At 44.2% G+C, this 55,000-nt stretch overlaps 1 protein-coding gene across 1 annotated transcript; it reads right to left on the bottom strand.

Moving 5' to 3' along the window:
- Positions 1-36,246: 36,246 nt before the first annotated feature.
- On the bottom strand, positions 36,247-37,407 carry LOC115127029 (oligodendrocyte transcription factor 1). The gene has a single exon (XM_029656671.2). It carries the CDS (start codon positions 37,036-37,038, stop codon positions 36,247-36,249), a length of 792 nt encoding a protein of 263 aa, XP_029512531.1. The 5' UTR covers positions 37,039-37,407.
- Between the last annotated feature and the right edge of the window lie 17,593 nt (positions 37,408-55,000).

Here is a 55,000-nt window from a genome sequence, read left to right as displayed (position 1 = left end):
AAATATGGGTTGTATTTACAATGGTGTCTTGCTGTCTTACAATGGTGTCACATCTTGCTGATGTGATGGCACACTGTGGTAATTTCACCCAATAGATATAGGAATTTTTCAAAATTGTATTTGTTTTTAAATTCTTTGTGGGTCTGTGTAATCTGTGGGAAATATGTGTCTCTAATATGGTCATACACTTGGCAGGAGGTTAGGAAGTGCAGCTCAGTTTCAACCTCATTTTCTGTGCAGTGGGCACAAAACTATCAGACCTGGCTCTCAAGAGAAGACAGGCTTCGGCGGCCTTTCTCAATAGCAAGGCTATGAATCTGTACACAGTTAAAGCATTTCTTAATATTCTACCACTGTGTACTTGCTGTTTAGTGCCAAATAGCATTCTAGTTTGCTCATTTTTTTGTTGTTAATTCTTTCCAATGTGTCAAGTAATTGTCTGTTTGTTTTCTCATCATTTGTTTGGGTCTAGCATACAACCCCGTATTCCACTGCTGGCTTGCCTCTGAAGCTAAGTAGCGTTGGTCCTGGTTGGTCCCTGGATGGGAGACCAGATGCTGCTGGAAGTGATGCTGGAGGGCCAGAAGGAGGCACTCTTTCCTCTGAGGCTAAGCAGGGTTGGTCCCTTGATGGGAGACCAGATGCTTCTGGAAGTGATGCTGGAGGGCCAGGAGGAGGCACTCTTTCCTCTGAGGCTAAGCAGGGTTGGTCCTGGTTGGTCCCTGGATGGGAGTCCAGATGCTTCTGGAAGTGATGCTGGAGGGCCAGGAGGAGGCACTCTTTCCTCTGAGGCTAAGCAGGGTTGGTCCTGGTTGGTCCCTGGATGGGAGTCCAGATGCTTCTGGAAGTGATGCTGGAAGGCCAGGAGGAGGCACTCTTTCCTCTGAGGCTAAGCAGGGTTGGTCCTGGTTGGTCCCTGGATGGGAGACCAGATGCTTCTGGAAGTGATGCTGGAGGGCCAATAGGAGGCACTCTTTCCTCTGAGGCTAAGCAGGGTTGGTCCTGGTTGGTCCCTGGATGGGAGACCAGATGCTTCTGGAAGTGATGCTGGAGGGCCAATAGGAGGCACTCTTTCCTCTGGTCAGACAAAAGATCATCAGTGATTGGGGACACTGCCCTGTGTAGGGTGCCGTCTTTTGGATGGGACGTTAAACAGGTGTCCTGACTCTCTGAGGTCACTAAAGATCCCATGGAACTTATCGTAAGAGTAGGGGTGTTCCCCGGTGTCCTGGCTAAATTCCCAATCTGGCCCTCATACCATCATGGTCACATAATAATCCCCAGTTTACAATTGGCTCATTCATCCCCCTCCTCTGCCCTGTAACTAGGTTGTTGTTGCTGTTGCTGAAGCTCTAGACATACATTTCCCTCACTAACTTTAAACATCAGCTATCTGAGCAGCTAACCGATTGCTGCAGCTGTACATAGTCCATCTGTAAATAGCCCACCCAATTCACCTACCTCATCCCCATATTGTTTTTATTTACTTTGCTGCTCTTTTGCACACCAGTATCACTACTTACCCACCATCATCTTATCATCATCATCTATCACTCCTGTGTTAACCTGCTAAATTGTAATTACTTTGCTACTATGGCCTATTGATTGCCTTACCTCCTCACGCCATTTGCACACACTGTGTATAGACTCTTTTTTTTCCTATTGTGTTATTGACTGTATGTTTTGTTTAAGTCTAACTCTGTTGTTGTTTGTGTCGCACTGCTTTGCTTTATCTTGGCCAGGTCGCAGTTGTAAATGAGAACTTCCTCTCAACTGGCCTACCTGGTTAATTAAAAGGTGAAATAAAAAATGTAAAAACCTGTGGCACAGATGTTTAGGCCGAGGTATGTTTTGTTTTTTGTGTGTTCTAGGGCAGCAGTGTCTAGATGGAATTGTATTTGTGGTCCTGGCAACACCATGATTCTCCCTCTCTGTCTCTCTGTCGCTGTCTCTCTGTCTGTCTCTGTCTGTCTCTCTGTCTCTCTCTCTCTCTCTGTGTCCCTCGCTCTACCTCTCTCTCGCTGTCTCTCTGTCTCTCTCTGTCTGTATCTGTCTCTCTCGCTCAATTCAATTCAAGGGGCTTTATTGGCATGGGAAACATACAGTTGAAGTCAGAAGTTTACATACACTTAGGTTGGAGTCATTAAAACTCGTTTTTCAACCACTCCACATGTCTTGTTAATAAACTATAGGTGTGGCAAATTGATTAGGTCATCTACTTTGTGCATCACTCAAGTAATTTTTCCAACAATTGTTTACAGACAGATTATTTCACTTACAATACACTGTATCACAATTCCAGGGGGTCAGATGTTTACATACACTAAGTTGACTGTGCCTTTAAACAGCTTGGAAAATTCCAGAAAATCATCTCATGGTTTTAGAAGCTTCTGATAGGCTAATTGTCATCATTTGAGTAAATTGGAGGTCTACCTGTGGATGTATTTCAAGGCCTACCTTCAAACTCAGTGCCTCTTAGCTTGACATCATGGGAAAATCAAAAGAAATCAGCCAAGACCTCAGAAAAAAAATTGTAGACCTCCACAAGTCTGGTTCATCCTTGGGAAAAGTATCTATATCCACAGTAAAAACGAGTCCTATATCGACATAACCTGAAAGGCTGCTCAGCAAGGAAGAAGCCACTGCTCCAAAACCGTCATAAAAAAGCCAGACTACGGTTTGCAGCTGCACATGGGAACAAAGATTGTACTTTTTGGAGAAATGTCCTCTGGTCTGATGAAACAAAAATATAACTATTTGGCCATAATGACCATTGTTATGTTTGGAGGAAAAAGGGGGAGGCTTGCAAGCCGAAGAACACCATCCCCACCGTGAAGCACAGGGGTGGCAGCATCATGTTGTGGGGGTGCTTTGCTGCAGGTGGGACTGGTGCACTTCACAAAATATATGGCATCTTGAGGATGGAAAATTATGTGGATATAGCGAAGCAACATCTCAAGACATCAGTCAGGAATGTAAAGCTTGGTCGCAAATGGGTCTTCCAAATGGACGATGCCCCCAGGCATACTTCCAAAGTTGTGGCAAAATCGATTAAGGACAACAAAGTCAAGGTATTGGAGTGGCCATCACAAAGCCCTGACCTCGATCCTATAGAAAATTTGTGGCAGAACTGAACAAGTTTGTGCGAGCAAGGAGGCCTACAAACCTGACTCAGTTACACCAGCTCTGTCAGGAGGAATGGGCCAAAATTCACCTTGTGGAAGTCTACCCAAAACATTTGACCAAGTTAAACAATTTAAAGGCAATGCTACCAAATACTAATTGAGTGTATGTAAACTTCTGACCCACTGGGAATGTGATGAAAGAAATAAAAGCTGAAATAAATCACTCTTTCTCCTATTATTCTGACGTTTCACATTCTTAAAATAAAGTGGTGTTAACTGACCTAAAACAGGGAATTCTTACTAGGATTAAATGACAGGAATTGTGAAAAACCAAGTGTAAATATAATTGGCTAAGGTGTATGTAAACCTCCGACTTCAACTGTATGTTCATATAGTGTTTATAGTGTGTATAGTGTTTATAGTGTGTATAGTGTGTGTAGTATATATGTATGTAAACCTCCGACTTCAACTGTATGTTAACACTGCCAAAGCAAGTGAAGTAGATAATATCCTAAATGAAATAAACATTGAAAATGAACAGTAAACATTACACTCACAGAAGTTCCAAAAGAATAAAGACATGTCATATTATTTATACATACAGTGTTGTAACGATGTACCAATGGTTAAAGTACAAAAGGGAAAATAAATAAGCATAAGCATCTGGGGTGGCAGGGTAGTGGTTAGTGTTGGTCTAGTAACCAGAAGGTTGCAAGTTCAAACTCCCGAGCTGACAAAGTACAAATCTGTCGCTCTGCCCCTGAACAGGCAGTTAACCCACTGTTCCTAGGCCGTCATTGAAAATAAGGATTTGTTCTTAACTGACTTGCCTAGTTAAATAAAGGTAAAATAAAACATTAAAAAAATACAAATATGGGTTGTTTAAACTTCACTGGTTGAACTTTTCTTCTCTTCTTCTCTCTCTCTCTCTCTCTCTCTCTCTCTCTCTCTCGCTTTCTCTTGTTCTCTGTCTCTCTCTCTGTCTCTCTCTCTCTCTCTCTCTCTCTCTCTCTCTCTCTCTCTCGCTTTCTCTTGTTCTCTGTCTCTCTCTCTCTCTCTCTCTCTCTCTCTCTCTCTCTCTCTCTCTCTCTCTCTGTCTCTGTCTCTGTCGCTCTCTCTCTCTGTCTGTGTGTGTGTCTGTGCGTCCCAGGTCCACTGATGCAGCACTAACGGTGAAAAACTAACCCGTCTAGGTCAGCACAATGGTGGGTTCTCCTTCTGTGTGCAGGAGCCTTCCCTGCCCAACGGACTCCCCACGTAGCCGCCGCTGTTTGACAAGCCAAACAACTCAATTACCCAGAAAGAAGGGAAGAAAGAGAAGCCCAAACAGAGGACAGAGAGAAAGAAAAGAGGACAGGGAAACAGAAGAACGAAAGGAACCGCTTCCTGTCAGTCGCTGTTGACGCCTAGGCCGTGTTTAGCGAAGGGAGCAACACCCCAGAGAGAGAAAGAAGGCCTGTGAGATGTGTTAACTGGAATTCCTGGCCCTGGGGCGCAGGGGTTCAGCTAGGGCACAAAGGGGTTCAGGGGGTCATTACCACTGTGATGCAGGCAGGGGGAAACACAGGGCAAGGCAGGGCCAGGGAGATGGGAAAAGACCTGGGGGTCTGGGCTCACTGCTTGGGATCGCCCAGGATACAAACACTGGAGGCTGGGTCATTTACACGTACACAAACCCACAACAAACACAAGCATATTTACGCAGAAGCGCAGACATACACCCATACACACAAAGACACACACTCACACACACATTACTATTGGAACATTCCATTGTGATTACTATTAGAATATTCCACTGTGATTACTATTAGACCATTCCACTGTGATTACTATTAGAACATTCCATTATGATTACTATTAGAACATTCCATTGTGATTAATGCGAGTGTAGCGAAATGCTTGTGCTTCTAGTTCCGACAATGCAGTAATAACCAACAAGTAATCTAACTAACAATTCCAAAACTACTGTCTTATACACAATGTAAGGGGATAAAGAATATGTACATAAGGATATATGAATGAGTGATGGTACAGAGCAGCATAGGCAAGATACAGTAGATGGTATCAAGTACAGTATATACATATGAGATGAGTATGTGAACAAAGTGGCATAGTTAAAGTGGCTAGTGATACATGTATTACATAAGGATGCAGTCGATGATATAGAGTACAGTATATACGTATGCATATGAGATGAATAATGTAGGGTAAGTAACATTATATTGTCGATGCACAATTAAAACATTCCACTGTGATTACTACTAGAACATTCCATTGTGATTACTACTAGAACATTCCACTGTGATTACTACTAGAACATTCCACTGTGATTACTATTAGAACATTCCACTGTGATAACTATTAGAACATTCCACTGTGATTACTATTAGAACATTCCACTGTGATTACTATTAGAACATTCCACTGTGATTACTATTAGAAAATTCCACTGTGATTACTATTAGAACATTCCACTGTGATTACTATTAGAACATTCCATTATGATTACTATTAGAACATTCCATTGTGATTACTACTAGAACATTCCACTGTAATGATTACTAACAATTCCAAAACATTCCACTGATGATAACTATTAGAACATTCCACTGTGATTACTATTAGAACATTCCACTGAGTGATTACTATTAGAAAATTCTACTGTGATTACTATTAGAACATTCCACTAGATTACTATTAGAACATTCCACTGTGATAACTATTAGAACATTCCACTGTGATTACTACTAGAACATTCCACTGTGATTACTATTAGAACATTCCACTGTGATTACTAAAGAAGATTCCATTGTGATTACTATTAGAACATTCCACTGTGATAACTATTAGAACATTCCACTGTGATTACTACTAGAAAATTCCACTGTGATTACTATTAGAAATTCCACTGTGATTACTATTAGAACATTCCACTGTGATAACTATTAGAACATTCCACTGTGATTACTATTAGAAAATTCCATTGTGATTACTATTAGAACATTCCACTGTGATTACTATAAGAAGATTCCATTGTGATTACTATTAGAACATTCCACTGTGATTACTATAAAGAACATTCCACTGTGATTACTATTAGAACATTCCACTGTGATTATCAAGTACAGTAAACATTGACTGTGATAACTATTAGAACATTCCACTGTGATTACTATTAGAAGATTCCACTGTGATTACTATTAGAACATTCCACTGTGATTACTACTAGAACATTCCACTGTGATTACTATTAGAACATTCCATTGTGATTACTACTAGAACATTCCACTGTGATTACTACTAGAACATTCCATTGTGATTACTACTAGAACATTCCACTGTGATTACTACTAGAAGATTCCATTGTGATTACTATTAGACCATTCCACTGTGATTACTACTAGAACATTCCACTGTGATTACTATTAGAACATTCCACTGTGATTACTACTAGAACATTCCATTGTGATTACTATTAGAACATTCCACTGTGATAACTATTAGAACATTCCATTGTGATTACTACTAGAACATTCCACTGTGATTACTACTAGAACATTCCACTGTGATTACTATTAGAACATTCCACTGTGATAACTATTAGAACATTCCACTGTGATTACTATTAGAACATTCCACTGTGATTACTATTAGAACATTCCACTGTGATTACTATTAGAAAATTCCACTGTGATTACTATTAGAACATTCCACTGTGATAACTATTAGAACATTCCATTGTGATTACTACTAGAACATTCCACTGTGATTACTACTAGAACATTCCACTGTGATTACTATTAGAACATTCCACTGTGATAACTATTAGAACATTCCACTGTGATTACTATTAGAACATTCCACTGTGATTACTATTAGAAAATTCCACTGTGATTACTATTAGAACATTCCACTGTGATTACTATTAGAACATTCCACTGTGATAACTATTAGAACATTCCACTGTGATTACTACTAGAACATTCCACTGTGATTACTATTAGAACATTCCACTGTGATTACTATTAGAAGATTCCATTGTGATTACTATTAGAACATTCCACTGTGATAACTATTAGAACATTCCACTGTGATTACTACTAGAAAATTCCACTGTGATAACTATTAGAAAATTCCACTGTGATTACTATTAGAACATTCCACTGTGATAACTATTAGAACATTCCACTGTGATTACGACTAGAACATTCCACTGTGATAACTATTAGAACATTCCACTGTGATTACTATTAAGAAGATTCCACTGTGATTACTATTAGAACATTCCACTGTGATTACTACTAGAACATTCCACTGTGATTACTATTAGAACATTCCACTGTGATTACGACTAGAAAATTCCACTGTGATAACTATTAGAACATTCCACTGTGATTACTATTAGAACATTCCACTGTGATTACTACTAGAACATTCCACTGTGATTACTATTAGAACATTCCACTGTGATTACTACTAGAAGATTCCATTGTGATTACTACTAGAAGATTCCACTGTGATTACTACTAGAAGATTCCATTGTGATTACTACTAGAACATTCCACTGTGATTACTACTAGAAGATTCCATTGTGATTACTATTAGACCATTCCACTGTGATTACTACTAGAACATTCCACTGTGATTACTATTAGAACATTCCACTGTGATTACTACTAGAACATTCCATTGTGATTACTATTAGACCATTCCACTGTGATTACTACTAGAACATTCCACTGTGATTGATTACTACTAGAACATTCCACTGTGATTACTATTAGAACATTCCACTGTGATAACTATTAGAACATTCCACTGTGATTACTAAAAGAACATTCCACTGTGATTACTATTAGAACATTCCACTGTGATTACTACTAGAACATTCCATTGTGATTACTATTAGACCATTCCACTGTGATTACTATTAGAACATTCCACTGTGATTACTATTAAAACATTCCATTGTGATTGATTACTATTAGACCATTCCACTGTGATTACTACTAGAACATTCCACTGTGATTGATTACTACTAGAACATTCCACTGTGATTACTATTAGAACATTCCACTGTGATAACTATTAGAACATTCCACTGTGATATACTGCTAGAACATTCCACTGTGATTACTATTAGAACATTCCACTGTGATTACTATTAGAACATTCCATTGTGATTACTATTAGACCATTCCACTGTGATTACTACTAGAAGATTTCATTGTGATTACTATTAGACCATTCCACTGTGATTACTACTAGAACATTCCACTGTGATTACTATTAGAACATTCCACTGTGATTACTATTAGAACATTCCACTGTGATAACTATTAGAACATTCCACTGTGATTACTACTAGAACATTCCACTGTGATTACTATTAGAACATTCCACTGTGATTACTATTAGAAGATTCCATTGTGATTACTATTAGAACATTCCACTGTGATAACTATTAGAACATTCCACTGTGATTACTACTAGAAAATTCCACTGTGATAACTATTAGAAAATTCCACTGTGATTACTATTAGAACATTCCACTGTGATAACTATTAGAACATTCCACTGTGATTACTATTAGAACATTCCACTGTGATTACTATTAGAACATTCCACTGTGATTACTATTAGAAAATTCCACTGTGATTACTATTAGAAGATTCCATTGTGATTACTATTAGAACATTCCACTGTGATAACTATTAGAACATTCCACTGTGATTACTACTAGAAAATTCCACTGTGATAACTATTAGAAAATTCCACTGTGATTACTATTAGAACATTCCACTGTGATAACTATTAGAACATTCCACTGTGATTACGACTAGAAAATTCCACTGTGATAACTATTAGAACATTCCACTGTGATTACTATAAGAAGATTCCATTGTGATTACTATTAGAACATTCCACTGTGATTACTACTAGAACATTCCACTGTGATTACTATTAGAACATTCCACTGTGATTACGACTAGAAAATTCCACTGTGATAACTATTAGAACATTCCACTGTGATTACTATTAGAAGATTCCATTGTGATTACTATTAGAACATTCCACTGTGATTACTACTAGAACATTCCACTGTGATTACTACTAGAAGATTCCATTGTGATTACTACTAGAAGATTCCACTGTGATTACTACTAGAAGATTCCATTGTGATTACTACTAGAACATTCCACTGTGATTACTACTAGAAGATTCCATTGTGATTACTATTAGACCATTCCACTGTGATTACTACTAGAACATTCCACTGTGATTACTATTAGAACATTCCACTGTGATTACTACTAGAACATTCCATTGTGATTACTATTAGACCATTCCACTGTGATTACTACTAGAACATTCCACTGTGATTGATTACTACTAGAACATTCCACTGTGATTACTATTAGAACATTCCACTGTGATAACTATTAGAACATTCCACTGTGATTACTAAAAGAACATTCCACTGTGATTACTATTAGAACATTCCACTGTGATTACTACTAGAACATTCCATTGTGATTACTATTAGACCATTCCACTGTGATTACTATTAGAACATTCCACTGTGATTACTATTAAAACATTCCATTGTGATTGATTACTATTAGAACATTCCATTGTGATTACTACTAGAAGATTCCATTGTGATTACTACTAGAAGATTCCACTGTGATTACTACTAGAAGATTCCATTGTGATTACTACTAGAACATTCCACTGTGATTACTACTAGAAGATTCCATTGTGATTACTATTAGACCATTCCACTGTGATTACTACTAGAACATTCCACTGTGATTACTATTAGAACATTCCACTGTGATTACTACTAGAACATTCCATTGTGATTACTATTAGACCATTCCACTGTGATTACTACTAGAACATTCCACTGTGATTGATTACTACTAGAACATTCCACTGTGATTACTATTAGAACATTCCACTGTGATAACTATTAGAACATTCCACTGTGATTACTAAAAGAACATTCCACTGTGATTACTATTAGAACATTCCACTGTGATTACTACTAGAACATTCCATTGTGATTACTATTAGACCATTCCACTGTGATTACTATTAGAACATTCCACTGTGATTACTATTAAAACATTCCATTGTGATTGATTACTATTAGAACATTCCATTGTGATTACTACTAGAACATTCCATTGTGATTACTATTAGACCATTCCACTGTGATTACTACTAGAACATTCCACTGTGATTGATTACTACTAGAACATTCCACTGTGATTACTATTAGAACATTCCACTGTGATAACTATTAGAACATTCCACTGTGATTACTACTAGAACATTCCACTGTGATTACTATTAGAACATTCCACTGTGATTACTATTAGAACATTCCATTGTGATTACTATTAGACCATTCCACTGTGATTACTACTAGAAGATTTCATTGTGATTACTATTAGACCATTCCACTGTGATTACTACTAGAACATTCCACTGTGATTACTATTAGAACATTCCACTGTGATTACTATTAGAACATTCCACTGTGATAACTATTAGAACATTCCACTGTGATTACTACTAGAACATTCCACTGTGATTACTATTAGAACATTCCACTGTGATTACTATTAGAAGATTCCATTGTGATTACTATTAGAACATTCCACTGTGATAACTATTAGAACATTCCACTGTGATTACTACTAGAACATTCCACTGTGATAACTATTAGAAAATTCCACTGTGATTACTATTAGAACATTCCACTGTGATAACTATTAGAACATTCCACTGTGATTACTATTAGAACATTCCACTGTGATTACTATTAGAACATTCCACTGTGATTACGACTAGAAAATTCCACTGTGATAACTATTAGAACATTCCACTGTGATTACTACTAGAACATTCCACTGTGATTACTACTAGAAGATTCCACTGTGATTACTACTAGAAGATTCCACTGTGATTACTACTAGAAGATTCCATTGTGATTACTACTAGAAGATTCCACTGTGATTACTACTAGAAGATTCCATTGTGATTACTACTAGAACATTCCATTGTGATTACTACTAGAACATTCCACTGTGATTGATTACTACTAGAACATTCCACTGTGATTACTACTAGAATATTCCATTGTGATTACTATTAGACCATTCCACTGTGATTACTACTAGAACATTCCACTGTGATTACTATTAGAACATTCCACTGTGATTACTATTAAAACATTCCATTGTGATTGATTACTATTAGACCATTCCACTGTGATTACTACTAGAACATTCCACTGTGATTGATTACTACTAGAACATTCCACTGTGATTACTATTAGAACATTCCACTGTGATAACTATTAGAACATTCCACTGTGATTACTACTAGAACATTCCACTGTGATTACTATTAGAACATTCCACTGTGATTACTATTAGAACATTCCACTGTGATTACTATTAGAACATTCCATTGTGATTACTATTAGACCATTCCACTGTGATTACTACTAGAAGATTCCATTGTGATTACTATTAGACCATTCCACTGTGATTACTACTAGAACATTCCACTGTGATTACTATTAGAACATTCCACTGTGATAACTATTAGAACATTCCACTGTGATTACATTACTGTGATTACTAGAACCATTCCACTGTGATTACTATTAGAACATTCTACACATTGATTGATTACTACTAGAACATTCCACTGTGATTACTATTAGAACATTCCACTGTGATTACTATTAGAACATTCCACTGTGATTACTATTAGAACATTCCACTGTGATTACATTCCACTGTGATTACTATTAGAACATTCCACTGTGATTACTATTAAAACATTCCATTGTGATTGATTACTATTAGAAAATTCCATTGTGATTACTACTAGAACATTCCATTGTGATTACTATTAGACCATTCCACTGTGATTCCACTGATTGATTACTACTAGAACATTCCACTGTGATTACTATTAGAACATTCCACTGTGATAACTATTAGAACATTCCACTGTGATTACTACTAGAACATTCCACTGTGATTACTATTAGAACATTCCACTGTGATTACTATTAGAACATTCCACTGTGATTACTATTAGAACATTCCATTGTGATTACTATTAGAACATTCCACTGTGATTACTATTAGAACATTCCACTGTGATTACTATTAGAACATTCCACTGTGATTACTATTAGAACATTCCACTGTGATTACTATTAGAACATTCCACTGTGATTACTACTAGAACATTCCACTGTGATTACTATTAGAACATTCCACTGTGATTACTATTAGAACATTCCACTGTGATTACTATTAGAACATTCCACTGTGATTACTATTAGAACATTCCACTGTGATTCCACTATTAGAACATTCCACTGTGATTACTATTAGAACATTCCACTGTGATTACTATTAGAACATTCCACTGTGATTACTAAAGAACATTCCACTGTGATTACTATTAGAACATTCCACTGTGATTACTACTAGAACATTCCATTGTGATTACTATTAGACCATTCCACTGTGATTACTATTAGACCATTCCACTGTGATTACTACTAGAACATTCCACTGTGATTGATTACTACTAGAACATTCCACTGTGATTACTATTAGAACATTCCACTGTGATAACTATTAGAACATTCCACTGTGATTACTATTCCACTGTGATTACTACATTCCACTGTGATTACTATTAGAACATTCCATTGTGATTACTATTAGACCATTCCACTGTGATTACTACTAGAAGATTTCATTGTGATTACTATTAGACCATTCCACTGTGATTACTACTAGAACATTCCACTGTGATTACTATTAGAACATTCCACTGTGATTACTATTAGAACATTCCACTGTGATAACTATTAGAACATTCCACTGTGATTACTACTAGAACATTCCACTGTGATTACTATTAGAACATTCCACTGTGATTACTATTAGAAGATTCCATTGTGATTACTATTAGAACATTCCACTGTGATAACTATTAGAACATTCCACTGTGATTACTACTAGAAAATTCCACTGTGATAACTATTAGAAAATTCCACTGTGATTACTATTAGAACATTCCACTGTGATAACTATTAGAACATTCCACTGTGATTACTAAAAGAACATTCCACTGTGATTACTATTAGAACATTCCACTGTGATTACTACTAGAACATTCCATTGTGATTACTATTAGACCATTCCACTGTGATTACTAAAAGAACATTCCACTGTGATTACTATTAGAACATTCCACTGTGATTACTACTAGAACATTCCATTGTGATTACTATTAGACCATTCCACTGTGATTACTATTAGAACATTCCACTGTGATTACTATTAAAACATTCCATTGTGATTGATTACTATTAGAACATTCCATTGTGATTACTACTAGAACATTCCATTGTGATTACTATTAGAACATTCCACTGTGATTACTATTAAAACATTCCACTGTGATTGATTACTATTAGAACATTCCATTGTGATTACTACTAGAACATTCCATTGTGATTACTATTAGACCATTCCACTGTGATTACTACTAGAACATTCCACTGTGATTACTACTAGAACATTCCACTGTGATTACTATTAGAACATTCCACTGTGATAACTATTAGAACATTCCACTGTGATTACTACTAGAACATTCCACTGTGATTACTATTAGAACATTCCACTGTGATTACTATTAGAACATTCCACTGTGATTACTATTAGAACATTCCACTGTGATTACTACTAGAACATTCCACTGTGATTACTATTAGAACATTCCACTGTGATTACTATTAGAACATTCCACTGTGATTACTATTAGAAGATTCCATTGTGATTACTATTAGAACATTCCACTGTGATAACTATTAGAACATTCCACTGTGATTACTACTAGAAAATTCCACTGTGATTACTATTAGAACATTCCACTGTGATAACTATTAGAACATTCCACTGTGATTACTGTTAGAACATTCCACTGTGATTGATTACTACTAGAACATTCCACTGTGATTACTATTAGAACATTCCACTGTGATAACTATTAGAACATTCCACTGTGATTACTACTAGAACATTCCACTGTGATTACTATTAGAACATTCCACTGTGATTACTATTAGAACATTCCATTGTGATTACTATTAGACCATTCCACTGTGATTACTACTAGAAGATTTCATTGTGATTACTATTAGACCATTCCACTGTGATTACTACTAGAACATTCCACTGTGATTACTATTAGAACATTCCACTGTGATTACTATTAGAACATTCCACTGTGATAACTATTAGAACATTCCACTGTGATTACTACTAGAACATTCCACTGTGATTACTATTAGAACATTCCACTGTGATTACTATTAGAAGATTCCATTGTGATTACTATTAGAACATTCCACTGTGATAACTATTAGAACATTCCACTGTGATTACTACTAGAAAATTCCACTGTGATTACTATTAGAACATTCCACTGTGATAACTATTAGAACATTCCACTGTGATTACTATTAGAACATTCCACTGTGATTACGACTAGAAAATTCCACTGTGATAACTATTAGAACATTCCACTGTGATTACTATTAGAAGATTCCATTGTGATTACTATTAGAACATTCCACTGTGATTACTACTAGAACATTCCACTGTGATTACTATTAGAACATTCCACTGTGATTACGACTAGAAAATTCCACTGTGATAACTATTAGAACATTCCACTGTGATTACTATTAGAAGATTCCATTGTGATTACTATTATAACATTCCACTGTGATTACTACTAGAACATTCCACTGTGATTACTACTAGAAGATTCCACTGTGATTACTACTAGAAGATTCCACTGTGATTACTACTAGAAGATTCCATTGTGATTACTACTAGAAGATTCCACTGTGATTACTACTAGAAGATTCCATTGTGATTACTACTAGAACATTCCATTGTGATTACTATTAGACCATTCCACTGTGATTACTACTAGAACATTCCACTGTGATTGATTACTACTAGAACATTCCACTGTGATTACTACTAGAATATTCCATTGTGATTACTATTAGACCATTCCACTGTGATTACTATTAGAACATTCCACTGTGATTACTATTAAAACATTCCATTGTGATTGATTACTATTAGAACATTCCACTGTGATTACTACTAGAATATTCCATTGTGATTACTATTAGACCATTCCACTGTGATTACTACTAGAACATTCCACTGTGATTGATTACTACTAGAACATTCCACTGTGATTACTACTAGAATATTCCATTGTGATTACTATTAGACCATTCCACTGTGATTACTACTAGAAAATTCCACTGTGATTACTATTAGAACATTCCACTGTGATTACTATTAGAACATTCCACTGTGATTACTATTAAAACATTCCATTGTGATTGATTACTATTAGACCATTCCACTGTGATTACTACTAGAACATTCCACTGTGATTGATTACTACTAGAACATTCCACTGTGATTACTACTAGAACATTCCACTGTGATTACTATTAGAACATTCCACTGTGATTACTATTAGAACATTCCACTGTGATTACTATTAGAACATTCCATTGTGATTGATTACTATTAGAACATTCCACTGTGATTACTATTAGAACATTCCATTGTGATTACTATTAGACCATTCCACTGTGATTACTACTAGAACATTCCACTGTGATTGATTACTACTAGAACATTCCACTGTGATTACTACTAGAATATTCCATTGTGATTACTATTAGACCATTCCACTGTGATTACTACTAGAAAATTCCACTGTGATTACTATTAGAACATTCCACTGTGATTACTATTAGAACATTCCACTGTGATTACTATTAAAACATTCCATTGTGATTGATTACTATTAGACCATTCCACTGTGATTACTACTAGAACATTCCACTGTGATTGATTACTACTAGAACATTCCACTGTGATTACTATTAGAACATTCCACTGTGATAACTATTAGAACATTCCACTGTGATTACTACTAGAACATTCCACTGTGATTACTATTAGAACATTCCACTGTGATTACTATTAGAACATTCCATTGTGATTACTATTAGACCATTCCACTGTGATTACTACTAGAAGATTCCATTGTGATTACTATTAGACCATTCCACTGTGATTACTACTAGAACATTCCACTGTGATTACTATTAGAACAGTCCACTGTGATTACTACTAGAACATTCCATTGTGATTACTATTAGACCATTCCACTGTGATTACTACTAGAACATTCCACTGTGATTGATTACTACTAGAACATTCCACTGTGATTACTATTAGAACATTCCACTGTGATAACTATTAGAACATTCCACTGTGATTACTACTAGAACATTCCACTGTGATTACTATTAGAACATTCCACTGTGATTACTATTAAAACATTCCATTGTGATTGATTACTATTAGAAAATTCCATTGTGATTACTACTAGAACATTCCATTGTGATTACTATTAGACCATTCCACTGTGATTACTACTAGAACATTCCACTGTGATTGATTACTACTAGAACATTCCACTGTGATTACTATTAGAACATTCCACTGTGATAACTATTAGAACATTCCACTGTGATTACTACTAGAACATTCCACTGTGATTACTATTAGAACATTCCACTGTGATTACTATTAGAACATTCCACTGTGATTACTATTAGAACATTCCATTGTGATTACTACTAGAAGATTCCATTGTGATTACTATTAGACCATTCCACTGTGATTACTACTAGAACATTCCACTGTGATTACTATTAGAACAGTCCACTGTGATTACTACTAGAACATTTCATTGTGATTACTATTAGACCATTCCACTGTGATTACTACTAGAACATTCCACTGTGATTGATTACTACTAGAACATTCCACTGTGATTACTATTAGAACATTCCACTGTGATAACTATTAGAACATTCCACTGTGATTACTACTAGAACATTCCACTGTGATTACTATTAGAACATTCCACTGTGATTACTACTAGAACATTCCATTGTGATTACTATTAGACCATTCCACTGTGATTACTATTAGAACATTCCACTGTGATTACTATTAAAACATTCCATTGTGATTGATTACTACTAGAACATTCCACTGTGATTACTATTAGAACATTCCACTGTGATAACTATTAGAACATTCCACTGTGATTACTACTAGAACATTCCACTGTGATTACTACTAGAACATTCCACTGTGATTACTATTAGACATTCCACTGTGATTACTACTAGAACATTCCATTGTGATTACTATTAGACCATTCCACTGTGATTACTACTAGAACATTCCATTGTGATTACTATTAGACCATTCCACTGTGATTACTACTTAACCATTCCACTGTGATTACTATTAAAACATTCCATTGTGATTGATTACTATTAGAACATTCCATTGTGATTGATTACTACTAGAACATTCCATTGTGATTACTACTAGAACATTCCACTGTGATTACTATTAGAACATTCCACTGTGATAACTATTAGAACATTCCACTGTGATTACTATTAGAACATTCCACTGTGATTACTATTAGAACATTTCACTGTGATTACTATTAGAACATTCCACTGTGATTACTATTAGAACATTCCACTGTGATAACTATTAGAACATTCCACTGTGATTACTATTATACCATTCCACTGTGATTACTATTAGAACATTCCACTGTGATTACTACTAGAACATTCCACTGTGATTACTATTAGAACATTCCACTGTGATTACTACTAGAACATTCCACTGTGATAACTATTAGAACATTCCACTGTGATTACTATTAGAACATTCCACTGTGATAACTATTAGAACATTCCACTGTGATTACTATTAGAATATTCCACTGTGATAACTATTAGAACATTCCACTGTGATTACTATTAGAACATTACTATTATGTTGTTGGTGGGAGGGACAGTACAGGAGGGTTGATGTTGTTATTGATGGGGACAGTACAGGAGGGTTAATGTTGTTAGTGAGGGGGACAGTACAGGAGGGTTGATGTTGTTAGTGAGGGGGACAGTACAGGAGGGTTAATGTTGGTATTGAGGGGGACAGTACAGGAGGGTTAATGTTGTTATTGAGGGGGACAGTACAGGAGGGTTAATATTGTTAGTGGGAGGGACTGTACAGGAGGGTTAATGTTGTTATTGAGGGGAACAGTACATTTACATTTACATTTAAGTCATTTAGCAGACGCTCTTATCCAGAGCGACTTACAAATTGGTGCATTCACCTTATGACATCCAGTGGAACAGCCACTTTACAATAGTGCATCTAAATCTTTTAAGGGGGGGTGAGAAGGATTACTTTATCCTATCCTAGGTATTCCTTAAAGAGGTGGGGTTTCAGGTGTCTCCGGAAGGTGGTGATTGACTCCGCTGTCCTGGCGTCGTGAGGGAGTTTGTTCCACCATTGGGGGGCCAGAGCAGCGAACAGTTTTGACTGGGCTGAGCGGGAACTGTACTTCCTCAGTGGTAGGGAGGCGAGCAGGCCAGAGGTGGATGAACGCAGTGCCCTTGTTTGGGTGTAGGGCCTGATCAGAGCCTGGAGGTACTGAGGTGCCGTTCCCCTCACAGCTCCGTAGGCAAGCACCATGGTCTTGTAGCGGATGCGAGCTTCAACTGGAAGCCAGTGGAGAGAGCGGAGGAGCGGGGTGACGTGAGAGAACTTGGGAAGGTTGAACACCAGACGGGCTGCGGCGTTCTGGATGAGTTGTAGGGGTTTAATGGCACAGGCAGGAGCCCAGCCAACAGCGAGTTGCAGTAATCCAGACGGGAGATGACAAGTGCCTGGATTAGGACCTGCGCCGCTTCCTGTGTGAGGCAGGGTCGTACTCTGCGGATGTTGTAGAGCATGAACCTACAGGAACGGGCCACCGCCTTGATGTTATTTGAGAACGACAGGGTGTTGTCCAGGATCACGCCAAGGTTCTTAGCGCTCTGGGAGGAGGACACAATGGAGTTGTCAACCGTGATGGCGAGATCATGGAACGGGCAGTCCTTCCCGGGAGGAAGAGCAGCTCCGTCTTGCCGAGGTTCAGCTTGAGGTGGTGATCCGTCATCCACACTGATATGTCTGCCAGACATGCAGAGATGCGATTCGCCACCTGGTCATCAGAAGGGGGAAAGGAGAAGATTAATTGTGTGTCGTCTGGATAGCAATGATAGGAGAGACCATGTGAGGTTATGACAGAGCCAAGTGACTTGGTGTATAGCGAGAATAGGAGAGGGCCTAGAACAGAGCCCTGGGGGACACCAGTGGTGAGAGCACGTGGTGAGGAGACAGATTCTCGCCACGCCACCTGGTAGGAGCGACCTGTCAGGTAGGACGCAATCCAAGCGTGGGACGCGCCGGAGATGCCCAACTCGGAGAGGGTGGAGAGGAGGATCTGATGGTTCACAGTATCGAAGGCAGCCGATAGGTCTAGAAGGATGAGAGCAGAGGAGAGAGAGTTAGCTTTAGCAGTGCGGAGCGCCTCCATGATACAGAGAAGAGCAGTCTCAGTTGAATGACTAGTCTTGAAACCGAAACTGATTTGGATCAAGAAGGTCATTCTGAGAGAGATAGCGGGAGAGCTGGCCAAGGACGGCACTTTCAAGAGTTTTGGAGAGAAAAGAAAGAAGGGATACTGGTCTGTAGTTGTTGACATCGGAGGGATCGAGTGTAGGTTTTTTCAGAAGGGGTGCAACTCTCGCTCTCTTGAAGACGGAAGGGATGTAGCCAGCGGTCAGGGATGAGTTGATGAGCGAGGTGAGGTAAGGGAGAAGGTCTCCGGAAATGGTCTGGAGAAGAGAGGAGGGGATAGGGTCAGCGGGCAGGTTGTTGGGCGGCCGGCCGTCACAAGACGCGAGATTTCATCTGGAGAGAGAGGGAGAAAGAGGTCAGAGCACAGGGTAGGGCAGTGTGAGCAGAACCAGCGGTGTCGTTTGACTTAGCAAACGAGGATCGGATGTCGTCGACCTTCTTTTCAAAATGGTTGACGAAGTCATCTGCAGAGAGAGGAGGAGGGGGAGGGGGAGGAGGATTCAGGAGGGAGGAGAAGGTGGCAAAGATCTTCCTAGGGTTAGAGGAAGATGCTTGGAATTTAGAGTGGTAGAAAGTGTCTTTAGCAGCAGAGACAGAAGAGGAAAATGTAGAGAGGAGGGAGTGAAAGGATGCCAGGTCCGCAGGGAGGCGAGTTTTCCTCCATTTCCGCTCGGCTGCCCGGAGCCCTGTTCTGTGAGCTCGCAATGAGTCGTCGAGCCACGGAGCGGGAGGGGAGGACCGAGCCGGCCTGGAGGATAGGGGACATAGAGAGTCAAAGGATGCAGAAAGGGAGGAGAGGAGGGTTGAGGAGGCAGAATCAGGAGATAGGTTGGAGAAGGTTTGAGCAGAGGGAAGAGATGATAGGATGGAAGAGGAGAGAGTAGCGGGGGAGAGAGAGCGAAGGATGGGACGGCGCGATACCATCCGAGTAGGGGCAGTGTGGGAAGTGTTGGATGAGAGCGAGAGGGAAAAGGATACAAGGTAGTGGTCGGAGACTTGGAGGAGTTGCAATGAGGTTAGTGGAAGAACATAATCTAGTAAAGATGAGGTCGAGCGTATTGCCTGCCTTGTGAGTAGGGGGGGAAGGTGAGAGGGTGAGGTCAAAGAGGAGAGGAGTGGAAAGAAGGAGGCAGAGAGGAATGAGTCAAAGGTAGACGTGGGGAGGTTAAAGTCGCCCAGAACTGTGAGAGGTGAGCCGTCCTCAGGAAAGGAGCTTATCAAGGCATCAAGCTCATTGATGAACTCTCCGAGGGAACCTGGAGGGCGATAAATGATAAGGATGTTAAGCTTGAAAGGGCTGGTAACTGTGACAGCAAGGAATTCAAAGGAGGCGATAGACAGATGGGTAAGGGGAGAAAGAGAGAATGACCACTTGGGAGAGATGAGGATCCCGGTGCCACCACCCCGCTGACCAGAAGCTCTCGGGGTGTGCGAGAACACGTGGGCGGACGAAGAGAGAGCAGTAGGAGTAGCAGTGTTATCTGTGGTGATCCATGTTTCCGTCAGTGCCAAGAAGTCGAGGGACTGGAGGGAGACATAGGCTGAGATGAACTCTGCCTTGTTGGCCGCAGATCGGCAGTTCCAGAGGCTACCGGAGACCTGGAACTCCACGTGGGTCGTGCGCGCTGGGACCACCAGATTAGGGTGGCCGCGGCCACGCGGTGTGGAGCGTTTGTATGGTCTGTGCAGAGAGGAGAGAACAGGGATAGACAGACACATATTTGACAGGCTACAGAAGAGGCTACGCTAATGCAAAGGAGATTGGAATGACAAGTGGACTACACGTCTCGAATGTTCAGAAAGTTAAGCTTACGTAGCAAGAATCTTATTGACTAAAATGATTAAAATGATACAGTACTGCTGAAGTAGGCTAGCTGGCAGTGGCTGCGTTGTTGACTTTGTAGGCTAGCTGGCAGTGGCTGCGTTGTTGACACTACACTAATCAAGTCGTTCCGTTGAGTGTAATAGTTTCTACAGTGCTGCTATTCGGGGGCTAGCTGGCTAGCTAGCAGTGTTGATTACGTTACGTTGCGTTAAAAGAACGACAATAGCTGGCTAGCTAACCTAGAAAATTGCTCTAGACTACACAATTATCTTTGAAACAAAGACGGCTATGTAGCTAGCTATGTAGCTAGCTACGATCAAACAAATCAAACCGTTGTACTGTAGTGAAATGAAATGAAAATGTGATACTACCTGTGGAGCGAAGCGGAATGCGACCGGGTTGTTGAGTGCGGAAGTTCTATTCGGTAGACGTTGGCTAGCTGTTGGCTAGCTAGCAGTGTCTCCTACGTTAAGGACGACAAATAGCTGGCTAGCTAACCTCGGTAAATTAAGATAATCACTCTAAAACTACACACTCTAAACTACACAATTATCTTGGATACGAAGACAGCAAAGACAACTATGTAGCTAGCTAACACTACACTAATCAAGTCGTTCAGTTGAGTGTAGTAGTTTCTACAGTGCTGCTATTCGGTAGACGGTGGACGTTTGCTAGCTGGCTAGCTGCTGGGCAGATAGCAGTGTAGACTACGTTAGGACGACGAAATACGATAATTACGCAATTATCTTTGATACAATGACGGCTATGTAGCTAGCTAAGAAGAAATTGCTAAGATTAGACAAATCAAACCGTTGTACTATAATGAAATGTAATGAAAAGTTATACTACCTGCGGACCGAAGTGCGGATGCGACCGCTCGCTCCAACCCGGAAGTGTAGCTACACTGTTTAAGTAGAATGGTTAGGTAGACTTGTCTGCTACAAGGAGGGAGACATTTTTTGTTTTTTAAACATGACTACTTAACTTTTTCAATGTGTCTACATTGTGCAGTGCTGATGAAAGAACAGAGAACAGTGACCAGACCTGCATCTCTCCAACAATATTACAATACTACTGCAATACCACCACAATAATACTACAATACTACTGCAATACCACCACAATAATAATACAATACCACCACAATACCACTGCAATGCTACTACAATACAATCACAATACTACTGCAATACCACCACAATACCACTGCAATGCTACTACAATACAATCACAATACTACTGCAATACCACCACAATACCACTGCAATGCTACTACAATACCACCACAATACCACTGCAATGCTACTACAATACAATCACAATACTACTGCAATACCACCACAATACCACTGCAATGCTACTACAATACAATCACAATACTACTACAATACAACCACAATACCACTGCAATGCTACTACAATACAATCACAATACTACTGCAATACCACCACAATACCACTGCAATGCTACTACAATACAATCACAATACTACTGCAATACCACCACAATACCACTGCAATGCTACTACAATACAATCACAATACTACTGCAATACCACCACAATACCACTGCAATGCTACTACAATACAATCACAATACTACTGCAATACCACCACAATACCACTGCAATGCTACTACAATACAATCACAATACTACTACAATACCACCACAATACCACTGCAATGCCACTACAATACAATCACAATACTACTGCAATACCACCACAATACCACTGCAATGCTACTACAATACAATCACAATACTACTACAATACCACCACAATACCACTGCAATGCTACTACAATACAATCACAATACTACTGCAATACCACCACAATACCACTGCAATGCTACTACAATACAATCACAATACTACTGCAATACCACCACAATACCACTGCAATGCTACTACAATACAATCACAATACTACTGCAATACCACCACAATACCACTGCAATGCTACTACAATACAATCACAATACTACTACAATACCACCACAATACCACTGCAATGCTACTACAATACAATCACAATACTACTGCAATACCACCACAATACCACTGCAATGCTACTACAATACAATCACAATGCTACTGCAATACCACCACAATACCACTGCAATGCTACTACAATACAATCACAATACTACTGCAATACCACCACAATACCACTGCAATGCTACTACAATACAATCACAATACTATTACAATACTACTGCAATACCACCACAATACCACTGCAATGCTACTACAATACAATCACAATACTACTGCAATACCACCACAATACCACTGCAATGCTACTACAATACAATCACAATACTACTGCAATACAACCACAATACCACTGCAATGCTACTACAATACAATCACAATACTACTGCAATACAACCACAATAATACTACAATAATACTGCAATATAACCACAATACTACTACAATACTACTGCAATACAACCACAATACCACTGCAATGCTACTACAATACAATCACAATACTACTGCAATACAACCACAATACCACTGCAATGCTACTACAATACAATCACAATACTACTGCAATACAACCACAATACCACTGCAATGCTACTACAATACAATCACAATACTACTGCAATACAACCACAATAATACTACAATAACACTGCAATATAACCACAATACTACTACAATGCTACTGCAATACCACCACAATAATACTACAATAATACTGCAATACAACCACAATACCACTGCAATGCTACTACAATACAACCACAATAACACTGCAATATTACTACAATACAATCACAATACGTATACAATACTACTGCAATACAACCACAATAATACTACAATAATACTGCAATACAACCACAATAATACTACAATAATACTGCAATACAACCACAATACCACTGCAATTCTACTACAATACAATCACAATAACACTGCAATTCTACTACAATACAATCACAATACTTATACAATACTACTACAATACAACCACAATAATACTACAATTCTACTACAATACAATCACAATACTACTACAATACTACAGCAATACAGAGAAAAAAACACCATACTGTCACGCCCTGGCCATAGAGAGAGGCTTTTATTCTCTATTTTGGTTAGGCCAGGGTGTGACTAGGGTGGGCATTCTAGTTTCTTTATTTCTATGTTTTCTATTTCTTTGTTTTTGGCCGAGTGTGGTTCCCAATCAGAGGCAGTTGTCTATCATTGTCTCTGATTGGGAATCATACTTAGGCAGCCTTTTCCCTGCCTGTGTTTTGTGGGTAGTTGTTTAGTATAGTTTATTTGCCTGACAGAACTGTTCGTTTTTCACTTTGTTATTTAGTTTGAGTGTTTTTGAGTAATAAAGAATCATGAACATTTACCATGTAGCGTTTTGGTTCACTACTTCCCATGACGATTGTAACAAATACAACCACAATACTACTACAATACTACCACAGTACTACTACAATACTACCACAATACTACCACAATACAACCACAATACCACCGCAATTCTACTGCAGTACAACCACAATACCACCACAATATTACTACGTTACTACTTCAATACTACTGCAATATCACTACAACACTACCACAATAAAAACACAAACTACTGCAATACTACTACAACACAACTACAATACAACCACAATACTACTGCAATACAACCACCACACATGAGAGGTATTAACATGTTGAACGTTTGAACTACTGGCACACAGCTCGGACACCCATTCATACCCTAGAAGACATGGCACCAGAGGTATCTTCACAGTCCCCAAGTCTAGAACAGACTATGAGAGGTGCACAGTACTACATAGAGCCATGACTACATGGAACTCTATTCCAAACATTGGCACAGACACACACACACACACACACACACACACACACACACACACACACACACACACACACACACACACACACACACACACACACACACACACACACACACACACACACACACACACACACACACACACACACACGATAACTGAGGGCACACAGTGTGTTGTGAAATCTGTTATGAATGTATCGTAATGTTTTTAAAATTGTATAAACTGCCTTCATTTTGCTGGAACCCAGGAAGAGTAGCTGCTGCTTCGGCAGGAACTAATGGGGATCCATAATAAAGAGAGATCCTATCTGAGAGAGAGAGAGAGAGAGAGAGAGAGAGAGAGAGAGAGAGAGAGAGAGGAGAGAGAGAGAGAGAGAGAGAGAGAGAGAGAGAGAGAGAGAGAGAGAGAGAGAGAGAGAGAGGAGGGAGGAGGGGGAGGGAGGGAGGGAGGGAGGGAGGGAGGGAGGAGAGAGAGAAGAGGGAGAGAGAGAGAGAGAGAGAGAGAGAGAGAGGGAGGGAGGGAGGGAGGGAGGGAGGGAGAGAGAGAGAGAGAGAGAGAGAGAGAGAGAGAGAGAGAGAGAGAGAGAGAGAGAGAGAGAGAGAGAGAGAGAGAGAGAGAGAGAGAGAGAGAGAGAGAGAGAGAGAGAAAGGGAGAGAGAGAGAGAGAGAGAGAGAGAGGGAGAGAGAGAGAGAGGACTCCAATAAGGAAATAAGGACGGAGTGAGGAGGGAGGGGATATGTGTCAGAACAGAAGAGATGGAAATAGCAAGGTAACTAATCCTTTGGAGACGTAAGAAGGAGACATTAAGCAGCTATATGTAAATGCAGAGGGGTTTGAAGTTGGGCCATCCCACTTTGATCTCTCCCTCTGAGCCCTCCTCCTTCTCTCCTCCTCCTCAAAAAATGTTTCCTTGTAAGAAAATCCAACCCTATTAGGCTTAATCTCACTTAATGGTATCTACCTCTCCTTTTGTCCCCTCCCCCCTATGGGTAACATATTCCCTCCTTTCAGCCAGCTACCACCATTCAAACATCTTCCCCACTAAGCACATTGTCCCCAGCTAGCAATTATTTTGAGTATTTTATTAACATTATGATTGTGATTATTTTCATTATTATTATTCATGTGTTGCCTGTGGTCTCTACTCTCTATCGGAGTGAGATCACACCCCAACACCCAATCGCCCCACCTCTTATCCCCAGTTAAGTGGAGCTGCCTGCTTTCTTCCAGAGAGGAGGTGAGTTTTGCATCGTGATCCCCATTCACTGAGACACATTTTCTGGCCGTTTGAACGTATTGTGAAGTGAGTATAATGAGTGCCACCAAACCACCCATCCAAGCCCCTTAACACGGAGGGAAACATCAAGAATTCAATTAAGGGACAGAGAGAATGAGAGAGAAAGAGAGAAGAAAGGAGAGAAAGAGTGAAGGGGGAGAAAGAGTGAAGGAGAGAGAAAGAGAGAAGGAGCGAGGGGAGAGGGGAGAAGGCAAGAGGGGAGACGGGAAAGGAGAGAGAAAGAGAGAAGGAGCGAGGGGAGAGGGGAGAAGGCAAGAGGGGAGACGGGAAAGGAGAGATAAAGAGAGAAGGAGCGAGGGGAGGGGGGAGAAGGCAAGAGGGGAGAGGGGAAAGGAGAGATAAAGAGAGAAGGAAAGAGAAAGAGAGATGGAGAGAGGCCGCCGTAGGCAGACATGGCTCTCAAGAGAAGACAGGCTATGCGCTCACCTGCCCACAAAATGAGGTGGAAACTGAGCTGCACTTCCTAACCTCCTGCCCAATGTATGACCATATTAGAGACACATATTTCCCTCAGATTACACAGATCCACAAAGAATTCGAAAACAAATCCAATGATGATAAACTCCCATATCTACTGGGTGAAATTCCAGTGTGCCACCACAGCAGCAAGATGTGTGACCTGTTGCCACAAGAAAAGGGCAACCAGTGAAGAACAAACACCATTGTAAATACAACCCATATTTATGCTTATTTATTTTCCCTTTATTAACCATTTGTACATTGTTACAACACTGTATGTATATATATGTGTGAGGGTGTGACAGTGTGTGATGGCGTAATATATATATATATATATATATATAATGTGATTTGTAATTTGTAATGTCTTTATTGTTTTGAAACTTCTGTATGTGTAATGTTTACTGTTAATTTTTATTTTTTATTTCACTTTTGTATATTATCTACCTCACTTGCTTTGACAATGTTAACACATGTTTCCCATGCCAATAAAGCCCCTTGAATTGAATTTAATTGAGAGAAAGAGAGGAGAGAGAGAGAGAAGGAGAGAGAAAGAGAGACAAAAAGAGAGAGGAGGAGAGAGAAGGAGAGACAAAGAGAGAAGGGGAGAAGGAGAGAAAAGGAGAGGAGAGAGAAATAGAGAAGAGGAGAGAGGAGAGAGAGGAGAGAGAAGGAGAGAGAAAGAGAGAGAAAGAGAGAAGGAGAGAGAAAGAGAGAGAAGGAGAGACAATGAGAGAAGGGGAGAAGGAGAGAAAAGGAGAGAAGGAGAGAGAAGAGGAGAGAGGAGAGAGAGGAGAGATAAGGAGAGAGAAAGAGAGAGAAAGAGAGAGAAGGAGAGAGAAAGAGAGAAGGAGAGAGGAATAGAGAGAAGAGGAGACAGGAGAGAGAGGAGAGAGAAGGAGAGAGAAAGAGAGAGAAGGAGAGAGGAAAGAGAGAGAAGGAGAGAGAGAGGAGGAGAGAGAAGGAGAGAGAATGAGAGAAGGAGAGACAAAGAGAGGAGAGAGAAGGGGAGAAGGAGAGAGAAGGGAGAGAAGGGAGAGAGGAGAGAGGAGAGAGAAAGAGAGAAGGTGAGAGAAAGGGAAAAGGAGAGAGAAAGAGAGGAGAGAGAAAGATCGAAGGAGAGGGAAAGGGAGAAGGAGAGAAGGAGAGAATGTGAGAAGGAGAGAGAAATAAAGAAAGACAGAGGAGAGAGGAGGGGAGAAGGAGAGAGAAATAGAGAGTAGGGGAGAGAGGAGAGAGAAGGAGAGAGAAAGAGAGAAGGCGAGAGAAAGGGAGAAGGCGAGAGAAAGGGAAAGGAGAGAGAAAGGGAAAAGGAGACAGAAAGAGAGGGGGGAGAAAGATTGAAGGAGAGCGAAAGATCGAAGGAGGGAGAAAGGGAGAAGGAGAGAAGGAGAGAGAAAGGGAGAAGGAGAGAGAAAGAGAGAAAGAGAGGAGAGAGAAAGAGAGAAAGAAAGGAGAAGGAGAGAAGGATAGAAGGAAAGAGAGAGAGAAAGAGAAAGAGAGAAGGGGAGAGAAAGATAGAAGGAGATAGGGGAGAAGGAGATAGGGGAGAAGGAGAGAGGGGAGAAGGAGATAGGATAGAAGGAGAGAGGGGAGAAGGAGATAGGAGAGAAGGAGATAGGAGAGAAGGAGATAGTGGAGAAGGAGATAGGGGAGAAGTAATCAAAAGGGCAGTAATTACACGTGTTTGATTTATTGCGTGTAGAGAGATGAAATGGGGAAGACGTTGCTAAACAAAAGACAACTGTTTCACTATATGGGGTGATGTGGGGGCAGGGGCAGGGGGTTGGTGGGGGCAGTGGGGGTTGGTGGGGGCGGTGGAGGCAGGGGGGCAGTTTCTCAATTTGGCCATCCAAATGGACCAGAAGTACTGTATACCAGTCATTATTGTAATCACACCATCACACACCATCATACCATCACACACCATCACACACCATCATACCATAACACACCATCACACAACATCACACAATCACATACCATCACACACCATCACACCATCACACACCATCATACCATCACACACCATCACACACCATCATACCATCACACACTATCACACACCATCACACAATCACATACCATCACACACCATCACACCATCACACACCATCATACCATCACACACCATCACACACCATCATACCATCACACACCATCACACACCATCATACCATAACACACCATCACACACCATCACACAACATCACACACCATAACACGTCATCACACACAACACACACCATCATCACACACCATCACACACCATCAGCCACCATCACACCATCACACCATCGCCACATCACACACAATCACACACCATCACACCATCACACACCATCACAACCATCACACCATAACACACCATCACACACCATCACACACCATCACATTTCATCACACCATCACACATACACCATCACACCGTCACACACACACCATCACACACACAACATCACACCATCACACAAACACCATCACACACCATCACACACCATCATACACCATCACACACACACACCCTCACACACACACACACCATCACACACCATCACACCACACCATCACACACCATCAAAGACACACACCATCACACACCATCACACTATCACACACACAAACTATCACAAACTATCACACACAAACTATCACACACCATCACACACCATCACGCCATCACACACACACACTATCACAAACCATCACACATCATCACACCCTCACACACCATCACAGACACACACCATCACACCATCACACTATCACACACAATTACACACCATCACACACCATCACACACACATCATCACACACCATCACAAACCACACCATAACACACCATCACACCAACACATACCATCACACACCATCACACCATCACACACACACACCATAAAACACCATCACACCATCACACCATCACACACCATCACCCACCATCACACCATCACAAACCATCACACCATAACACACAATCACACACCATCAGACCGTCACACACAATCACACACCATCATACACCATCATACACCATCATCACACACACACCATCACACACACCATCACACACCATCATACACCATCACACACACACACCATCACACACACCATCACACACCATCATACACCATCACACACACACACACCTCACACACACCACACACACACACCATCACACACACCATCACACACCACCACACACACACACCATCACAAACCATCCACACACCCACACCACACCATCATACACCATCACACACATCACACCATCACACACACCATCACACACCATCACACACCATCACACACACCATCACACACCATCATACACCATCACACACCACACACCCTCACACACCATCATACACCACACCATAACACACCATCACACCAACACATACCATCACACACCATCACACCATCACACACACACACCATAAAACACCATCACACCATCACACCATCACACACCATCACCCACCATCACACCATCACAAACCATCACACCATAACACACAATCACACACCATCACACACCATAACACACCATCACACACCATCGCACACCATCACACAACATCACACACCATCACACACAATCACACACACACCATCACACACCATCACACACACACCATCACACCGTCACACACCCTCACACACCATCATACACCATCATACACCATCACACACACACACCATCACACACACCATCACACACCATCACACACCATCATACACCATCACACACACACACCCTCACACACACTATCACACACCATCACACACACACCATCACACACCATCAAAGACACACACCATCACACACCATCACACACACAAACTATCACAAACTATCACACACAAACTATCACACACAATCACACACCATCACGCCATCACACACACACACTATCACAAACCATCACACATCATCACACCCTCACACACCATCACAGACACACACCATCACACCATCACACTATCACACACAATTACACACCATCACACACCATCACACACACATCATCACACACCATCACACACCACACCATAACACACCATCACACCAACACATACCATCACACACCATCACACCATCACACACACACACCATAAAACACCATCACACCATCACACCATCACACACCATCACCCACCATCACACCATCACAAACCATCACACCATAACACACAATCACACACCATCACACACCATAACACACCATCACACACCATCGCACACCATCACACACCATCACACACCATCACACACAATCACACACACACCATCACACCATCACACACCATCACACACACACCATCACACCGTCACACACAATCACACACCATCATACACCATCATACACCATCACACACACACACCATCACACACACCATCACACACCATCATACACCATCACACACACACACCATCACACACACCATCACACACCATCATACACCATCACACACACACACCCTCACACACCACCACACACACACACCATCACACACACCATCACACACCACCACACACACACACCGTCACAAACCGCCACACACCCTCACACACCATCATACACCATCACACACACACACCATCACACACACCATCACACACCATCATACACCATCACACACACACACCATCACACACCATCATACACCATCACACACACACACCCTCACACACCATCATACACCATCACACACACACACCATCACACACACCATCACACACCATCACAGACACACCATCACACACACATGCCATCACACACACTTACTATCACACACCAACACACACCGTCACACCCCATCACACACCATCACACCATCACACCATCACACTATCACACACCATTACACACCATCACACACACCATCACACACCATCACACACCATCACACCAACACACCATCACACACACACACACTATTACACACCATCACACACACACACCATCACACACCATCACACACACCATCACATACCATCACACCATCACACACCATCACACCATCACACACCATCACACACATCATCACAGACACACACCATCACACACCATCACACACCATCACACACATCACACCATCACACACCATCACACCTTCACACACCATCACACACCATCACACCATCACACACAATCACACACACACCATCACACCATCACACACCATCACACACACACCATCACACCGTCACACACCCTCACACACCATCATACACCATCATACACCATCACACACACACACCATCACACACACCATCACACACCATCATACACCATCACACACACACACCATCACACACACCATCACACACCATCATACACCATCACACACACACACACCCTCACACACACCATCACACACCACCACACACACACACCATCACACACACCATCACACACCACCACACACACACCGTCACAAACCGTCACACACCCTCACACACCATCATACACCATCACACACACACACCATCACACACACCATCACACACCATCATACACCATCACACACACACACCATCACACACCATCATACACCATCACACACACACCCTCACACACCATCATACACCATCACACACACACACACCATCACACACACCATCACACACCATCACAGACACACCATCACACACACATGCCATCACACACACTTACTATCACACACCAACACACACCGTCAAACCCCATCACACACCATCACACACCATTACACACCATCACACACACCATCACACACCATCACACCAACACACCATCACACACACACACACACACACACACTATTACACACCATCACACACACACACCATCACACACCATCACACACACCATCACATACCATCACACCATCACACACCATCACACACCATCACACACATCATCACATACACACACCATCACACCATCACACACCATCACCATCACACGCCATCACACACCATCACACCATCACACACCATCACACACCATCACACACCATCACACACATCACACCATCACACACCATCACACTGTCACACACCATCACACACCATCACACCATCACAAACCATCACACCATAACACACAATCACACACCATCACACACCATAACACACCATCACACACCATCGCACACCATCACACACCATCACACACCATCACACACAATCACACACACACCATCACACCATCACACACCATCACACACACACCATCACACCGTCACACACCCTCACACACACCATCATACACCATCATACACCATCACACACACACCATCACACACACCATCACACACCATCATACACCATCACACACACACACCCTCACACACCACACACACACACACCATCACACACACCTTCACACACCACCACACACACACACCATCACACACACCTTCACACACACCCACACACACCATCATCACACACCATCACACCACACACATCACCATCACACACACCATCACACCATCACACCATCACACTATCACACACCATTACACACCATCACACACACCATCACACACCATCACACCAACACACCATCACACACACACACACACACTATTACACACCATCACACACACACACCATCACACACCATCACACACACCATCACACACACACACCATCACACACCATCACACCATCACACACCATCACACCATCACACACCATCACACACATCATCACAGACACACACATCACACCATCACACACCATCACACCATCACACACCATCACACACCATCACACCATCACACACAATCACACACACCATCACACCATCACACACCATCACACACACACCATCACACCGTCACACACCCTCACACACCATCATACACCATCATACACCATCACACACACACACCATCACACACACCATCACACACCATCATACACCATCACACACACACACCATCACACACACCATCACACCATCACACCATCACACTATCACACACCATTACACACCATCACACACACACACCACACACACCATCACACCAACACACCATCACACACACACACACACTATTACACACCATCACACACACACACCATCACACACCATCACACACACCATCACATACCATCACACCATCACACACCATCACACCATCACACACCATCACACACATCATCACAGACACACACCATCACACCATCACACACCATCACACACCATCACACGCCATCCCACACCATCACACCATCACACACCATCACACACCATCACACGCCATCACACACCATCACACACATCACACCATCACACACCATCACACCGTCACACACCATCACACACCATCACACCATCACACACCATCACACACACACCATCACACCGTCACACACCCTCACACACCATCATACACCATCATACACCATCACACACACACACCATCACACACACCATCACACACCATCATACACCATCACACACACACACCCTCACACACACCATCACACACCACCACACACACACACCATCACACACACCATCACACACCATCACAGACACACCATCACACACACATGCCATCACACACACTTACTATCACACACCAACACACACCGTCACACCCCATCACACACCATCACACCATCACACCATCACACTATCACACACCATTACACACCATCACACACACCATCACACACCATCACACACCATCACACCAACACACCATCACACACACACACACACACACTATTACACACCATCACACACACACACACCATCACACACCATCACACACACCATCACACACACACACCATCACACACCATCACACACACCATCACATACCATCACACCATCACACACCATCATACCATCACACACCATCACACACATCATCACAGACACACACCATCACACCATCACACACCATCACACACCATCACACGCCATCACACACCATCACACCATCACACACCATCACACACCATCACACACATCACACCATCACACACCATCACACCGTCACACACCATCACACACCATCACACCATCACACACCATCACACCATCATGCCATCACACACCATCACACCATCACACACATCACACCATCACACCATCACACCATCACACCATCACACCATCACACCATCACACACCATCACACCGTCACACACCATCACACACCATCACACCATCACACCATCACACAATACAGATGCTGAGAAGTGAACTAGAAACAGAGAGAGCACATAAAATAACTTTGTCATATGATAAACAGTACATTTCTATTTATTGTCTGTGTTAGAACTTACACGTAGCTTCATCTATTATCATATAAAATAGAATTTGTTCATAAAATCTAAAATACATTGACTTTTACTGACCACAGTCACCAATAAAAAAAAATCGAATCTCGGTTACCCAGAAGTACAAGTATGTTGTGAAAGTTTTGTAATTTCCTGTTTTACTTTGGGGAAATGCCGTTAACAATGGTGATGACCTTTGTGCAAAGGAAGGAAGTGATGTCTCCTCCCTCTCAAATGGAAACTCTCAGCCAAACCCTCCCTTCTGCGATTTTCACCCGTGTTTAACATGCCCAAAAAGTGCATTTTAGTTTTCATACATTTTTACGATACAGCCAATATTGACTTTGTGGAAATGATTTTTCATCCGCACACGGGCTTGACATTCACTACACCCATTTAAAAACCACCTTCGCCTAATCCTCATTTGTCCAAATAATTATCAACAAAACCCCCAAACTAGGAACTACTGCTGCTCGTATCACACAATTATACATGAGCCTTGACAGATTCATCTGTCCACAAGAGATTCGTAAAAACCTAATGGACAAGGTCCATTACAACAAAGTTATCATTGAATTAGTAAAAAAAAAAAAAAATACTAATTTTAAAAAAATAACGTCAAAATCTTCAGAAAAAGAAGATTATAAACCATAACCAGAAGTCCATCCGCTCAGAAGAATCAGTCATTGTAGCAGATCAGAAGAACACATGAGAGGTGGTCCCAGCAAGCCTTCACTTGGGGAACCTGGGTCCAGGGCTGGGGTGGCTGAACCTGGGCAGCCTGCACACCACACAGGGGCAGAGTGGCCCTCCAGGAGCCCCAGCTGAGCCCCACTGCACTGGGGCCATGGGGCCCTCCAAGTGGCCAGGAGGCAACAGGGGACACTTGGAGGAGGAGGAGGAGGAGGAGGAGGCTGAGGTCAGGAGAGATTCTGGGGAGAGGAGAAGCTGACTGGGGCCGGTGAGGAGGGGCCAACCCCCGGCCAGGAGCAGCCTGGGGACAGGACCCGTGTTCACCCCCACACCAACCCCCACCCCAACACTCACCTCCCCCAGGAGCCGGCGCATCTCTTGCAGAGACGAGCCCAGGAGGAGGATGTAGTTACGGGCCAGGACCAAGGTGGAGATTTTGGAGAGCCTGCGTCCAGGTGGGGCCCCTGGCTGCTGCTGGTGGGAATGTGGCCCCTGGGAGGAGGACGAGGAGGAAGGAGAGGAGGAGGCGTAAGGCACCATCACCTCCCTCAGAGCGTCCATGGCGACGTTCAGGTCCTGCATCCTCTTCCTCTCCCGGCTGTTGATCTTCCTCCTTAGATCCTGCTGCTCTTCGGGGCTCAGCTCCCGCGGTGGCTTGCCTGGTCTCTGGGGCCCCTGAGGCCCCCCCATGGCCCTAAGCCTGCCCCCATGACCAGCACCAAGCCCTAGAGGACACCTGGAGGAGTAGTCCTGGAGGTGGGCCCCCTGGGAGCAGAGAGGGAGAGGCTGCTCCTGGTGGGCCCTGGTCATGGGGTTAGGTAGAACATTCATGGTCCTGATTCACACTGGAGATGGCTATGTCTGAGACGACAGAAAAAAACACACTGGAGATGACTTGTCTGAGATGAAACCTACACGACACACAAGTGAAGAAGAGTCAGTCTTCTGTGAGTGCTCAGTTCTGCAATCAAGCAATTCAGCTTTACTCCTCTTCCATTAACCCTTTAGCCCCACACTGTCCTGACATTCTGGTCCAGTGTTGACATCACTCCTTGGCTGTGGCAGAATCTTCTTTGCCTCACTGAATAGAAAGGAAAAATGACCCAGCCAACAGTATGATGAGTCAGTAAGTGACCCGTCGGTCTCAGTGTTGGTGTCACAAGTCTTCCAGAGTTCTCTACGTGTTGAAAGCCGTCTCTGTCTCCGTCTCTCCTCTGTGAGTGTCTGGAGTTTCAGTGCTCCTTCATCTCACTTCCCCCCCCGGTTGTCTGAAGAGAATGACAGAGCTGAACTGAGCTAAACGCTCCCCTCACATCACATCTCATCCTCCCCTAACTCTGCTGCTGCTCGGACCCCTCCCCTTCACACCCAATCAGACTTCTGCTCTCTGGACTTAACACCCAAGGTGTGGGAAACACCCCATATCAACATATACTGTACCTACCCTGATTTACTACTTCTCATAGTCAACAACGCGAGGCAATTGTTTCCTTGTTGGCTTTTCTGTTTCTGGGAGAGAGGAATGGAGCTAGGGAGAAATAATGAAATAGATAGGACTAGTGTGTAGAATGACGTAATAGACCTAGGGTGTGTGTGTGTGTGTGTGTGTGCGTGCGTGCGTGCGTGCGTGCGTGCGTGCGTGCGTGCGTGCGTGCGTGCGTGCGTGCGTGGGTGCGTGTGTGTGTGTGTGCGTGCGTGGGTGCGTGTGTGTGCCTGCGTGACACATTCTCAGTCTTTACTAGGGACAGAGGAGGACATTGTCACAGCAGAGATGACAATGATGAATGCATTACTAACCCTTTTACAGTAAAGACACAGAAAAGGTTGTTCAGTACTGTATGGTCTCATTCTACAATGCAGGGAATTTTAATCTGTTCACCTCAAGCAGTTCAATCTCACCTGAAAACTGACTGTGTCACGATTGAAGGGATGTGCCACTGTAATCATTGAGGCTTGGAATCCTTCACCTTTCAATTAGTCTCAGCTCATATTGACACAATTAAGAAAACAGAGGGTAGGCAATAAGCGTGTACGTTTATAGGACTTTAACAGAGCGTCAATGGGTGATAGCTACTGAGCTAACAGATGAATCAGTGTAATGGGTGATAGCTACTGAGCTAACAGATGAATCAGTGTAATGGGTGATAGCTACTGAGCTAACAGATGAATCGGTGTAATGGGTGATAGCTACTGAGCTAACAGATGAATCTGTGTAATGGCTGATAGCTACTGAGCTAACAGATGAATCGGTGTAATGGGTGATAGCTACTGAGCTAACAGATGAATCATTGTAATGGGTGATAGCTACTGAGCTAACAGATGAATCGGTGTAATGGGTGATAGCTACTGAGCTAACAGATGAATCGGTGTAATGGGTGATAGCTACTGAGCTAACAGATGAATCGGTGTAATGGGTGATAGCTACTGAGCTAACAGATGAATCAGTGTAATGGGTGATAGCTACTGAGCTAACAGATGAATCAGTGTAATGGGTGATAGCTACTGAGCTAACAGATTAATCAGTGTAATGGGTGATAGCTACTGAGCTAACAGATGAATCGGTGTAATGGGTGATAGCTACTGAGCTAACAGATGAATCGGTGTAATGGGTGATAGCTACTGAGCTAACAGATGAATCAGTGTAATGGGTGATAGCTACTGAGCTAACAGATGAATCGGTGTAATGGGTGATAGCTACTGAGCTAACAGATGAATCAGTGTAATGGGTGATAGCTACTGAGCTAACAGATGAATCAGTGTAATGGGTGATAGCTACTGAGCTAACAGATGAATCGGTGTAATGGGTGATAGCTACTGAGCTAACAGATGAATCAGTGTAATGGGTGATAGCTACTGAGCTAACAGATGAATCAGTGTAATGGCTGATAGCTACTGAGCTAATAGATGAATCAGTGTAATGGCTGATAGCTACTAAGCTAATAGATGAATCTGTGTAATGGCTGATAGCTACCAAGCTAATTGCCGTTGTTGTTGTTATTATTGTTGGACTTTCCTCTTTACTCTGAGAGACTATTCTATACGATAACCCAATTGTCTTTAAGAGAGGGCTGGGCAGAGGGCTGGGGGCTTGGCAGGGGCTTGGCAGGGGGATGGGCTGGGGGCTGGGGAGAGGGCTGGGAGCTGGGCAGGGGGCTTGGCAGGGGGCTGGGCTGGAGGCTGGGGAGAGGGCTGGGGGCTGGGCAGGGGGCTTGGCAGGGGGCTGGGCTGGGGGCTGGGGAGAGGGATGGGGACTGGGGACTGGGGAGGGGCTGGGCAGGGGGCTGGGGGCTGGGAAGATGTCCAGAAAACAAACAACAGGCCAATTGACTTGTAGCACAGGTGAAGGCTGCCTGGCGAACTGCATTAAGTCAGGCTGCAAACCTCAGATGTCCCATTCATAGCAGATCAAAAGGCCAGGGAAGGGGCAATGATGAAGGAAGTAAGTCTCACTATCCCGTTTTTATCTCAATTCTTTCTCCCACCCTCCCTCTCCCATCCACCCACCCTCCATCTCCCCTCCTCCCTCTCCTCTCCATCCTCCAGCCTCCCTCCCTCTCCCCTCCACCATCCCTCCATCACCTCCCACTCCCCTCTACCCTTTCCCCTTCTGGATGTGAGATAGGAAAACTGGGGGTGAGGACAGACATGCAGACTGGGGGTGAGGACAGACATGAAGACTGGGTGTGAGGACAGACATGAAGACTAGGGGTGAGGACTGACATGAAGACTGGGGGTGAGGACAGACATGAAGACTCGGGGTGAGGACAGGCATGAAGACTGGGGGTGAGGACAGATATACAAACAGAAAGCAAGTTGTTTATGATGAAAGCAGAGAGAGATGCGGGACGAGGGAGAAGCGGGACGAAGGAGAAGCGGGACGAGGGAGAAGCGGGATGAGGGATAAGCGGGACGAGGGAGAAGCGGGACGAGGGAGAAGCGGGACGAGGGATAAGCGGGACGAGGGATAAGCGGGACGAGGGATAAGCGGGACGAGGGAGAAGCGGGACGAGGGAGAAGCGGGACGAGGGAGAAGCGGGACGAGGGAGAAGCGGGACGAGGGAGACCCTGGACGAGGGAGACCCTGGACGAGGGAGAAGCGGGACGAGGGAGAAGCGGGACGAGGGAGACCCTGGACGAGGGAGACCCTGGACGAGGGAGAAGCGGGACGAGGGAGAAGCGGGACGAGGGAGACCCTGGACGAGGGAGACCCTGGACGAGGGAGAAGCGGGACGAGGGAGAAGCGGGACGAGGGCGACCCTGGACGAGGGAGACCCTGGACGAGGAGAGCGGAGGGGAGGCGGGACGAGGGAGAAGCGGGACGAGGGAGACCCTGGACGAGGGAGACCCTGGACGAGGGAGAAGCGGGACGAGGGAGAAGGGAGGACGAGGAGAAGCGGGACGAGGGCGACCCTGGACGAGGGAGAAGCGGGACGAGGGAGAAGCGGGACGAGGGCGACCCTGGACGAGGGAGACCCTGGACGAGGGAGAAGCGAGGGAGACGAGGGAGAAGCGGGACGAGGGAGACCCTGGACGAGGGAGAAGCGGGACGAGGAGACCCGGGACGAGGGAGACCCTGGACGGGACGGGAGGGAGACCCTGGACGAGGGAGAAGCGGGACCCTGGACGGGAGAAGCGGGACGAGGGAGACCCTGGACGAGGAGACCCTGGGGAGAAGCGGGACGAGGAGAAGCGGGACGAGGGAGAAGCGGGACGAGGGAGACCCTGGACGAGGGAGACCCTGGACGAGGGAGAAGCGGGACGAGGGAGACCCTGGACGAGGGAGCGGGACGAGGGAGACCCTGGACGAGGAGGACGAGGAGACCCGACCCTGGACGAGGGAGACCCTGGACGAGGGAGAAGCGGGACGAGGGAGACCCTGGACGAGGGAGAAGCGGGACGAGGTAGACCCTGGACGAGGGAGAAGCGGGACGAGGGAGACCCTGGACGAGGGAGACCCTGGACGAGGGAGAAGCGGGACGAGGGAGACCCTGGACGAGGGAGAAGCGGGACGAGGGAGACCCTGGACGAGGGAGAAGCGGGACGAGGGAGACCCTGGACGAGGGAGACCCTGGACGAGGGAGCGGGGGAGAAGCGGGCGAGGGAGACCCTGGACGAGGGAGAAGAGGAGGGACGAGGGAGACCCTGGACGAGGAGAAGCGGGACGAGGAGACCCTGGACGAGGGAGAAGCGGGACGAGGGAGACCCTGGACGAGGGAGAAGCGGAGACCCTGGACGAGGAGACCCTGGACGAGGGGAAGCGGGACGAGGGAGACCCTGGACGAGGGAGAAGCGGGGAGTAGACCCTGGACGAGGGAGAAGCGGGACGAGGAGACCCTGGACGAGGGAGACCCTGAGCGGGACGGGAGAAGCGGGACGAGGGGACCCTGGACGAGGGAGAAGCGGGGACGAGGGCGACCCTGGACGAGGGAGACCCTGGACGAGGGAGAAGCGGGAAGACCCTGGACGAGGGGAACGAGGGAGACCCTGGACGAGGGAGACCCTGGACGAGGGAGAAGACGAGGAGAAGCGGGGACGAGGCGACCCTGGACGAGGCGACCCTGGACGAGGGCGACCCTGGACGAGGGAGAAGCGGGACGAGGGCGACCCTGGACGAGGGAGACCCTGGACGAGGGAGAAGCGGGACGAGGGAGACCCTGGACGAGGGAGACCCTGGACGAGGGAGACCCTGGACGAGCCTGGAGAGGGAGCGGGACGAGGTAGAAGCGGGACGAGGGCGACCCTGGACGAGGGAGACCCTGGACGAGGGAGACCCTGGACGAGGGAGAAGCGGGACGAGGGAGAAGCGGGACGAGGGCGACCCTGGACGAGGGAGACCCTGGACGAGGGAGACCCTGGACGAGGGAGAAGCGGGACGAGGGAGAAGCGGGACGAGGGAGAAGCGGGACGAGGGCGACCCTGGACGAGGGAGACCCTGGACGAGGGAGACCCTGGACGAGGGAGAAGCGGGACGAGGTAGCAGCAGGAGGAAGGAAGACACTTTTTCTTTTCTCTCTCCTTTATTTCTCTCCTGTCTTTCTGTGAGTGAATGATGTGTGTGGAGGCGCTTCTCCTCCCTGCCAGCGCCCCGGTGGCACTCCTGCTGCTGTGGTCCAGGCTGAATGGAGCTTCGCAGGCGGACAGGAAAAGGGAAAGCCATGAAAGGGCCAGGCGGATGGCCTAGCACCTGCAGGAGAACAGAGTGCAGGCAGCCAGGATGTGTGTGTGTGTGTGTGTGTGTGTGTGTGTGTGTGTGTGTGTGTGTGTGTGTGTGTGTGTGTGTGTGTGTGTGTGTGTGTGTGTGTGTGTGTGTGTGTGTGTGTGTGTGTGTGTGATTTCCAACCCCTGTCTCACCCTGTTAAAGCCAGGAGGTGATGGATTGAGCAGAACAGTAATGAAATCAATGGAATCGTGATGTTCTTATTAAACCACAGTTGTGTTTGAGACCCAGTCTGTTTGTGAAGAGAGAGAGATAAAGGGACACCTGCACACACACACACACACACACACACACACACACACACACACACACACACACACACACACACACACACACACACACACACACACACATAAAAGAGAAACAGTGAAGAAAGGGATGGAAGAAAGAACCTGGTGTCCACCAGAAAATTAACCTTCCCTCTCTTTCCTCCCTCTTTCCCTCCCAGTTAAAACGTGTCTCCCCAAGTCTCCCCCAGCCTCCCCAAGTCTCCCCCAGTCTCCCCCAGTCTTCCCCAGCCTCCCCCAGTCTCCCCCAGCCTCCCCCAGTCTCCCCCAGTCTTCCCCAGTCTCCAGGGGGCTTTTGATGGGCCTGGACCAGGGCAGAAACACCGGTGGCTACAGGCAAGGGGGAAGACTATCGTCTTTATGGGGGGCTTGAGTACCTCCTGTATGGGCCAAGCCGTCCAACGGAGGCTGGTTCCATGGTCCTGCACCTGGGAGATAAATGGCCCTTCTGTATCAAACCCATTTCCTGGTTCAACGAGAACGAGAGGAAGATGCCTTGGCCAAGTGATCCTGGGTCAAGCCAGCCGTTCAGGATGAAGAATAAGTCACCCAGAGATGACTGTAAAAAAAAAAATGGAGGGGGGAAGGGGGTTTGTCAGGAGTGAATTCTAAAGAGGGGGTCATGGGTATGTTCTGCTTCCTTTGAAGCAAGTCAGCACATTCAAACATTGCTTTGAGAGACACAGATACCAAATTGAAAGAAAGTAGACAGACTGACAAAAATACTTTTAAAAAGCGCTACCATTTTCTTTTATTTTTTACATTTACATACTGCAAACCGAAATGAATCCCATTTGGGTATTAATTAATAAGGTATACAAGGGTATCATTGCCCTGTAGATTGGGGCGGCAGGGTAGCCTAGTGGTTAGAGTGTAGAGGCGGCAGGGTAGCCTAGTGGTTAGAGTGTAGAGGCGGCAGGGTAGCCTAGTGGTTAGAGTGTAGAGGCGGCAGGGTAGCCTAGTGGTTAGAGTGTAGAGGCGACAGGGTAGCCTAGTGGTTAGAGTGTAGAGGCGACAGGGTAGCCTAGTGGTTAGAGTGTAGAGGTGGCAGGGTAGTCTAGTGGTTAGAGTGTAGAGGAGGCAGGTAGCCTAGTGGTTAGAGTGTAGAGGCGACAGGGTAGCCTAGTGGTTAGAGTGTAGGGGTGGCAGGGTAGCCTAGTGGTTAGAGTGTAGAGGCGACAGGGTAGCCTAGTGGTTAGAGTGTAGAGGCGGCAGGGTAGCCTAGTGGTTAGAGTGTAGAGGTGGCAGGGTAGCCTAGTGGTTAGAGTGTAGAGGCGGCAGGGTAGCCTAGTGGTTAGAGTGTAGAGGCGGCAGGGTAGCCTAGTGGTTAGAGTGTAGAGGCGGCAGGGTAGCCTAGTGGTTAGAGTGTAGGACTAGTAACCGTAAAGGTTGCAAGTTCCAATCCCTGAGCTGACATGGTAAAAATAATCTGTCGCTCTGCCTCTGAACGAGGCAGTTAACCCACTGTTCCTAGGCTGTCATTGAAAATAAGAATTTGTTCTGAACTAAATAAAGGGATAATTGAACAACAAACTTCAACATGATGTTGAGAGCTCCTTTCTCTCCCACTCAACAGGATTAGCTACGATCATCTCAGATACTCTTGGAGTCACTGGATTGGTATCGTTAGATAGAGTAATATGGGCCTCACCTTGTCATAAATACCAAATATCAACCTCATATCTGCAGGCAACAGAGATTGTGGAGTGTGTTGTCAGATGCAACACCCCCCCGTAGCACGCGCTCCAGCAGGTGTATTTCACTGATCATCCCTAAAGCCAACACCTCATTTGGCCGTCTTTCGTTCCAGTTCTCTGCTGCCTGCGACTGGAACGAATTGCAAAAATCTCTGAAGATGGAGACATTTATTTCCCTCACCAACTTTAAACATCTGCTATCTGAGCGATTGAGGAAGTCGACTAAACCATTCCAACGTTTATGCAAATACCTCCCCCCTAACAAGTAAGTATAATTATAGGATCGAAAACCTGAGCTGTAAACCCCTGGTCCATCTGTAACAAGTTATGTGAGGTCAAAACCAAAAAATATATATATTTTCATATTTATCAACAGATCCTGCTCAGTACATCATGTCTCACATATGATGGCGGGCATAACATTGAAGACACTGGACCTTGAGAAAACACCTTGAGGCAATACGCCCTACAGCCCTACAGCCCAACACAAAACAAAAACCCCTAAAGGCCTGAACTGTATTCTGACTGTTTAAAATGTGCATGGGAAATCTAATGAGAAATTAACAGATGCCAATGACTTTACTTTTTGCATGTCTCCCTGAAGGCAAACAGGTGCAGAGACAACAATTACAAGTCTAACAAGCCAGTCTTTTCAGAGGGTTGAAACGAGTCAAAGCAACTGTGTTGTTTGTCTCTCTGATTCCTGGTCCAGGGGCCCCAGCCAACGATATGAGAAGATTACAAGCTGGTAATAAGGTGGAACCAATCGGCTGAAGGCCTGTCATTGTCTTTCCCAGCATGCTTTGAGGAAGATCGCCTGGGATAGTAAGCATTTGATCCATATCGGAGGGTGGTAGAGGCAGGAGGGCGAGAGGGTCTTTTGTGAAAGAAATCTCAAAATGCCCTCAATAGCTGCATACGCTCAGTTGGTCACGGCTGTTTAGAGATGGGGGACATTCGCTCATATTTTCTGTTACAAACTGCTCTCTGGCATGTCTCTCATTTGTCTTGGCAGTGTGACTGACTCAACCACTAACGTTAAAATACTGCAGATGACAGAGAACGAAAAAATGTGTACTTTTTTTGGCAAAAGAGCTTTGAACAAATCCTTAAGAATGGAAATGCTGTAAAAAAAAATGTACAACCGAAGGTTTCTATTTTCAGACCTTACGAAGTCCTTTTGTCAGACAGAAAACATGTAGAGGGATTTTTTAAACTTCACATTTCACCTTGTATTGTGAGAAAATCAGCCAGACCATGTTATTTAATAGACGTCATCTGAATCGATTGAATCGATTCGACTCGACTCCCGGACTGGTTTATCGTTGCAGCAGGTGTTTTATTCTGAACTGTGAGTGAAAGTCTGTCTATGGGGGATCCTATCATGTCCCTCAAAGCGTCCCCCTTTCTCAAGAGGTGACAGTGAATGATTTACTGATACTAAAACATCTTCCACCCCCCAAAAAAAGAAAACTTCTCACAACACAGCACAGACCGAGGCCAGCAATAAGACCTATTAAAGTCTTACAGACCAATAGAAAAAGGCCGTGGGAGTGGATTTAATTGTCCTTTTTAACTCGCATTGACAATCCCAAGGCCAGGGGTGTCTTTTTAGAGATGTCCTCTTTCTATGTGATGACGGGGTACTCAGGACTTCTAAGGGATATGATGGATGACAAACACACACCCCTAAAATGGAAGGAACGGAGTCGGGTCTGACCGGAGTCGGGTCTGAACGGAGTCGGGTCTGACCGGAGTAGGGTCTGACCGGAGTCGGGTCTGAACGGAGTCGGGTCTGAACGGAGTCGGGTCTGAACGGAGTCGGGTCTGAACCGAGTCGGGTCTGAACGGAGTCGGGTCTGAACGGAGTCGGGTCTGAACGGAGTCGGGTCGGAACGGAGTCGGGTCTGAATGGAGTCAGGTCGGAACGGAGTCGGGTCTGAACGGAGTCGGGTCTGAACGGAGTCAGGTCTGACCGGAGTCGGGTCTGAACGGAGTCGGGTCTGAACGGAGTCGGGTCTGACCGGAGTCGGGTCTGAACGGAGTCGGGTCTGACCGGAGTCGGGTCTGACCGGAGTCAGGTCTGAACGGAGTCGGGTCTGACCGGAGTCGGGTCTGAACAGAGTCAGGTCTGAACGGAGTCAGTTCTGAACCGAGTCAGGTCTGAACGGAGTCAGGTCTGAACGGAGTCGGGTCTGAACGGAGTCAGTTCTGAACAGAGTCAGGTCTGAACAGAGTCGGGTCTGAACGGAGTCAGTTCTGAACAGAGTCAGGTCTGACTGAGTCAAGCTCTGAACGGAGTCAAGCTCTGATCGTAAGCAGAAGAGAAAGAAAGAGTGGTTGTCCTAGAAAGAAAACGCCCACTGCCAAAGTGATGGGAGTGTTCAGGCAATTATAGTATTCAGTTGAGCTGGGAATTTAATTGTGTCCCTTGACTTATAGATATGTGTAATCTGGTCTATATTTCTAGGGGAGTAGTGATGGGGGTTGAATGGAGGTAAAGGTTTAGGGTGGTCTACTTGTTAACAAGTCCTCACTATTCACCCTAGACATGTCTAAAGACCTGATTTTCTGGAACTTGTTTGCGACGTCTCCAATAAGTGAAGATAAATGGCAAAACAATGGCGAGACATCATCAACCTTTCATCCATCTTCTCTGAGCCTCTCCTCTGTCCTGACAGACACTCCTCTGTCCTGTCACTCCTCTATCCTGACAGACACTCCTCTATCCTGACAGACACTCCTCTATCCTGACAGACACTCCTCTATCCTGACAGACACTCCTCTATCCTGACACACTCCTCTGTCCTGACAGACACTCCTCTGTCCTGACACACTCCTCTATCCTGACACACTCCTCTGTCCTGACAGACATTCCTCTGTCTGCCTGTCACTCCTCCGTCTGCCTGTCACTCCTCTGTCTGCCTGTCATTCCTCTGTCTGCCTGTCACTCCTCTGTCTGCCTGTCACTCCTCTGTCTGCCTGTCACTCCTCTGTCTGCCTGTCACTCCTCTGTCTGCCTGTCACTCCTCCGTCTGCCTGTCACTCCTCTGTCTGCCTGTCACTCCTCTGTCTGCCTGTCACTCCTCTATCCTGGCAGACACTCCTCCGTCTGCCTGTCACTCCTCTGTCTGCCTGTCACTCCTCTGTCTGCCTGTCCCTCCTCTGTCTGCCTGTCACTCCTCTATCCTGGCAGACACTCCTCCGTCTGTCTGTCACTCCTCTGTCTGCCTGTCACTCCTCTGTCTGCCTGTCACTCCTCTGTCTGCCTGTCACTCCTCTGTCTGCCTGTCACTCCTCTGTCTGCCTGTCACTCCTCTATCCTGACAGACACTCCTCTGTCCTGACACACTCCTCTATCCTGACACACTCCTCTGTCCTGACACACTCCTCTATCCTGACACACTCCTCTGTCTGCCTGTCACTCCTCTGTCTGCCTGTCACTCCACCATCTGCCTGTCACTCCTCTGTCTGCCTGTCACTCCTCTATCCTGGCAGACACTCCTCCGTCTGCCTGTCACTCCTCTGTCTGCCTGTCACCTCGCCCAGTTTGTGTATGTGCGTGTGTGACAGGTTAAAGGACATATTCATAGCCTGTTATACATTGAAAAGTATTAGTAAGTTCATAGTATGTGGGGATCTTAAAACATCTAAGGTTAAAAAGATGCATTCAGTATTAGTTGATAGAGATTGATAACATTCATATAATTGTGTTAAAGTTAAAATCTGTCAAAGGGTACGAATTGTGAGAGTAATGTGTAAGCGTTATATTGATTACTTTATTTTGTGGTGCCTAAAAGTGTTAATCTGTGATCTACGAAATGCTCTTAATCTATGAGCCGGAGATCGATTGCTCTGGTCTCCACCCATATTCCTGGGGAAAACCGCGGTCTTTTCTCATTGAACTATACGTTAAATTGAGAATACAACACCGTATCACTGTCGTGATTATTTCTCCCCTGTTTTCAGGTACTTTATTGATGATAAAAATAGTAATTTAAACGTTATAACTCGCTAACATGTCAAGAGTGTTTAAGGTGTGTCTTAGTAACGTCTTGAGGAAGTTAGAGTTAAGTTTGAAGAGAGTAATATTAGCCCTGCTCGGTTGAAGTGAAGAATAGCATCGTACTGAGAGTAGCTGCCATCTTATGTCGATTGTGAATGAGCATGTGTGTTGTTAATAAGATATTTTGCTGTGTTATTTGTATAATGGGTTTTCTGTTGTTTTGTAATGTGTTACTTTTGTGAAATGATTGAACTATACGTTAAATTGAGAATACAACACCGTATCACTGTCGTGATTATTTCTCCCCTGTTTTCAGGGGCGTAACACGTGTATGTATTTGTCTCTCAATATGTATTTAAATGCAGCTACAGATTGCAGAAACTGGGGGCCTGCTACGCTATTCAATAGAGATGTCAAAATTCAGCCAAAAGTACTGTAATCCTCTCAAAGAATCGGAGGCACATCAAGTGGATGTCTTCTTGTAGTTAACCAGGACTACTCCCCGATCTACCAGGACTACTCCCCAGGACAACTCCCAAGGAATACTCCCCTGTCTACAAGGGCTGCTCCCAGGGCTACTCCCCAGTCTACCAGGACTGCTCACCAGTCTATCCAGCCTAGCCCAGCTCTACCCAGCCCAGCCCAGCTCTACCAAGCCCAGCCCAGCCCAGCTCTACCAAACCCAGCTCTACCCAGCCCAGCCCAACTCCGCTCGTTGACCTCCCACTGCGCTCTCTCCTTCACCCAGCTCTACCCAGCCCAGCCCAACTCCGCTCGTTGACCTCCCACTGCGCTCTCTCCTTCACCCAGCTCTACCCAGCCCAGCCCAACTCCTCTCGTTGACCTCCCACTATGCTCTCTCCTTCACCCAGCTCTACCCAGCCCAGCCCAACTCCGCTCGTTGACCTCCCACTGCGCTCTCTCCTTCACCCAGCTCTACCCAGCCCAGCCCAACTCCTCTCGTTGACCTCCCACTGCTCTCTCTCCTTCACCCAGCTCTACCCAGCCCAGCCCAACTCCGCTCGTTGACCTCCCACTATGCTCTCTCCTTCACCCAGCTCTACCCAGCCCAGCCCAACTCCTCTCGTTGACCTCCCACTGCGCTCTCTCCTTCACCCAGCGGCCCTTTCCGGGGATAATCCCTACTAAGACCTGGGAGTGGAGGCTGAGGATGTAAGAGCCCCTTTCTTTTTTCCTTCTCTCCTCTCAACCTGCAGCGGGGTTCTCATAGATGCTGTCCCCAACCCTCCCAACCAGCCCCCACTGGGAGCATTTCAGCCATCCAATCCTGGAAGGGTTATTTATCAATTACATTTATTTTATAAAAGCCCTTTTTTTTCATCAGCATTTGTCACAAAGTGCTTATACAGATACCCAGCCTAAAACTCAAAAGAGCAAGTAATGCAGAAGCACAGTGGCCAGGAAAAGCTCCCTAGAAAGGCAACTTCATATCATGTGTTATTTAAAGAAAAGGCCGCAAAAACTGTTGTGTTGACAGCCGTACAAACCTGACTGCAAAAAGAAAAACGATTATTAACCCGTGGTAAGATATTTTCTAGTCAGTGAACATTAACTCTAATAAGTGATCCTAGCCATATGGAGTGACTGCTAATTTAATCATAGCCACATGGAGTGACTGCTAATTTGATCATAGCCAAATGGAGTGACTGCTAATTTGATCCTAGCCATATGGAGTGACTGCTAATTTGATCATAGCCATATGGAGTGACTGCTAATTTGATCATAGCCATATGGAGTGACTGTTAATTTGATCCTAGCCATATGGAGTGACTGATAATTTGATCATAGCCATATGGAGTGGCTGCGAATTCTATCAAAGCCATATGGAGTGACTGTTAATTTGATCCTAGCCATATGGAGTGACTGCTAATTTGATTTAACAAGCAGTTTAGAGATGGGACATATGTTGGATCGCAGGGCAACTGCATTTCGTCCAGAGTCGATCAACAAGATAGGTGGGAAGGAAAATGGCCCCATAGCAGCCTCCACGAACAATATTAAATGGCCCCATAGCAGCCTCCACGAACACTATAAAATGGCCCCATAGCAGCCTCCATGAGGAACACTATAAAATGGCCCCATAGCAGCCTCCATGAACAATATAAAATGGCCCCATAGCAGCCTCCACAAACATTACAAAATGGCCCCATAGCAGCCTCCACGAACAATATAAAATGGGCCCATTTCAACCTCCACAATATTAAATGGCCCCATAGCAGCCTCCACGAACATTATAAAATGGCCCCATAGCAGCCTCCACGAACAATATAAAATGGCCCCATAGCAGCCTCCACGAACAATATAAAATGGCCCCATAGCAGCCTCCACAAACAATATAAAATGGCCCCATCGCAGCCTCCACAAACATTATAAAATGGCCCCATAGCAGCCTCCACGAACAATATACAATGGCCCCATAGCAGCCTCCACGAACAATATAAAATGGCACCATAGCAGCCTCCACAAACATTATAAAATGGCCCCATAGCAGTCTCCACGAACAATATAAAATGGCCCCATAGCAGCCTCCACGAACAATATAAAATGGCCCGATAGCAGCCTCCACGAACAATATAAAATGGCCCCATAGCAGCCTCCACAAACATTATAAAATGGCCCCATAGCAGCCTCCACGAACAATATAAAATGGCCCCATAGCAGCCTCCACGAACAATATAAAATGGGCCCATTTCAACCTTCAAGAACAATATTAAATGGCCCCATAGCAGCCTCCACGAAGAATATAAAATGGCCCCATAGCAGCCTCCATGAACAATATAAAATGGCCCCATAGCAGCCTCCACAAACATTATAAAATGGCCCCATAGCAGCCTCCACGAACAATTAAAATGGCCCCATAGCAGCCTCCACGAACAATATAAAATGGCCCCATAGCAGCCTCCATGAACAATATAAAATGGCCCCATAGCAGCCTCCACAAACATTATAAAATGGCCCCATAGCAGCCTCCACGAACAATTAAAATGGCCCCATAGCAGCCTCCACGAACGTTATAAAACGGCCCCATAGCAGCCTCCACGAACAATATAAAATGGCCCCATAGCAGCCTCCACGAACATTATAAAATGGCCCCATAGCAGCCTCCACGAACAATATAAAATGGCCCCATAGCAGCCTCCACGAACATTATAAAATGGCCCCATAGCAGCCTCCATGAACAATATAAAATGGCCCCATAGCAGCCTCCACAAACATTATAAAATGGCCCCATAGCAGCCTCCACGAACAATATAAAATGGCCCCATAGCAGCCTCCACGAACATTATAAAATGGCCCCATAGCAGCCTCCACGAACAATATAAAATGGCCCCATAGCAGCCTCCAAGAACATTATAAAATGGCCCCATAGCAGCCTCCATAAACATTATAAAATGGCCCCATAGCAGCCTCCACGAACAATATAAAATGGCCCCATAGCAGCCTCCACGAACAATATAAAATGGCCCCATAGCAGCCTCCACGAACAATATTAAATGGCCCCATAGCAGCCTCCACGAACAATATACAATGGCCCCATAGCAGCCTCCACGAACAATATAAAATGGCACCATAGCAGCCTCCACAAACATTATAAAATGGCCCCATAGCAGTCTCCACGAACAATATAAAATGGCCCCATAGCAGCCTCCACGAACAATATAAAATGGCCCCATAGCAGCCTCCACGAACAATATAAAATGGCCCCATAGCAGCCTCCACAAACAATATAAAATGGCCCCATCGCAGCCTCCACAAACATTATAAAATGGCCCCATAGCAGCCTCCACGAACAATATAAAATGGCCCCATAGCAGCCTCCACGAACAATATAAAATGGGCCCATTTCAACCTTCACGAACAATATTAAATGGCCCCATAGCAGCCTCCACGAAGAATATAAAATGGGCCCATTTCAACCTTCACAAACAATATAAAATGGGCCCATAGCAGCCTCCACGAACAATATAAAATGGCCCCATAGCAGCCTCCACGAACAATATAAAATGTCCCATAGCAGCCTCCACGAACAAGATAAAATGGCCCCATAGCAGCCTCCACGAACAATATAAAATGGCCCCATAGCAGCCTCCATGAACAATATAAAATGGCCCCATAGCAGCCTCCACAAACATTATAAAATGGCCCCATAGCAGCCTCCACGAACAATTAAAATGGCCCCATAGCAGCCTCCACAAACATTATAAAATGGCCCCATAGCAGCCTACATGAACAATATAAAATGGCCCCATAGCAGCCTCCACAAACATTATAAAATGGCCCCATAGCAGCCTCCACGAACAATATAAAATGGCCCCATAGCAGCCTCCACGAACATTATAAAATGGCCCCATAGAAGCCTCCACGAACATTATAAAATGGCCCCATAGCAGCCTCCACAAATATTATAAAATGGCCCCATAGCAGCCTAGCAGCCTCCACGAACAATATAAAATGGCCCCATAGCAACAATATAAAATGGGCCCATAGCAGCCTCCACGAACAATATAAAATGGCCCCATAGCAGCCTCCACGAACATTATAAAATGGCCCCATAGCAGCCTCCACGAACATTATAAAATGGCCCCATAGCAGCCTCCACGAACAATATAAAATGGCCCCATAGCAGCCTCCACGAACAATATAAAATGGCCCCATAGCAGCCTCCACGAACATTATAAAATGGCCCCATAGCAGCCTCCACGAACAATATAAAAGCCTCCACAAACATTATAAAATGGCCCCATAGCAGCCTCCAGCCTCCACGAACATTATAAAATGGCCCCATAGCAGCCTCCACGAACAATATAAAATGGCAGCCCATTGCAGCCTCCACAAACATTATAAAATGGCCCCATAGCAGCCTCCACGAACAATATAAAATGGCCCCATAGCAGCCTCCACACAATATAAAATGGAACAATATAAAATGGCCCCATAGCAGCCTCCATAAACATTATAAAATGGCCCCATAGCAGCCTCCACAAACAATATAAAATGGCCCCATAGCAGCCTCCACGAACAATATAAAATGGCCCCATAGCAGCCTCCACGAACAATATTAAATGGCCCCATAGCAGCCTCCACGAACAATATACAATGGCCCCATAGCAGCCTCCACGAACAATATAAAATGGCACCATAGCAGCCTCCACAAACATTATAAAATGGCCCCATAGCAGTCTCCACGAACAATATAAAATGGCCCCATAGCAGCCTCCACGAACAATATAAAATGGCCCCATAGCAGCCTCCACGAACAATATAAAATGGCCCCATAGCAGCCTCCACAAACAATATAAAATGGCCCCATAAAAGCAGCCTCCACAAACAATATAAAATGGCCCCATAGCAGCCTCCACGAACAATATAAAATGGCCCCATAGCAGCCTCCACGAAGAATATAAAATGGCCCCATAGCAGCCTTCACGAACAATATAAAATGGCCCCATAGCAGCCTCCACGAACAATATAAAATGGCCCCATAGCAGCCTCCACAATATAAAATGGAACAATATAAAATGGCCCCATAGCAGCCTCCACAAACAATATAAAATGGCCCCATAGCAGCCTCCACAAACATTATAAAATGGCCCCATAGCAGCCTCCACGAACAATATAAAATGGCCCCATAGCAGCCTCCACGAACATTATAAAATGGCCCCATAGAAGCCTCCACGAACATTATAAAATGGCCCCATAGCAGCCTCCACAAACATTATAAAATGGCCCCATAGCAGCCTCCACAAACATTATAAAATGGCCCCATAGCAGCCTACATGAACAATATAAAATGGCCCCATAGCAGCCTCCACAAACATTATAAAATGGCCCCATAGCAGCCTCCACGAACAATATAAAATGGCCCCATAGCAGCCTCCACGAACATTATAAAATGGCCCCATAGCAGCCTCCACAAACATTATAAAATGGCCCCATAGCAGCCTCCACAAACATTATAAAATGGCCCCATAGCAGCCTCCACGAACAATATAAAATGGCCCATAGCAGCCTCCACGAACAATATAAAATGGCCCCATAGCAGCCTCCACGAACATTATAAAAATGGCGAACCCATAGCAGCCTCCACGAACATTATAAAATGGCCCCATAGCAGCCTCCACGAACAATATAAAATGGCCCCATAGCAGCCTCCATGAACAATATAAATGGCCCCAACAATATAAAATGGCCCACGAACATTATAAAGCCATAGCATTATAAAATGGCCCCATAGCAGCCTCCACGAACATTATAAAATGGCCTCCCCGAACATTATAAAAGCAGCCTCCACGAACATTATAAAATGGCCCCATAGCAGCCTCCACGAACAATATAAAATGGGGCCCATTGCCCGATAGCCTCCACAAACATTATAAAATGGCCCCATAGCAGCCTCCACGAACAATATAAAATGGCCCCATAGCAGCCTCCACGAACAATATAAAATGGCCCCATAGCAGCCTCCACGAACATTATAAAATGGCCCCATAGCAGCCTCCACGAACAATATAAAATGGCCCCAAGCAGCCTCCATAAACATATAAATGGCCCCATAGCAGCCTCC

The sequence above is a fragment of the Oncorhynchus nerka genome, linkage group LG1 (assembly GCF_034236695.1).
Source record: "Oncorhynchus nerka isolate Pitt River linkage group LG1, Oner_Uvic_2.0, whole genome shotgun sequence".
NCBI lineage: Eukaryota > Metazoa > Chordata > Actinopteri > Salmoniformes > Salmonidae > Oncorhynchus > Oncorhynchus nerka.
The sequence above is the reverse complement of the archived record's forward strand: the minus strand, read 5'-3'. Positions and strand labels throughout refer to the sequence as shown.

What these genes read in the sequence shown, in the direction of transcription:
- LOC115127029 (XM_029656671.2), bottom strand. Translation starts at nt 37,038, where the DNA reads ATGAATGTTCTACCTAACCCCATGACCAGGGCCCACCAGGAGCAGCCT.